The following is a 70,123-nucleotide window of genomic DNA, read 5'->3' as shown; positions in this document are numbered from 1 at the left end:
CTCATCATGTTTTTTTCTAATTTCATTGTGCAGTACCACGGAAGTTACTCTTTAGAACATTGGCTGCAACTTCCAAATTGGCTTCCAACGTTAGAAGCTGCATTGGCGCTCAATGAAGAATGGGTCAGGAGAGTTGGGGATGACAGAGTTGGAGGACCGGCTGTTACTCGCCAACATAGAATCACCCGTCTTCTGATGCGAGATCTCTTGATTGGAGTATGTTTTTTCCCAAGAAAATTATTTTAAATGATCTCATATTTCCAATATTCATCGCTTCTTTTGTGCATTCTTCAGGTAAATTACCTCCACAGTCACGGGTTGGCCCATACGCGACTGAGCCTCGAGAACTTGCATATTTGTCCTGTGGTTAAGCACGTAAAAGTGTGTGTTAATTCCGGTTAATGTTTTCCCATGTAACATTATAAAATTGTGCATCTCTGATTTCTTCGTCAGGTTGGGATACTGGGAAACGCAGTCGATTTCTTCGAAAGCAATCCAAACATAAATAGCGCTTCAGAAGGAAAGTTTGACCGGAGGCAACACATGATTGCGTTTGATATGAAGTACGAGCGCAGCATCCAGCCAAATTCCACCGCTAATCATTTTCATTACTTCAATACTCTCCTCTTTTTCTTACAGATCCGTCGGATTCATCATGGCGAAAATGGTGATAAAAGAGCTCATGGACCCTGCAGTATTCTCGACATTTAAGTCCTTTCTCGCCAAGGTAAGCACGTTGGACTCTGGGTTTTAACAGTCAACATCATTGTGAACGTCAGCGGACCTACTTTTACAATGATGATGACGTTGATGGAGATTCGGAGTATGGACGGAAGACGGTTTATTCAACGTCATCCTGCAGCGAACATCCCACCTCAGGGCTATAGTGCAGGGACGAGGACGGGACGATTTTTTGTCCCGGGACGAAAAAATCGTCTCGTCCAAAGATGCAGGATTTTTTCGTCCCATGTGACGAGAAAACCGTCCGTCCGGGGGGTCTCGGGCGTTGGACGGATGAATCTGGACGGAAAACTGCCGGACTCACATCTGACGGTTGAGATGTGGCCACGTGGCCTAGCAATGAAAATTTGCATCAAAGTCCCTTTTTTTTACTTGCGTGCAAACCGACGTCGCTCAAAAACAATTGTACAGATGGCCTTCGCATTCTCTCTCCTCGTAATTCCCTAAAAACTTAGAAAAATCTATATTAATATATTAAAAATATATAATAGGTTTTTTCGTCCCCGAAGGGACATTTTCTTACTGTCGGACGAAAAATCGTCCCGTCCTTCGTCCCTGCACTGAATCCAGAAGTCGGACGGGCCGAAATTCGTCCTGATCAGGAACTATCTGGTCCTCAGCCTCGTCTTTGTCGTGTTCTGATGTAGGGAAACGATCCATCCTGCTTGAGAGAGCACCTGCTGCCGATTATGAGCAGGAATTCCCCTTCTGGAAATCCCGGCTTGCAGGTTTTCCCCGCTTCCTTAAACCGCATAATCTGAAATCCGTGGCTTCTTCAAACTGAGCTGATTCCCCTCTGCAGATGCTAGATAGACAGTGGGGCGCCGGCTGGAACCTCCTTTCCTTGCTTCTTGCAACGAAGCCTTCCGAGAGAATAAGGTCCGAAGAACCGTAAACATCTTCAAATCACCCGCCCGGAACAACAAAATTGAACGGCTCAGATTTCCTCCGCAGCTGTCTTGACGCCCTTCGGCACCCTTTCCTCTGCGGCCCGAGATGGCGTATCGAGCAGTCGGCGAACACCATCAGATGGGGGCTCGGCTCAACCGCGGTGAAGATAGCAGAGGAGTACATCTACGGGCAGAGCCAGGCGAGTTTCCCCGTTCCGATTCTCCGTTCCTCTTCGTCTTATCATAAACGGGCCGCGTTGATTTCACAGAGGAACAGACTGGCCCACTTCATCAAGCTCATGGAGATGATGAACCCACGCCGGAACGTGGCGGTAAGAAATAATCCCCGTTTTTTTTTTTTCCCCGCGTGTATTAATAAAATAAATAAATGTCCTAGGACTGGGAAGAGCTCCTGCCGGGAAAATGGCGGTTGCTGTACTCCACGGGGAGGCACATCGGGCTGACTCTACGGCAGGCCACGTCGAGGGTCCTCATCGGGGAAGCCTGCCTGACCTTCGAACGGATACTTAACGGCGGCGCCGCCAACTTCTCCGCCGTCGCTGACGTGGCCTTCACGGCCATGCCGACGGACGGGTGGGCCCACGACAAGTCCGGCCTCGACGGCCGCCTGCGCGCCGCCGTGCCCGCCGTTCAGCTAACCCAAGGCCGGCGGGTCTTCCTCGACGAACCCGGACCGTCCGATGCGGTCAGCCTCCCGGCGGCGCAGATCGCGGCGGAGGAGGTGGCCCTAGAGGTGAGCTTCTCGGCTGCGCCGCCGTCGGTGGACTTCGCCAAGGCGGCGGTCCGAGAAGTCCGGATCCAAATCCCGCCGGACCTCTTCGACCCGACCCGGATCCTCTGCGGCTCGTACCTCGACGCCAGGCTGCTGGTCCTCCGCGCCGCCGACGGGTCCGCCCTCCTCTTCTCCCGCTCTCCGCGCTAGCCACGTGGCGAGCCGGGCCGGCGCCAACGCGCCGACTCTCGCTAGTATATATCGTTGACGAGACGGGGAAGGGTAGGAGAGAAGGGAAGAGAGAGAGATGTCGGGGGCGCAGGGAGCCCAACCGATGGGGTCGTTGACGGCGACGACGTACGAGTCGGTGGAGGGCGGGGAGAACCGGACGGCCATGGATCTCCGATCGAAAGAGGACGAGGGGGGGATACAGATCTCAAAGGAGGAGGACGAGCCCCCGGTGGGGACCGTCTCCGGAGCCGCCGGCGAGGAGGAGAACAAGCCGGACCTCGGCGTCACCGGCACCGGCTGATTACACCCTCCTTCCTTGCCTCGCCTGTATATAAATAAATAAAATAAAACAAAAATAAATAGCGAGTTAGGGAGATGCGATATGGCTAACCACCTTGGCTATTTCCGTCTCGAAGGGGTCGATCTCCCGCGGCCTTCCTTGATGCTCTGGTTAGACAGAGAAGCGTTGGTGTTAATTCGGATTATAGACCGAAGTTTAAGAACCAGGGTTGTAATTAATAGACCAGTTGCTTCATGGGCTCCTCCGCCGCCTGCGTCTCGCCGTCCGGCTTTGCACGGTCCAGCGCCTGAGAAACCCGATTCAACGCATAGTCTAGAGAGAGAAAGGATGAGAGAGAATGACCTGAATGAGAGATTCGACGCGACGACGCATCCGAGTATGCATGAACGCCTCCGAGCTCTGTTTGATTAAGAGTAAAATTAATGCCCGTGTTATTAAAGTTTAATGATGAATCGAAGCTTACTTTCACGTGGTAGCTGACGTACGCGTGGAAGGTTGATAAGCTCCAGACCGTTCTGTCCAGCTTTGTTGTCTCCGCATGCGAAGGCAGGATGACTGGAGAGGAGCGTAAATATTTTTTTGTTTGATTTAGTATGGTTTTGATCAGGGAATTACCGAAAGTTAGGAAACCGGCGTTGGCGTCAAGAGCGTGGGCTGGAGCTTCCTTCAGTTCCGGGGGAGGAGAAGTGGACCAGGTGCATGAAGGGGAGTTATTTAGCCCGCCCGTTCTCCTTGCCTCGACGAATTCCTGGAAAATTACAGATAAAATTAAAATGTCTTAATCTAGCACTAAAATAATGTTGTTCTTCATGACTCGGGATCGATGTAGATTTAATTTTTTACCTGTAAAAAGGAAATTGCTACAACTGTGTCGACTGAGTCTTTGAATCGCATCGGGTAAACGACGGTTACCTTGTCTGCCTGATAACCAGATGAAGAAAATAGATGTTTAATCCGTTGGGATAGATTCATTGGATGCGGTGAAGACTGGGAGTAGGATAATAAGATGATTATTTTATGCGAGGAATATCAGAAATTAACTCAAACTTTGGGTTGGGGGGGGTTAAAAAGGACTTCTGAACAGGATGGAAAGATTTTTAAAAAACGTGGGGTACTTCTTTTAATCTCGTTAGACCAACGTGAGGTAATGATATGAGATCTCAAACAAAATCAATCACAGACGAGAGTTTTACCCGTGGAATGACAAAGTAGGATTCCTTCGGCCGGTGAACAAGCGCCACAAAACTGTCCACATCAGGAGCAACAGTTTTCGAAGCTAGGTGCTTCAAAATCTTCTTCAATGGAGCTCCTAAAACAATTTCTCTGACAGATGATATCTTCATCAATACAGCGCGTCTTTGCTCTGAACGTAAAAAAAATCAGGTGAATTATGAAAGAAGAGTAACATCTTTCTGGATAACAGAAATGCACTTCAAAACACCACATAAACTAAGATGAGAGGCATATCCCTTCATAGCATTCCAATATTCAGAAAAAAAAAGTGTAACCACTACATAGTGTCTAAGGATAAGTTCTGATTCGTATGATCCCCAAATATTTTAGGGGTTTGGTCATTTGAGCCTGTTGGATTCAATTGCTTAGCGAATGTGCTAAAAGCTATAGCTGATAGCACGGCCGATATTTTTCAACTTAAAGCAGGATATTGTGCTTCAACACTCCCCCACAACACCTGCTGCTGGCCAATTTAAGGCCCAAGTGTTGCTTCTGGCTCTGATATCATGTTGGTTTCAAGCGCTTAATGATGATTCTAAAAGCTATTGAATCCAACACAAACCACTAGAGACATTTGGCTGTTTCACTTTGTACGTTTTCCGCTTTAAATAAGTGTAGTCAGGAAGTAGTGAAGTCGTCCTTCCCTTTTTCTTATCTCCTTTTCTCTCTCTCTAGGCAAGTCCATCCCACCTCTTATCCCCTCTCAGAGACAACCATTTGGCCAGGTCCCCCTTACTCACTCTCATCTGTGCAATGTCTCTCCCCCTTAATCTGTCCTAAATTCAAGATTGTTCACTCGTTACATCAATTCTAGGTACAATTATATAAGATGTCAATCAGGATGCAATCATTTGGTATCAGAGCCTGGTAGGGATCCTAAAGACAGAGAGAGGAAAATCATAATTGCAACTTCAATTACTTCTTCTTTGACGTCCTTCTAAGCGAGGGCTACACATTCAAGAGGAAAATGCAAACGGTGAGATGACATTACTAAAATACCTCTTAAAGGGTTTGGGATCATTTCAAGGTTCTGCAAGGTGACCGATATCCACTGTTTATGAATGAAGAATTGCTCTGTAAACTCGTTGTAAAAATCATAGCTTACACTCTCCTTAAACTAAACCAATGGGAATGGAAAGATATCTTACAAGAGACAAGAAAATAAAATACCAATTGAGGACTCGAAAAAGAACTTCTTTCACCTTCATTTTGTGGAAGCTTGGAAAAATTGAGCTTCATTGTGAGATTGTATCCATCCTTCGGGGGATCAAGAATTTGTACCACAGATCCGTATGCCGCCTTTATAGCTTCAATTGCGCCAAATGGGAGACCAGCGATGAACACTGTTTCCGGAGGTGGAGTAGGAAGCGAGAGCGATATCAACATGAACTGGGGACTTTTGACAGAGAACTGAAAGCAATCATTGGGCAAAGATATACCCTCAGTTCTCCGCAGAATTTAAATTCTAGACTAAAAATCAACAAAAAACCAAGAGGGAAAGTCACCTGAATGTGATATCGGACATCGTCGAATTCAACCGAGTGGCAGTCGAGATCAACGCCTTTCTCTGGTCCACTGAGGAAAAGAAAACCAAAAGCGTGAAAATCGTAAACGGAGGAGCGCTTGACATAAAATCTGTAAAATACTTGGAAAGTCAACAATTTCCCATAATCTGCTCATACAAGAGAACACGCTAACTCGCAGGACAAGGTAGATCCCGATTTCAGATTACAAATGTGATTTTGAGAAGAATACTCACTTCGAAGCTCTGCTTTCCAGAATTTTCAAAAGGAATCTCGACGAGGGTTGCAGCAGCATAGCCCCCGCTCCCGAGAAAATTGCAGCCGCCTGATTCCGCATCCCGAGCGCCAATTGTCACCCAAAATTCTTCCGCGATCGAGGAAAATTTTCCAGAGATCTCACCGCGACGATTTGCACCAACTCTCAATAATCGCTTTGTCTTCCGCTCCTGAGCTGTTTATATACATAAGTTTTTAACATGGAAATTATAATTATATTTCAAAACTCTATATAGTTTAACTCGGCATTTGCTCTGTTTATGCGTTTTAATATGTAATTTGAAAATAAATTTACATTTCAAAATTATACAACATGATTTTGATTCTCGGGTTTTTATATAGATGATATTTTATTAAATTCAAGAAACTATGCATGATATTTAAATATGAAAAACGTTCACATTTTTAAAAACTATGCATTATGAGTCCGATTATAGATTGTTTACGTGCAGGAAAATTGGAAAGTATATTTGCATTTCACAAAATATGTTTTAATACGAGTCCTCTTTTTGGTGGTTTATTTTACATGATATTTGAATGTGAAAATATATTTGCGGTTAAAAAATCTTTATAGTATGAGTCCGATTCTAGGTTGTTCATGTGCATGAAAATGATGTATGGTAAATATATTTACGTTTAAAAAACTATCTAGTATGTGCCTAATTTAGGTAGCCTTTTTACATGATATTCAAATATGGAAAGTGTGTATACATGATATTCAAATATGGAAAGTGTGTATACATGATATTCAAATATGGAAATTTGAAACGATAGAGGACGACCCACATATTGGTAGTTAGACTTAGAAATTATACTTGAAATTTTAAAAGCTAAACGGTATGAGTCCACTTCTAGGTTATTTATGTGCTTGAAATTAAAATATATAAAATACTTTTACATTTCAAAAAACTATTTAGTATGAGTTCGTTTTGGGTGTTTATAGAGATGATATTAAATATGGAAATTATTTTTAAATTGTAAAAAACAAATGATATGAGTCGAGGGATAAAGAGGACTAGCCTGGATCCTAATCTGCTTCGCGGAATGATCTCATAGTGTGTCGCAGTGGGCCAGGTATAATTTGACTGTTCGTACGTTCTTGATCGGGGATTCCTGTTCTGCGAGAGATCTGTGATTGATTCTGAAGGCCATTCTCCGCAAATATTGAGGTGCTTCGTTCCTATAATCATCCGTCCTTTAACCCGCGGCCGATTATTTGATTTCTGGTTGCATCGCTGGAATTTCAAGAGGTTTCTTCCGGGAAATATGAAAGCGGGATACGAGCAGGGCCACGATCGAGAAGAATTTGGGGATCAGAGGTTGTTCTGCCGTTTCACTCCAGATAATCGCCTCTCGAATATCGTATCACGTTTGTCTCATTCTCTACGTCTGCATGATTGCCATGCTTTTTAATGTTTCAGCAAAATTTTATTCCTTGGATTGTTCGGAGTTTCACATCTAGTATTAAAGACAAACTAGATTCATTCTCAGACTGGTTATCAGCTCTGCCTTTGACAACATCTCAATAAGCTACTTTTTGTGCAGAAAATTGCTGGGAAAAGTTAATTGAGTGGGATTTAATTGGTAAATTGCTTATTGTGCCAAGATCTATTCGCTTGTTTTGTATTTGTTCGTTCTGTTTAGAAGGTCAGAGAATACATAGTTTTTTTTTCTAATCGATTCATCCATCCACAGGGCAAGAGTCATTTGTTTGAGATAGGGGGATGGATGTTCGTGAAGCTCAAGCCTCCAGGCCAATCTACAATGATAATTGGGAAATGGAAAGAGGAGGAGAATTGGTATGGCTTTGCATAGAGGCAGCAGCTGAGAACGCAAAGAGCGTGGAGAAATGGCAGAGGCAGCGCAGGACGCTTGAGCGTTTGCCCTCCTCTTTGGCCAATGCGCTTTTCCACCTTCTCCTGCGCCGTCGTCTCCTCTACCCTTCCTTACTCGAGTACACTGCTACTTACTTTTCCTGCATTTTTATTTTTCCTTCTTGGTAGGTTTGCGATTGACATTACTGGTATTTCTGCTCCATTTATCTTGAAATATGTCATCTGGGTTTCGACCAGGCTGCTTGATAAATGCGTAGGTTAATCTAAATCGTGCAGCAGTTATTAAATTCCCTTCTGCAGTGAGAAGAAATTTCAGATGATAATGATCATATGTTTTTGGACACGTTGAAATCTGCATCTGTGGGCAATTATTGAATTCCCTTCTGCAGCGAAAAGCAATTTCAGACGATGATTATATGTTTTTAGACACATCGAACTCTGCATTACTAGGGACAATTATTTTGTGAAACAGTGATATAAATGACATTCTATGTATAGACTCCGTGGGAAATTCAGATCACCGATTTTTCGTTTCTTGCTTTCTTCACGTGTAGAGTCTTCCAATTTTGCGTGGAGGAGGTTGACTTTCGTGGGGAGAACTGTGTTGATGCTGAATGGATGGCGTATGTGGGAGCATTTCGGTATTTGAATTCCTTGAACTTGTCTGGGTGCAGAGGGATCAGAAACTCTGTCATTTGGCCAATTACTGGTGCGGACTCCATCATCCCTTTTTTATACAATTTTTTGTTTATTTTTTCTCATTGATACCACTCGGTACAGGGGTAGACAATCGATCAAAAATCGCAATCTGGTTGATTGGATTCACCAGAAATTAGATCACGACCCAGGGTTATACTTTCTATCAATTTTTTTATCAGATCACGAGCTAGAAATCTTGATTGATCAAGAAACAATCGATCAAATGATGTAAGTGGTTGGGTCAGACATGATCCGAAAATTTTAAAATAATAAAACTAGTGGAAAACAATCTCTTCACCTCTCTCTCACACACAAACACACACCCCCTTCCATCCACCTTATATGGCAGCTGTTTTTTTACAGAGGAAGCAAGGGGCAGTGTGGCAATGCTCTGGCAGAGGGAATCACACCATTCTGCTGTATTTTTATGGTAGGAGCAAGTGCTCTGCTGGAGTCTTATTCCCTCTGCCAAAGCAATGATGCGCTGCTTTCTGCTCCCTCCATAAAAAAACCTATGCGACGGCTGACAGGCGTGTGTGAGATGGAGATTAATCGCGCGTTCCAAACGGCAGTACTCAATTGGATTGATTACCCATTCCACATACTGGATTGATCATCAATCCACAACTGATCGGCCCTCTTGATTAGATCTGATTGATGTGCCTGTCCTGATTAGGACACTCTGATCAATGCTCAGATCACTATCTGCGCCCCCCAGTTTGCGAAAAATTCCAAACACGACCAATCAAATCTCAACCTATCTGATCATCGACCACCTATTGTAGCATCCAACTTCTACTTCTCACAGAGGTAGTCAGGTCAGCGCCAGCTGAAGTATATATGCATGTATAAGTTATTGCTTTGCTTCGCAGGGATGGTTAGTTTGAAGGACTTGGATTTATCGAGGTGCTCAAAGATCACCGACTCTGGGATTGAACAGATTTTATCCATCCCAAACTTGGAGAAACTCAGCATTTCACTGACTAGGGTCACCTCCAAGGGGATCAAACAGTTGGCTTCTCTTGTCAAGCTGCGGTCATTGAATTTGGGAGGGCTGCCTTGCACTGACCAGGCTCTGGGTTCATTGACTGTATTATCTCTTCTACTGATCTTTCTTTCTTTCCTAATATATATCAGGTTTTTTTGTTTTTGTTTTTTGTTCCTGTATATAGCAGAAAAGCCTCACTTTTTTCTTTGTTTTCTTGTTATAGGCGCTGGTGAAGCTTGAACACCTGGTTCTGTGGGGCAGCGAGATCACTGATAAAGGTTCTTTGGCGTTCACTAGGTTCCCGCTGCTGAGCAATCTCGACATAGCCTGGACAAAGGTCACCACCCTATCAGATCTACCCTCCCTCGTCTCTTTAAACATGAGCAACTGCACAATCCACTCGATTTCTTCTGTAAATCTCCTTGGGAAGCCATCCTTAACTGAACTACTAGTTCATGGATCTACGTTTTCTGATGTGGAGAAAGCTTTCTCTCACTTAGATCCTATAAATCTCTCGGTCTTGGATTTATCTTCCACTGATGTTTCCAGCTTCAACTTCTTGGCCGGAATGTGCTCGCTTGAGCGGCTGAATCTCAGCTCTAGTTCGATGGCAGATGACCTCATTTTCCCTCTTGTGAGTTCAGGGTTCAAGTTGGGGGATTTGAATCTCAGCAGCACCAAGATCACTGCTCAGTCCCTGAGCATTTTAGTTGGGAACCTTCCAAATCTGGAAAACTTATCCTTGTCTGAGACTATGATTGACGATTCATCACTTCAACATCTGGCAGGAATGCCCTCCTTGAGGACCCTTGACCTAAGCAAGACTGGAATTAAAGGTAATCTCTGCATCATCATTGTTATAATTACCACATGTCCTGATGGAAGTTTGTGAATGGGTCCCAGTTGAAATGGTTATTATTACCATTATCATTTTCATCCCAACCTGCACATCAAATTCTCATATATTTATTCCATTTTAAAATCACAGGTTTCATTCAAGTGCAAGGAGAGCATGCCAAGAAATCATCTCTTCTTGTACTGCAGAATCTGGCGAAATTGGAGGTGTTGAACTTGGAAGGAACTCGGGTTAGAGATGAAGCGGTTCATCCTCTAGGCCTGCTCAAGGGATTAAAAAGCTTATATCTGAAGAGTGACTTCCTCTCGGACGTCTCCTTCCATATGATGTCATCCCTCCAAACTCTGAGCATTATCGGATTCCAGGGGTGCGTACTGTCCGATAGTGGGCTCCTCTCATTTCGGCCTCCGGAGACTCTGCAAGTGCTGGATGTGAGAGGATGTTGGCTCCTCACTGAGGAAGCTCTCTCTTCCTTCTGTGGGAGCTTTCCAAATATAAAACTCAAACATGAACTCATCCGGTTGGATGAGTATGACTTTGAGCGCAGCCAGAGAAGGAGTCTCTCGAAGATGAAGTCAGATAGAGCTGGATTCCAGTTTTCTTCAATGGGAAAAGTAAAGGGTGAGGACAAATTTCTAGCTTTATACTACTTTTTCAGAACAAAAAATTTGTTGGGTTACTAATGAGATTGTTTTATTTTTTGTATTCTATGGCCCAGATGAGAGGATAAAGTACAAAAGGAAGGATTTGACAGACCTGGCTTCTTCTCCTCCATCTGAGGCAGTGATCATTTCTTTATCGCTCTTGCCTGAGGAGCTGAAGACAATGGGAGGGCATTCAGGGGAATTGGGCTAAGAGGAGAAAAAATATCAATATTACCAGGTGAGAAAGTATCTTAAGTCTTCCCTTTGTAATTGAATCCTGTAAAAAATATTATAAATAAATAAATATAGAATTAGCCAAGTTTTTTTTTGCTATGGGTAGCTTTCCACAGGGCGTTCAAGAATCCACTAGACTGATGACGCATACTGGGAACTGATCTCATTGCAAGAAGATATCGGCACAAGAGCCACAAAATAGTCCATATTCAGAGAAACTGTTTTCAATGAAAAATGATTCAAAATCACATTTGATGGTGCTCCCAATTCCGGAAAAAATCTATAATAGATATATTTATCCTTACAACACTTCCTTGGTTTGGACGAAAATAAAATTATGGGGAATCAGAAAACAATGACCACTTATATTTTTCGGGTAACTAAAAAGATCAGTGAGTTGAGGTAATTTTCTTGGGACATGTGACATGGCTACATCTCTGTCCTGACAATTAGGCCCACATGTTTCTAAAAAACCTCCTAGTAATTAAATATTTTTCAAGTAATAAGAAACAAATTTAAATCTCTCCCATGTCTGTCTCAACATCTGATTCTCTTTGTATGTATTACTCATGATTCCTCTTGCCTAGTCATTCTTTTTTTTCATGTCATAATTACATTGTCATTGGTTCTTAAGTTCAGAAGTTATCTGTAAAAAGTATAATGTGAAAAAAGTTACATAAACCTTTCGATTGTCAAACATCAATGCCCAATTTGATTTGCATAGCTAGATGTATATTTCACATATAAAAAAACATTGACACCCTTATTATTTTCATTCTGCGGATAAGGTTTCACTGTATTGTAATTTCATAAGAGTCCTACCACACCATATTACACACATTACTGTAGCAATTCTCAATTATATACTTATTCATATAAATATATAAGGTGTATCTCTGTTACTCCAGAGGGATAACATTTGATTTGCAATTTCCAAGTACTAACTTTATTTTGTAAGTAAAAATTTACATGAAATGAGCACTAATTGCATTATTTTTAGAAATAGGAAGAATTTTTCCTGTTATACCTACTTCATCAAAAATAAAATGAAGCTAGTAGCATAACTTTTACCACATCAACTGTAAATTATAGCAGGACGTATGGAAATGATATACATTTATCAAATTATACTTTTATAGATTTGATTCACATATTTTTGAAGTAACCATAACATAATTTAAATCAGTTGAGTTAATTTTGTGTATCTAACCTAATGATGATTATACTTTTGTCATGTTATCAATCGTAACATGCCAAAATTATATAAACATTAAAGTTTATATAATTTATCTAATTACACATAATTTAATGTTTGCTGATAATATTTAACTCATAATATAACTAATTATACATTCTGGAATGGGCATTGAATCCAAATTATATGATTGCACATCACACGTTATATACTCATCAATTTGTGAATATTAAGGCTTCATTTAAACAAGATAATTATTCGTCACAACATTTATGTTAATTTCTTTGACATCATGACACATTAAATTGAACTAAGCATTATTGAATTCCTCATTTGAATTCTTAATTTTTATATGTTCATCAAACTCAATACCTTTTTTATTACATAAAGTCAATAATATTTCTTTATACCCCCAAAATTGTTTCTTAATCCATTTGCGTATTTCGATATTTATTTATCCCATTTTGTCTCTCTATCTATCTCGATCTCTTTCTCACTAACTCTTTCTATACCTGTCTACATATTTATTACTGCGTAGGTACTTATAGCATGCATCCATATAATGTAATTACACATCATTTATCACCATTTTATACATTAAAGTGAGTCAAAGAACTCATATCATCATAATATTATATATATTTGCATAACGCATCCATATATATTTATACGATTTAAAGATAAGCATTTCAAAAAAATTATGTATGAAATGGATTCAAATATTATATGGTAATTTTCAAAAATATTATATTTTTCTTATTTTTTGAAATTTTCTAGGATCTTTTCATTTTATTTATGAATTATTGAATTTATGATGTCAAAAAATGCATTTCAAAGGGATATTATTATTTTATGAATGTTCAGATTATTGGATTGCTGAAACATATCGGCTTGTCTTTGTTATGAATGGTCCCAGATATGCTCATGAGACCCAAGATTGGTAGACCCAAGATCTGTAACATTACATGTTAAACAAACCATGGATGTGATACCAGTCTCAAGAGCATTGAAAATTATGCAGTGTCTGGCTCTGATACAACAACCTGAAAAATCTACAGAGTGTTATACTGCAACTATTTGGACTGCATGAAAAATCTATGACAAGCTATATATCATTGTCTTATACAGATTGGCAAGCTGCAATCCAAGAAACATGGAAGGATCCAAGAACATGTGAATCGATAAAAAGAATGAGAAATATATATCAGCTGAAATGGGTGTGATTTCAATTTTGGAGGTTTTATAAAGCCATGAAACCAAAAAAATAGATCACTTCAGAAAAATAGTAAAATCTGTTACTGATTATTCATTCTTCAATCAAAGTTCAAACCATACTTTATTAGAAATTGATTGTATTGACATATTTCTAGATTCTTTGATAGTAAGAGCATTTGAAATATCTTTATTGATTTTTAAATTTGCTATGTGAACATTATCGACTCCCACAAAAATTTTAAAATCATTTTAGATAAATACTAGTATCAAACATTATTAAGAATAGGCTAATGGCCACGTGGATTGACCTCAATTTTACATGCATGGAAATGATGATTTTAAAAGTAATTTTGAGAGAATCCTTTTTAGGATTTAATTTAACACATAATGATACTAATCAGAAAATAACATAAATTATTAATTTTAAAATAATAAATATACTTTTTCTTGATCATCGTTTCATGATTTTTTTTAGAAATGGGAAATCTATTTATCCCAACAAGTTTTGATTAATATTTTGGGGGTTTTATTCCTTGGTTTTTATATCCATCATGATTGAAATAGGGTAAATATTTCAGAAATATTGACAACAAACTAAACAAATCTCCAAAAAGGTATCCAAGGGTGATCTATATTTCAAATTATCAGTAGTTATATTGTCGCAGAGGAAAAGTTTTCTACATTGTCAATGCAGTTGTCTAAATTTTGTGCCTATGTACTAATTTATTTATTGAAAAAATGCGTTAAATTTTTTGAGGTTTATCATCAAATTAAAATCCCTTGGTGACACTTTTGTAACAAATCACTAAATGTTATGAGGTCCCATGATAATGGCTACTGTTTTGTTTTCTCCACTGTTATGTTTCATTGTGCTGAGCTTATTATCCTATTTCTGAATGAATCTAGTGTTGAAGTTTCCCTCTTTGAAGTCCAGTAGTCTGGTTCAGAAGTCAGGTATGAGAGTTGGGGGAGAGAAGAGTAACACAGTGTTCAAAGATGACTCCCTATTCAAGGATGCGTTTCTGGGAAATCCAGTAATGGCATGCCATCAAATGTTAGAATATCATTTACTGTTTTATTTATTTTCCAATTTGGTGAATTTGGATAATCAAAATATTGGGCTATTAAAATTTGTGATCCAAGAAACTTTTATGAGGGTCTCTTGAGAGTCCTTTTCATTTTTTTAATCCCTGATTTCCTTGTAGGTGCCCAAATATATTACCTGTTCCAAGATGAACAACAGAAGACTCAAGAGTGGCATGCGATGAGAAGAAATATCCTGATAGTATATAATATCAACCATAAAATTTATCTACACATACTGACAAGAAAATTAGGAAAAAATACTAAGTTCAAGCATGATCAACGTATGAAGTTACTTTAAGTTTTACTTTCAAATAAGAAGACAGATGGAAATTCAAATTCAAATCTGGATCAGGGAATTCAAGAAATGATATATAATCAATAAAATGCTTTGAGAGTTGGATATTTAACCAAGAAGAGTAAATAAAAACTGTAATTAAAATATTAGTTTCCCAATCCTCCAGTTCTGCAAAAGACAATGTACCATATTTCACTCTGCTGCTTCTGTATAATATGCACCTTTATTCTTCATCTTAACACTGCTGGAATCAATAAATGAGCAAGAAAATGGTCAATGAGTGCCACAATGAACAACAAATAAGGGAATCATAAGTGATTCTGCCAGTTTTCTTATTATTGTGTCCTCTATTTTCCTAATTTGTGATGGCATAGACTTCTTTAATAGACTCATGTAGTGTCACATCAATAAAGTTCTTGGAGGATACACAGGAAATGATAGATTCATAGAAGATACTTCTCTTGGAGATGTCACCTTAGAACCTATTATAATTCAATTTAATAATAGTGGAATTTGTATAGATAGAAAATGGTGTTGAAATTTTAAGTTAACTAAAAAATGGCATATAAATATGTACAGACTCAAATGACACTACAAAGGCACATATATAAATGTATACGTATATATATCAACACCCTTATTCATGCATCAATATTAATCATACATACATATAAATAATTCTTTTAACAAGGATAGATACTCCTATACCAATATAAATGAATTCACAATATTATATATCCTAAAATATAATATTTTAAAATATACCCTACCCATGTAAATGCTGATATGGTAATCTACACACATTCAATACAGGGAAGGTTTAAATCAAAGTGTCATGAGAACTATATTATCATAATTAGGTATCCTCAGTTAGTAGAGCATTTTTGCTAAACATAGTAGAACATCCATGAATAATAATGTGGATGGAAGGATATAGCTATGACATTTATATTAATTACACCTTAATCTTACCACTGACATTAGGATGTTGACTCCTAGACGCATCGGTTGACCATATCCCAACTGGTTGATGTGAAAGAAATATAGACATATATGACCAATCAACAGTTTCAATAAGAGTGTAATCCATCATTAATGATAAATGAAAATTATGATCAATCAAGGTTCAATCATTCACATGATATACATTATTACAAAATAACATAGAATGGGAAGATATGCATTCTATATTATTAATAAATAACATAGAATCTCTCTCAGGCATGTCGTGCGTCATGAATGTTAGGGTTTTGATGTTTTTTATGCCAGAATTGTTAGAGACGGATGGCACATCTCTTGTCGAGGGTGTGGATTTATAGCCATAACAACATTACTCTAGTCAAGAAGTCTAAAATTAAGGGCTTAAATGTTAGAGACATCAAGTGTCACTATTATTTACATGTTCATTTATGGTTTGGCATATCTACCCTATTCTAGATACTTCCACATTAATGGTATAAATAAGAGCATGTCTGCACTGTGACATTTATACCGTACTCTTCTATCTAATGTGGCCCCTTTTCTCACATATTGTATCTCTATTCTTTATCCTATAATGGAACAAGAACCAAAACTAGAGGCACTTACTTCAATGAGAGAATAGTTTGATGAAGATACTAATGGGCAACGTCATAATAAGTTCTCTGAAAATACTTCATCAAAGATCATTCTTTTCCTCCCTCTAAATCCCATCAAGGATAACTGCCTCTGGTGGAGACCTAGCTGATCACACTTACAGAGGGACAAGAGTTCATCCTCGTCATTGATGAAGCAATTTCAACAAAACCAGTTTCTCAGGAGCTTGGGTAACACCAGCTGTACTACTGTTTTTATATCATCATTATCAAATATTATGGCTTCCATTCTTCCGGGGAAAAAAAATCCAAAATAGGGGAGACACAAAAAAAGATCTCTAGCATCTCAAAAAAATTTACATGTCAAACTAAAATTCATAGCACTATTAATTGAACAATACGTTAGTATGATTTGAGCCATTCGAGAAAAAAATGTTACTTTTGGAGCTGTAGTAGATGAGTGGACCTTAATATTTCAACGGATATCTTTAACTTTTTATCTATATTCCCACAATATCCAATTTTGTGTTAATCTCTATATGTCTCAATCTCTGATTATATCTGTTATTTTATCTATCTACTTTTTGGGCATTTATCTTGCCAATATTTGTTATCTAATATCATCCCTCCTATTCTTTACTTCAAAAACGTTAGTCTCACAATATTGTTTTCATAAATAGATATATTTCAACACAGATTTATCTATCTGTCTCTAACTAGGCATATCTTGATCTAGTTGATATTTCACGTGTTTAATTCTGGTTATTTGTCTTCTTGTTGTTTCTTACCGATATTTATACAACAATAACTATTTGATAGAATGTGAACTTAAAGTCATCCCAGTTAAGGTCAACCCCTTCAAAATAAATATAGTAAAGATCAAACAACCATGGTTAACCTAATCAAATTATCACTCTATTAAAAGTGAACACAGAGTCCAAGTGAAAGAAAATTTAAATTCAACTCTAAGTTAAAGAGAATTCTAAGTCAAATTTGACTCTGAGTCAAAGGAAACCCAAAGTCAAAATCAACCCTATTGAACTCAACCTTGAGTCTGAAACAACCCAAGTCCAAGTCACAGACAAGTCAAGGACACTAGGAGACAACACCTATTTAAGTGAATTACTGTATTTTCATGTTTATCTCAGTTAAAATCATGTACATACATAATCTTTGAGTTTCAAAATACATACATAATCTATCGTATAATACACAATATATCATTTCTTGACACTGTGACACAGGGTCCATGTGGATTGAAATTCCAGGGACTACAAGAGACATTACCCAAGTTGAGAAGCACACCTAAAAGATGTATTAGAAGTTTTCACCTAAAGGAGATCTCAGTAAGGAGGCCAGCCTGAGTTGGGTGGTTGGCACTAGAGGAGTTCAAGACCAAAATGGAAGTGATATAGGAGAACCATGAGCAGTAGGGATCACCATGATGAAGTTATCTACATCATGTATCACCGTAGTCGTACAACCCAATTGGGAGACATACAGATTAGGTTTACCTATAGAGGATTGGAGGTTCCAAACACCTATGTGAGTCCTACGTTTGGGACTTTTATCAAATTGTCACAAAAATATGAATAGAGGGGGACACAATTTTTTACACCCATGTGAGTCATTCTTGTAGCAGTAAGCCCATACCACTAGCCTGATCTACCTCATTAGTGCATATCTGCCACCTTGATCACCACATTGTGTGATGGAAATCATTCCATTCTGCTCACTCGACTCACTATATTTCCCCCATCACCCGACATTATTAAAAAATGTAGGTTAAGGTAGTTTTATTTCAACTAATTATTATTCGTTTCTAAAAGATAACATAAAAATTCATAAAATTTATTCTATTAAGTTTGGATAAATTAGTTCAAGTAGGAAAGTTATTTTCTCACTGTCTTAAAATTATTTTGAATTAATTTTTATTATCTTGCTTTTATTTGATTAGACTTAAAATTTCCTTAAAATACATAAAATACTTAAATGATATTAAAATTATATGTCACTTAATCTATACTTCCTCCGTGTGGATTTAGCCCTTACATGACATGTGTTTGTAAAAAATATAAATATTATAGAATAAATCAGAAGCCTTAAAGGAAAAAAATATCTTGAATTTCTCGCTTAATAATTATGCAGGAGTTGGTGGTGGGGAGCGCTGAATGGATGATGTGACGACAGTGGCAAATGACAACACACAAGTGGTGGTAGCATTCTTGGAATGGTGGAAAACATGAGGGATGACAAACTAGGGGGGCAAGTAGGCGTACATAGAGCATAAAATAAAAGTTCCCACTGAGCACTTGCGACATCAAATGAGAGGAACAGTACGGCAAACTTTGAGAAGAAAACTTAATTCCAAAATTCACTAAATAATCCATTCCAAAATAACTAAAAGATATCATTCACTAAATATTCAAAATTTCAATAAATATTCCATTCCAAATAACTAAAAATTCAATATTTTATTGAAAAAACTAAAACAGAAACATGGTGTGGATCAAAGAGAAACAGAAAATTTTAAAAGATGCTAGTTGCCTCTTCTGATAATGGTGATGTCCTTTGAAACAATGATGCTGGGGTGTTCGTCCCACCACACCTCTCACGCTTTCTCTCTCTCAGTTTGAATTATTTGAATTGTTTAAACATATCAGCGATCAATTCTCAATTTTCTTTCATGCCTGGATGAATCTTCTATTTTGAACTCAAATACCAAATACACACAGTGATTTGATCAGATGTAATTGAATTGCACCATCTAATTTAATCAGATCTAACTTGCCCAACCAAAAGTTGATTCGATGCAATTTTATCCCAGAGGTCTAGGGACGGTCAATATTTCATCAACAATGATGAATTTGATTTTTACATAGAAGAAGATGAAAGTGAGAAAACATAATTATGTGTTTATATGTTTCATAGTATACAACAAATATTTAAATTATATTTCAAATTAAATATCAAAAAACCAGTATCAAATATTGTAAGACCCCAAAGTAGGCGACATTTCCTGCACAAAGGCCAGCGTGTTTTTTGTGAGGACACGTCCGTGTACTTGGACTCAGAATAGGGGATCATGGGTGGTGACACCCGACCCTGATCTTTGAAGCCAATGCCCGAAAGGTGCTTGTGCACGTCGGCGGGCATATCAAGGAAGACTGCGCGCGCTGCACGTGCAGTCTGCCGATAGCACGTCTGTGGGCGCCAAGCGCCGCGCGAGGGTGCGCGATGCGCATGCTAGGCGGTAGAGGTATGGACGTTGTGCATGAGAACTGCGTGGGTGTACGTGCACGGGTGCTAGGCGTTGCGCGTGGGCGTACGTGCACGGGTGCTAGGCGTTGCGCGTGCGTTGCATGTGCAGGGCGCGGGGTGCATGGGGGGAGACATCCGGCCAGGAGACTTGGCATTGGCGTACAGAGAGCGCCGAGACGGCTGGGGGGCACGTGGCGCCTTTGCAGGTAGTGCTGGGCGCGCGGTGCCCAGCTTGGGGCACCGAGCACGTGGCGCCTACATGGACCGCGTGCGATGGTGTCAGTGCCGGGTGTTGTGGCGCATGGAGCGTCAAGGCTGAGATGGACTGGGGGGACCTGCGTCGCCCGACCCCGGGGCACACGTGTAGCGGCGGTGCCAATAAGCGGTAACAGGGGGCTGCCGGCCTCAATGCGCAGGAGCGCCACTACCCAGGCGCGCAACGCAGCGTCTCGTTACTTCTATATCATCCATGGTCTTCCCCCATATAATGGCTACGACTACAATGTAAACTATTTGAATATAATGCAATGACCCAATTCTTGTAAGGGGCTGCATCCACACCCTCTCTCCTTAACCTCCAAGCATTCTAAAACTGTTGCTCAAGACTTTCACTACTCAGTGTTCCTGCCCAAGCACTGAGGCCGGTACACGTCAATCTGACATTGTTCCTAGCTCGAGATTTGACCGCTTGAGAGAGACATCAGTACAACCATTTTCCATTTATTTTTTAAAAAGTAGTGATTCAAAGGCGGTTTGGAATAATAGACAGCTGAGTGTGATATCAGATTACCCAAATAATTATCTTCAAAAGAAATGTATTTAACTATTTAAATGTAGATGATTTGATCGAGTGACGCCGCAGTGAGTAAGATTTTGATCAAATATTTGATCTCTCTTCCGCGAGAGACCTAAGATTTTCTCAAGAACACATTTCTCAGCCAATGTTAATGTGTTTAATCATATATTAAACGATCAAGGAATTGCGAGGGGTTGTTTCCACCAGCAACGAAATCGAGATTCGAGCAGCGTGACAAAGGCAACGGTGCAACCAATGCCTGGGGAGAGACGATCGAGGCGAAATAGGGGATCACAGTCCCTTCTGCCGTTTCATTCCAGGAAGCGCCTCTCTAACACCGTATCGTGTTGGTAATCTCTTCTCCTCCACCGCGAAGTTGTCCGTCTCGGAATAGAGGAATTTTTTTCTTTTGGAACATAGAATAGAGAAAATGTTAATCTTGACTTTCGCGTGCCGTTGCTCTGGGACTCTACCCGTATTTTCGTTGCTATCGTTCGTGATCATAGTTCTTGTGGTCGAGACTTTGGTGGATTAGTTGATAAAACGATTAGGATCAACAATAATTATCCACGTTGAAGAATTTCTGAAATAAGATGATGTTAGATGGGTTCTACCAGTTTTCGCCACTGAAAACCGAGCTATGCAGATTTATTACATAAAAGTGCCGTTTCTTCTCCTTAGGTTGAGTAAATTTTTTTTTCCTTTAATATTTGCTAGTTTCGCTTTCACACTTATATTAATGTTTTGTGTTTTCCGTTCGTTGGCTGCTTGGTCGTTCCCTGAAATCGGTTACTGTTTAGCTTACTTGAACAAGAATTTTCGACTGATTTAGCGACTCAGTATTTGTACTTGTCTTCCTCTCATCTAATCTTTCTTAATTTATGAAGAACCCTCGTTTTTGCCGAGGAACCATTGGCAATGAGATCTTGTTTTTCATTCATTGTCATACTTCGGTAACCGTGTTCACTAGTAACGTATTCGTTACGTTTGGTGTCTTCTTGATTTAAAGTTAACAATGAACATTCGTAGAAATTTATTTTGTTTGGTTTTTATCTTATACTGTTAGGTATTGTGACGTCAAGATTTCTGCTTTCAATGGTTTCCTTTTTGTTCTGGGGTCTAGGCATGCGAGGTAAGTCTGCTTATTTTATTCGAATAATTAAATATGGATGTGCTGAGGCTTTTAGATTTTACGAATTCCTTTTATTCTGGGTTCGTGAGAGATCTGCCTAAGGAGTAAAATGTTAAGATAAAAGAAATCGAAGGCTGTTCGGGTATCCAAAAGAGGAAGTAAAGGCTATGGCTTTTACTGGCACTAGCATATAGGACGTCAAAGCCATTTTGATAAGAGTATACAGAAAGGAGGTTCTCTTTACTGCTCTATCATCTTTTTTCTCTTCTCTTATTTCTGTCTCTCTCTTTCTCTCTCTCTCTCTCTATCTCTCTCTCTCTCTCGTTTCTGCTATCTCTTTTACTATCCACTTATGGATGGGGAGGCCTGGGCCAAAAAAGAAGAAGCTCATCACTGGCAACCCATGGACGACCTCATCACCACATTTGAGCGAATTTTAGCTCTCTCCTCGACCTTGCTCTGGGGCTGATACTGATATGATCCCCTTGCCCATTTGAATGGTACTTTGGGCCTCTTTTATTACTCTTTCCTTCGAAGAAAACAACTCTCCCTTTAAGAAAGCAGCAAAATAGTGAGGTTTTGGAACTTCTGGCAGTTAGTTTCTTAGTTGATTAGTCTTTCAAAACTGTTATTCTCCCGCATTTCCACCTCTCAGATCATCTTTGTCTCCCAGTAAAAGCACTAGTCGTCTATCAGCTTATGGTTGCCAGTTCCTACAACTTTTTGGCATGTTTGGCAAACTTTCCCACAGTTCTGGCTGTTTGCAGCTTCCACCTAGCAGCAGGTGCGAAATTTACTCGCCTGTTTTTGGTCAGGAATGGTGAATCCTTTTTTTTGGGGATCTACTCTTCTGCTGCTCCACAATTGCCTCACCTGCTCGACTGACATCCATGTTGGCCACATCTGTTTTGCTGGTCACTGCCCCTCATCCACCTGTAGTTCTCTCTTGCTGCCAGCCCTCTTACTTCCTGCAAGCAACTTACACGGCTCAAACAGAAACCCAGAAATTGTCTGCACGTGCTCTGCGCTATTGCCATCCAGGCTGCTGTATAGCCACCGTCTGCCACTGTCGCTTCTTCCTACTCACTGCTGGCTTCTCCCCCTGTGCCAACAGTCTTTCCTGTACCACACTTAGCCACCCCCTGCTCTGCTGCATATGGTTTCTCTTCCTCTGCTGTTGGATCAAGCGGCAGAATTCTAAGCAACACAGTGGCCTCTCTTCATCTTACAACTTCACTCAACCAGACTGCAGCCTGCAGCGCACAGCCTGATGGATCGATCTCTGACTCATTGTTGGCTCATTTTAATTATCAAGGAACCAGTGTTGTTGTGGTTTTCAAGGTATCGATTTGGTTCTCAAGAGGATAGCTCCATTTCAGTCCTTGAGGATGCAGTGTGGTTCTCTAGATATCGTTTTGGTTCTACAGGTGGTGCCATTACAGTTCACCAAGAGATAGTGCTCATCTGATTCTAAAGGTGCCATTACAGTTGTCGAGACTGCAGCCATTTGGTTCCCAGGCGCTATTTGAGTGGCTAGCATGGCTCTGTGAGAAAGACCCTTAAAGGCCAGCCCCAACTGGGCTCACTTCAGTGGACCCACGCATGGTCACTGGCCGCAGCTGACCCCACCACAGCCCAGGCCTCGATGACCTTACCGAATGCAATCCTGATGTGATTCAGCATGCGGTCCAGAGAGGGTCCAGACATGATACTGCTGCAGTTCAGTCATAGTTCCGCAGTGGCCTGGGCCATGGTGGGATTGGCTGTGGCCAGTAGCCCATGGTTGGGCTCGCTGAGGTGAGCTCTGATTGGGTTGGCCTTTAAGGGTCTTCCTCACAGAGGCCAGCCTGCCACTGAAATGTCGCTGGGGTCCAGCTGCTGTATAGCTGCAGTCCAGTCATGGACACTCTGCAGTCCAGCAAGGTTCCAACTTGGGGACCAGCAGAGTGCTTCAGCAGTCCAGCACGTGGTCCAACCATGGTCCATCCTGGTTCCAACCAGTTGTACTGGCTCTAGGTCATCCTCTTGTGGCAATCTTCATCAATAAAAAATTGTGGTCCAGCAGCATCAAGTTTTCCTATCACACCTTCAATGGACCACTACCTTAATGTTCATCTTTTCTCTATTTCCTTTCCCTTGCCCTATCTGTTTTCTCTATTCTCTTTATTGCAAAGCTTGACATGAAATAAGGGTGTCTGTTAATTTTGTCTTTAAACTTTCTTTTTGTTCTCTTATCTCTCTCTATAGTTTCTCTTGCTTTGCTTTCTCTATACTTCTACCTCCCATTGATTCTACATCGAGTTTGAAAATTCTTCTCATATTCTACATCCACATTGGCCAGGAAATATCTAACTGCAGGTGGATCTCTTCTTATGGTTGACATAGAGAATGTTGAGATTAAAGCACTTGGGCCACCAAAAACATGTTCTTCTTATGTCTAACCTTAAGGCACAATTCATTTTTCCTCAGAAATTGCTGAGAGATGTTTACTGTTTACGAATTGTAGCAACAAGGTAGCATTGTGCTGGGATATTTTACGCACTTCGTATTCCTTCCTGAGAATATTCCTGAATTATTGCCTAACATTTCCAGAAGATCAAGCAGGGCCTAGGCAGCATTTACTCCCCAGATTTAGGGCAATTATATTGGTCCTTTGGTCTTCTTCTTAGTATACTTTCCCTTTTCCCCGTTCTGTCATACAGGGCCATCTGAATTAACTTGGCTCTCCCCCTATCAGGTAACCATTGATGGTCTCCGAATTAATGTACTCAAACTTCATGTTTCTAAGAAATTGATGAGCTCTTTTGTTTCAATGTAATCGCTGCAGGCTCCTTTAAGAAATCCAGGAGTTTGATATGGTACTTTGGGTTACCAAATAATATCACGAATTCTTGGTGTATCCCGTTGTAGTCTATATGCATCTTTTGGGAAATTCGGTCACAACTAGGCATTTTTAAATAAGTTGAACTTTTTTCATGCCATAATATTTAAACACTTTAATACTGGGACGAAAGTTTTCTTCCCTTTTTCATTGGCTTGTTGGGATCAGGTTAGTTGCCTGGTGCATTGGTCTTTCAGCTATCTGGCCTCCTTAAACTCTACTTTAAGGTAGTTTTTGCTGTTTATTTTTAATTTCAGGTTTTTACGTTTTTGGTTCACATTGGGCGTTGGTGTAAGCTTCATATTTTTCACAATCATTACAATGGTAAGTAGAAAAAGCTTTCCTTATATCTTTTTCATTACTTGCGTTTTTAAATCTATGGGAAAATCTATGTTCTTCAGAGGAATCTGGAAATCTTCTATTAGTTTTTAGTAATCTGTGGAACACTGTACTCAAGCTAATCAACGGGTAATACATTTTCTATTGGAGCTCTCTCATTGTTTTCTCTCTCATTGTTTTGTTTCTGTTATGACATCGATCCAGTCTTGCCAGTAGCAAAAGGGGTGCAAACGACCCTCTTTATTTTTGGGCCAGAAAGGGGCCACCCCAAGCCAAGCTCATCCAGCAACATGATTCATGGCTTGCCGTGATTCATTAAAAGTGAAATACCCCTCAGGGAGGAAGGTGGCCAAAACCCTCGTAAGCTCTCTCTCTCACTCTCCAGCTCACCACCTCCCTCTCCACTCCAGCTCTAACCCTACTCCTTCCTCTTCCTCGTTCTTAATCGGAGTGAAGTCTGCTGATTGAGTCAAAGACTTCCTCTTGTTCCGTTTCTCTTTCCCATCTTCTGTTGTATTTCTGCTGCAACTGCCTGGAAAAATATTCAATTGGACGTGAAATAGAGATTTTTCTCTTTGAGAAACAAAGGGTTTTATCAGTTGCTCAAAATTTATTGCTTCTCTAAGGCTACGATACTGACATTATTGGAATTGCTGGAATTATGGACTGATATTAGGTATAGGAGAAATCATTGAGAACCATTAAGGGTATCTTCAGCTTTATAGCCCATTAGAGGCCATTTTAGTCATTCAGTGTTTAGGGTTTGGGTGCCCTTTACTCTTTAAATAGTTGTAGCCCTCTCTTTAGGATGGGGGTCAAGAATCAAGGTAAGATCGGTGGCTTGACTCTCTGTCTCGATCTTCTTCATCTCTGACTGTGCCCTCGATTATCTAGCATACCCCTACCCTTGTCATTGCCTCGCTTAATCTTCAGCCGGCTCCCCTCTAATCCAATCCCTACCTCCTGCCAATCTATTCTCTTTTAATCTTCGACGATCCCCATCCCTGTGATCATTTAACCTTCACCATGTCTTCAGGCGACTCTTCCCTAGTCGATCTCTGCATTCTCTGTTTGACCTCTCCTGCGATCATTCCTGTACTACTCCCCAACCTTGGGAACATGTACATTTCCCCTCTATCACCTTCCCCAATATAAACCTACATCAAGGATTGTATCAAAGGTTCAAACGTGCAGGAAAGAGGCAGCATGTGTGGTTAGAGGCTGCCAACTGTAATAAATAACACGATGTGGTTTAGTTGGTTAATCAAGTCTTTTCTTTTTCAAATTTTCATCATGGAGCGTGGTGGAGCTGGAGCAGTTGGAAGGACCATTCCCAACGGCAAGGAGGAAGATATCCAATCATTTCTCCCAACTATCTTTCGCTTTCTGCTTGTTCTCTGGTGAACGATTGTAGCAAATGGTACCTACTCAGTTTTCTGCATCGATTCTTCTTGGAAGTGCTTAAACCACGAATCTTTATTCGTTTTAATGCACACTATAACATATTCCTTCCTCTCAAAATACATTTGTGATAATTCACACAGCTTGGAAAAAGGCCAAGGATGTGTTGATTATCGTTTATAGAAGCCTCGTAGTTGTCCCCTCTTCCTGTTACTACAAATCAGAGCGACAATTGGGAGGAGCAAATAGATCCTCTTGCAGATCGTCAATATTCCCTCTGAGCACCTTCCTCCTAAGTGGCCAATTGGCCTTCTGCCTCAGGGGCCCTCTTGGGCCATTGCTACACCCCCTCTAGTTCTTCCCTTGTTTTATTCAAATCTCTAGCACCTGTTCCTAGTGTGCTTAGTGCTTTCTTGATCCTCCTTATTCTTTCTACTTATTCCACTTGACACGGGCCTCATTCCAAAGCACATGCTCTCTTCCTCTCCAGTTGGCAGCTTTTACAAGAAAAGCCATGAATGAAGTTATTTACTGCTATCTGTAGGCTAACTCGTTGTCTAGGTACCCGTTTTTATTTCATATCCCGTCTCTTGGCACATCCCAATCTGGATTCACATAGCTGTCCCTGCAGAGCTCCAATATCACACTTTAGCGCTTAGAGTAGGCTTAGGTGTATGTTTTTTTCCTCCCAGATCTAATATAATTGGATGGGATTCCAGGGTCATGGAAAAATTCTAGAATAATATAGTTTGAGTTTTTTTTTCTGGGCATTAGGTTCAATGTGGAGCCTGAGGAAAAGAGCACCCAACAGGAGTAACATTGGTATCTCAATTCTAGTGATAGTTTGGGTTATATCTTCTCCCTTAGTATCTCTTCTGTGCTCATTTCCACTACTTCATTAGAGAGCAAAAACTATTGGTGTTTAGGGTTCAATGGTGGTATTGGAGTGAGCAATGGTAGATTAGTTACACTGAGAGATTAACTATACCACTTTAGGCTATCCATGTGGGCTATATGGAAGAATTTAAAGTCAGCGTGTGATCAGTGATGCAGTGTTAACCCCAGCGTTCCAGAACAAGGATTTGTACTTGTTGAACTTACAAATCGGTCCCCACATATTTGTAAGAATGCAAGAACAGGAAAAGACTTGGCATGGAATTCTACTTGAGAAGAGCTGCATATCAAAGAGAAGGTGCAAGAATGGCAAAAAGGCATCAACCAGGTCTGCATGGATTCCATGTGCATTAGTGTTAGGCCCCTAACTAGGCGACATTCCCTGCCCAGAGGCCTGCGTGCTTGTTGGGAGGGCGTGTTCGCGTTATAGGCTCACGACATTAAAGGACTGAGTCATTATGGGTAGCGATGGCACGCGCGGGCGCCAACGTTACGCGCAAGCGCCAAGCGCTGCGTGGGAGCGGGAAGCGCTGCACACGGGCGTGGGACGAGCAAGCTGGGCGGCGTGCCGTGGGTGCAGCGCGCAGAGTTGTGCGGGGTGCCGCGCAGCGGCCGCACGAGCAGCGTGCGCATTGCATGGAGGCGGTGAAGCGCTCCTGCGGGTAGTGCTGGGCTCGTAACGCCCAGCTCGGGGTGTCGAATGCAGTAGCGTCGTGCAGACTGCGTGCGAAGGTGATGACACGGGTGCTGGTGGCGTGTGTGATCGTCAAGGCAGGGGTGATGTGAGTGATCGCCACGCCCGCGGGCGCGCGGCGCCCGGCCTGGGGCGCTTGTGTAGCGGCGGAGCGGCAGCCTCGAGGCGGTGTGGCGACACTACCCTGGCGCAAGGCGCCTCGTCCCGTTCTTCGTATCACCCCTCGTCTTCCCCCATGTAATGATCCCAATGATGATGTACTCTTTTATGATATTAATGCAATGACCCTATTCCCTGACGGGGCTGCGTCCCCACCATCTCCTCTAACCCTTTCTATGCGATCTTAAGCATTTGCAAAGACTTCCGCTGTAAGAGATCAAGGCTGCGCAGTGTTTTGCTCCGAGCACTGAGGCCGGCACACACCAGATTCGAGCAAGAGACCTAGCTCGAGATTTGACTGTGTGACAATTAGAGATAGACGAGATTTTGAAAAATGATCAACCAACTTACATCCTCTCGTCTTAGAAGAACAGCTACTCAGTGTTCCACGTGGGAAGCTTAAGCCGAAAGCAAGGATAGACCAGGGAACGAAAGCATTGGCTTATTCTCACAATCTAAATGTGAAGCCAAAGAGGAGACAATGTCTATTTGTTCCATTTGGACTCACATTTTGTGGTGTAAAAATTTGAGCACTGATCTCTTAGCTAAAATATATAACCGATATCTAGGGGTCTGCATCTCTTCTCAATATTTATGGAGGATGTTGACCTCCAACATGGGGAATCAGAGAAAACCAACGGCATTTGGAGTACTGGCTAAGAAAGAATATATGAACAAAGATGAGCTCCAGAGTAGCAAGCCGGACATACAACTAAAATAGACATAACCGATAGGAAACAAAGAAAGGGCTGGGCAAGAGCCAGGGCATCGTTTAGCCAATACATTGACTTTCTTTATATCAATCAAACAAGAACTAGGTGAAGGTTAGAAAGAGAAGCTTAAAATTGAGAAGCTTGAAGGATGACTCAAGGCAATTATCTTAAAAGATATTACCTTTCAGAGGAGGCAATCTAGACCAAGGAGAAGGTGCCTATTGAGAGAATATATTGGAACGGGACAGGTACATAACTTTGCTCGGTAACATAGTATTGAGTTGGAAGAGTTTTCTTAGATAACTAGAGGGGGGCCGTCTGTGAGGAGGTCTAACTAATACTTAGTTTAGAGTGTCCTGGGTCATTAATTGTGTCGCTGGTGGAATTGACCTGCAGAGAGATAAGGGTTTCCAGGAGAAAAACAAGATTCAATTAATTAAAATAAAAAAAAACCCCACTTTATTCTGGAGGGCGCTTATGGGCCTCATGCTTAGGCCCTATTTGCCATCAGGTGAAGAGTCCAAATGATCCTTATATAACAGGCCTTATGGGGATTAGACATGAGGTTAAGAAATTCTTTTAAGGAACGGGATAAGGGTTTTTGCTAAGGTTTCTATGAAACCCTAATGAGTCTTCCTTTTTTATCGTGCTTGAGAAAATGCTATCTTCTTTATTAATCTCTTATTTTTGTTGTTTACTTCATTCCCACCATATATCTCTACATTGTTCCCCATGTCCAGATATAAAGAATCCACAGCATCCTCAATCAAGAAAAAAGTTATTCGTCATTCGCTTTATATTTTCTAATTATTATTTTTTCTTCCAAGCCAAAATAAAGGCTCTCTTGGCCCACTGTGAGACTCGAAATCTGGGATCATTTAGTGGAATTTCCTTGGGTTTACACATATCTTTATGAACAGATACAACACAGGGAGAGGAAAACTAATATTGAAAATAAGATTAGCTCCAATACACATTTAATTACACTATCATGTTGTGGGAATTTAATTAGTTTTTCAAATCTCATGGAATCACATCAGAATATTCTCCTTCATCTACTTTCCAATGTATTAATACACTTCGCATAGCTCTCTGCCTTTGTAACTGGATTCCATTCAGTAGTCTGATACCTACTGGTTGTTTTTCCTTTATCCTGGCATTAGTTTCGACGTTTTGGTTGCTAGAAAAGCATGATTGTTGAAACATTTTGCTGGTATAAATTTTTTGTGAGCTACATTTTCATGGTGAGAAACAAGATGATCCATTTCCTCTTCTTGATATTATTTATGTCGTTTCCTGTAAATGTTAATATGTTTTTTTTCCAATGATTACCAGATTCTTCTGCAGCAGTTGGCATGCACCTTCCTGGAATTCAGTGGAAAAAGCTTTTGTAACTTACCTTTTGATTGGTTGACGGGCGTTCCGTCTTTGGTTAGTACATTCATCTGCTTGGATCATGGCTTGCTTTGTTAATCTGGGTTACATGAATTTTTTATTTCCATTCAGGCAGCTTCTCTCAAGTTGTTATCCCTGATGGATGGGGCCATCATGATTTTATCGACACTGATTTCTGTGTTTGTTCATGAATTTGGGCACGCCATAGCAGCCTCAAGGTAAAAAAATTACATTCTTTACCACAAATGAAATGCATGTGTTGTTTATGTTGGAGAATAATTTATTTTGGATGACATGTTTTTGTTACCAAGTTTTTCCACAAAAGAAACACTGTTATCAACCTCATTCCTTTATATTTATGATAAATACAGGTCGTGTTTGATATTAACACTACAAACGTGGATATTCATTTATTTATTTTATTTTTTGAAGGAAAAAGAGGGAAGATGTCACGATCTATTCCCTATAGTATGCCCACTAGGGGCATTCTCATCTTGCACTTTCCTTTAAATATGTAGCCCTCCTCGTTGGAGGGCAGGATTTGAAGTTACAAGTAGTGGCACAAAACAGCCTAAAATGTTTGTGAACTGTATCTTCAACATGATGTTTCCCGTACATATACTGTCTCTCTCTCTCTCTCTCGCATAGAGAGAGCGAGCTATGAAATCAGACATCGTGAGCCACTCTTTTCCTTGCTAATCTTAACCCTCTTTTCTCTCGTTTTGACTCCTCTATTGGCTCTTCTGGTTGATATGATCCTGATAAGATCAACAATGTTGTATATTTTTTGAATATACTTCCCTCCAAGAATCCGCGACTGAGTAGTCGTTCACAATTACAGTAGGTATAGAGCTGTGAAATGGGGAATGCGGTGTAAGTAAATGGAATAGGAATGTTGCCGAGACGACTCCTCCTCTCCGGGATGAGTTCCTCCTCGAGCGCGGGCGCCTCCTCCTCTCCGGGATGAGGTCCTCCCTCCAGGCGACAGAAGCTCCAACTCCTCCCGCTCTGGCCCTTCCGTCCACTCTGGAATCGGAAAAAAAACAAGAATGCACGAATGACCCCTATACCTGTTTGGGGTCTTTATTTATATGGTGGCGCCAGGTACTTCTTGTTTAGTCTGCTTGGTCAACCTGGCGTTGACTCGACCACTTTCTCTTCCTTCTTTGGTACTCTCGTGAATAAAATCTATCAGATCCCTACCTCCGATTTGGGTTAAATAGGCAGATAGATGATTATACAATTTCATAAGATAGCTTATTCTATACTGCTAAAGCGATAACATGTGTTTCTCACGTGTTACACAACTTTTGGCTGGTATAACTGTTGAAATTACTTTGTAACGTGTCTGTATTTAGTCGTTCTATGCTAATGAGGAAATGATGTTTTTTGCTTGTTCAACTTTGAGTCGTTCTCTCATGTTTCTGTGACCTAGAACTGGCGGCAAACGCTAATCAGGTATCTGTACCCTGTTGTCTCATAGTTATCTGTCTGAGGAAGTCTTGACACTGGAATAACGATGAGGGCCGACAGGCCTAAGATGAAATTTAGGCAATTCTAGGTTGAATACATTCCCAGTTATTTTTCCTGAGGTTGGAATTGGATCTGCTTCTTGGATCTTGGGTTTGTTGCATCCCAATTACTTTGATGCAGAATATCAATTATGACGATGACGTCAGCTGCTGATGTCATCAACGTCAACTATCATCGAAGGCCAGTTGATGAGGTTAATTTTTTAAAAGTAGATTTTACTAAGTTGACAACTGATGTTGCCAAATGGCATCAACCGTGTGTGATGCACCACCATCCTCAACAACAACAGTCAAGTCTAACCTCATCAACATTATCATCATCGTCAATCTTACTAAAATTCGTCAACTTTTATGAGGGTCATTGACGTTGACGATGAAGTTGTAGAGTATCAAATCCTACTATGGCTTTTGAATATTGGAGTAATTACAGAGAGTTTTGTATTCTATAACTCACGTGTAGCATTCTGGAAGGAGAAAGAAACTAGGAATGATGATATTTCCTTGCTCTGATGTGTTTCATTTTCTCTCACCTTGGGATCAATGCACAGCTTCTACCTAATGACAAACATGCTATCTGAGAAGAATTTTTTGAAATTTAGTTAGTCCTATTGCTAGGATTCTCTAAAATAGCGGACATAAGCGCATGAATTTCAGGTTATTTTGGAATCTAATTTTTAGATCTACTTGTAAAACGGATCAAAATTCGTGCCAGCATACTTTTCATAAACTTTTTGCATGATTCCATTTTTTGTATCCTCTATTCGAAGCTTTTATCCTTTGATTGAACTATACGTTCATTTATCGTGATTAAATTTGTTCATAATGAACTCTGGGAATAAGCTTTAAGCTCATTATGCTCCCCTCTGATTCCATTTTTTAGCTATTTTTCTATCACATTAACAACTGCGTGATTTATTTAGATCAGAATGATGTCTTTTTCTCCTTTTTTGGGCATTTTTTGCTGGTTCATTCTTCATGCATTTAGAGCTACGTTGCATAGTTAGTTTCGTAGTTACGTCGCTTTATTTCTTTCCTTTTCTTTGTATGCCGCTACATAAATTTAGTGCTTCATTTTTAGATTCTCATTGCCGATAATTTTGGCCACACCAAAACAAATGGCAGTCAGGGTGTGCAAATAGAATACGTTGCAATATTTCTGTCGATCATATTTCCCGGTGCGTTGGTTGCTATCAACGAGAGTGTGCTTCAGACTTTGCCCTCCTTGGCTGCACTTCGGGTTTATTGTGCCGGCGTTTGGCATAATTTTGCTGTGAGTTTTCCTGGAAGCCTTCTCGTTATGCTGCTGTATTTTTGTAGTTCACTCCTTTTTGGTATCAGACCAAATACATTTGTTATTATACACTTTGGTCTGCCATCTCATCATCATGTTTTCCCTACTCAGAATAAACTTGGTAAGACATGATTACTAGTAAAGCGGATCATTAGACAACCCCTTTCAGCCAATGGGGGAAAGAGGGTTGAGATTTTCATTGGTCACGTAATGAATGATTAGATCCTTTTTCATGAACTGAACTTATTTATCAGCTTAGAATGCACTAAAATATTAGTGACCTCCTACTTGAAAGGAACATTAATTATCAACTTTTGTCCACTTTGTTGAAACTTTGGCCGCAAAAGTTAAAACATCCATCATTATTTTATATTTCATTGTTAGCTAATAATTTTAATAGTTTTTTTTCAAAATAATTTTAATTTTAATTGGTTTCATTTTCCATTTAACGCCTGTTATTCGTGAATTTTTTTTTTCACTGTTGTGGTCTGATGGTTTCTCCCATATAATTTTACAGTGATTAATTTTTTTTTAAAAATGGTTGCAGCTAGGATCTTACAAACTTAGAATGGCATGGCGCTGTTGAGTGTCTGAAAGGGCAAAATACTGAACTTGGTGAAGAGAATATGAAGATAGATCACAAATTACATAAGGCAGGGCGATGGGATTGGCCCCGCCGTCCAGGGAGAAGAATTAGGGTAGAGAAAGGAAAAATATGAATTCAATTAAAATTGAGGGTTCCGTCTTCCTCTACATGGTTCGGAGTCCAAAGAAAGGGAAACTATGATTATACCATTTTGTTATTAAAAAAAAATGATTATACCATTTACTTTTGACAAGAAAGGGAAAATACTATGACTTCTTAAAATTGTTAGTTCTTTTCGGAGCTGGGAGGGAGGATAGAATTGGAAGCGGACCTTGATTATTCCTTTATGATTACGTTGCATCTAGTTATGCTTTCAGTTCACATTAACTTAGTGGGACGACCATGTAACATTATACCAGTTGAATTTTAAAGTCTCTTGAGTTAGTGGGAATTATATTTAAGTTCCAATCAACAAAGGGAGTGGTAGCACATGAATGAAGATATTTTATGTCTCCTGTCTATAGAATTTTATGTTTCCCAACTGAAGATAGAAGGTTGATTATGGCTTCGGGGGTGATCTTCCCTTTTCCCTTATAACAAAGAATTTTTTTACCTGCTTTTGACTTACTTGTCCATTGCCTACAGTTTTCTGCAGTGTGTGGTTTGACCTTGCTTTTGCTGCCAACGGCATTATATCCAATGTATATACATGGAGAAAGTCCAGTGGTATGTATCCCTATCCCATCTCGAAAACTTGCGTTGCCTTCACATTACCGTTAATGATCTAAACTAGAATTTTGTGCGGTTGCAGGTTCTAAACGTGCCTCCCTCATCTCCATTAGCGGGATATCTGTCTTCAGGTGACATTATTTTGTCATTAAACGGCCAAGAAATTCATAGCCCTATTGAATGGTCTGAGAAGGTTTCGGATCTGGATCCCAGATTTCGTAATCTCCCTTACAATTCATTGCAACCAAGTGGTTACTGTATCCCACAATCCTGGATAGAAGAGAAAGCTGTTTTAGCGGTGGAGGGTGAAAAGGCTTGTCCTGGGGACCTTGTGGCTTTTAAAACTACTGCTTCAGATGGAAATAACTCTCGTCAAGGATATTGTTTTCCCCCACAGGATGTTGTAAAATTGAAAAAATGTGGGTCTGGATGCAAAAATACTGCGTCAGAGGTTTGCAAACTATAATTGTATTATTTATTTTTTTACTCCTTTGAAAACAATTTACCTTTTTCTTTCACTGCTTCAGGATGAATTCTGCTTAGGACCTGTTCAGAGCCCTTACTCAGTATGGGTAGAAGTGTCATTCTTAAGATCCCATGACTCAGAGTGTCTGAAAGTTGTAAAAAATAAAAGATCATTGACGGTTAGTGGTCTTGAATCTGGGCCAAAGACATGTCGTGAAACCTTAGTTTTTGTTGGGGATATTTCTGCGGCGAATTTGATCAAGTTATCTGCGTATTATCCCCGGTGGTCTGTCGGATCATTGAGCATTCACCTTCCCGACATTCTGGAAAGGGTTTTTTTATCTATGCTGCGCGTCTCTGCCAGCCTTGGGCTTCTCAACAGCATGCCAGTGCGTAACATTCAATATCTTTTTGCTTGTAGCTGATTTATGTGAAATTTGATCAGCAGTGTTTGTTCCATTGAAAAACCCAAAATTTTGTTTGCTTTTCAGGCGTTCTATCTGGATGGGGAGTCCATGCTAGAGGTCAGCGTTGGTTGTGTTACTTGGCTTAACCCTCCAACTAGGCGGAAAATCTTTTGGTCGATCCTCTTTGTGGGATCTTCTTTGATTTCCATCACTGTTGTAAGACTTCTTTTCTTGATTTATTATGGATAAATATGACGGGTTTCCATCCGTGGAAACTACTGTTCATATTTCTCATGCGTAACTATCTAACTTATTGTGTGTACATTATTCTGGCTAGCAATATGTTCATCAACTCATCCATAATGTAATTTTGCCGAGTCTGAAAGTCGACCATCAACCCATCCATAATGTAGCTTAATCTCCTACATGTAAGTTTGACTTGGAACTCCGAAAATATTTTGGAGCTTATTTGAAAATTTGACTTAAATGAATCTTCCTATACAAATGATTTTGAACATTTGAATTTGGCATTTTTATCATATGAATTATGGCAGAGTAATAGTAGGAGCAGGGCATATTTTTTCAAAGAAAATAAACCTAAGGAATCATAAATAGAAAAGTTAATGAGATTAGGGAGTTAGGCATGAAAAGGATGTGGACGTCACGACTCTTGAGTTTATGGTAACGCTTAAAAGTTTTCACAAGCATAAAATCAAAATCAAAATAAATATAAATCAATAAATCCTTTCCTGCTGGGTTCCATTATATGAGAATTTGTTAAAATTTTTTAGGCGGTCTTATAAGTGAAATCATTGCTCAATAATGAATTAATTAAATTAAAAATTGATATTATTGAGTATATTGCCTAGAATAATATATTTATAAAGAAAAAATAATTTCATCGAAACAACTCGAGTAACAAATTCTGTCCATAGCCATTCCCTGGGGTTAAAAATATAAAAATGCAGTATTAAACATATTTCATCGTTAGTTTTTTCTCTTTGAATATAGATCATATATTTTTCTTCCAATTTGTATTTGTTTATAATATTTCCAATAAAAGAGAGAATTAGTACCTTGGTTTTGTATCCTCAGATAAATGCACCCTCAAATAAATGTTTTAAATGTTCTAATTGATATCTAGGTCCACTAAATTTATGTTTAGATTGTCTTATTTCACATTTATATTAGTATAAATTGATCTGTTATTCTAGATAATGCCATCTAGGTTTCAGATTGGTATGACTGTTTCCGGAAGAAAAATCATCAAACGTTTAAAATTAATATAAAATACTAACCCATTTTTAAATTACTGTCATAACCTCATCTTCAGCTTGAAAAGCTATCATATGGTTGTTTCCACACATAGTAAGTAAATTTAAATCGTATGTACTCTGTTCTTGAGTGTGAATATTTTCTTGTCCTAAATGAGGATTAGAAACTAATATGATACTTACAAATATTTTCCAAGGGGGAAGCATGGCTGGAAGAATAAAATGTGAATATATATATATATATTCGCTAGTGAGGATATATATATATATATGTGAATATATATATATATTAAAATGACATCAGATTCACTCTATCATAATCATAACGAGTAAGTGACATTCCCATTTAGTTTTTCTCTAGCTTTTCTATAGATTCCGTTCTGATTTTTTAACAAACATGAAACCAGAATGGTATAGGATGACAGGAAGCTGAAAAAATATGCATGTCGATATTCGCTGATTCATCTGATAATTGATAGGCTTAAGAATGCTTATTTTCCACATTATAGTTATGGGAAATAAATTTTGGTTTGTATAGATGAAAATGATGTTGTTGACTTTATCCTTGTCCACCTGTATCAATATATATATTCGCTAGTGAGAACAAGCGGGTTGAGAATTAAAATTTTATTATCACTTTCATTGTGTAATTTTGAATTGTTTTTCCTAGTTTGTAGGTCCAAGATCTTGTCATTCTAGACCAAGCTATGGCCAAAACGAAGTATCTTAAACCAAGGAATGGAATAAATTATTTTATTCAAGTTTATTAACTTCCTCTAGATAAGGCCAGTAAAAACAACTTTCAATATTTTTCTCGTGTGTCAATAGGTTTCAAGATATCCGATACACTATACAATTTATCTCCTTAGTGAGATAAGTAATATTGGATGAATTTCTTAGTAACATGTATTTCAAACCGTTTAGTGCATCCTCTGTGCACATGTAAACCAAGTCTATGATTTATACCACATCATGCATTCTTTCCATTTTGTTAAGTTCCATACACATGTATCTCCTTTAGGTGCTTTATATATTTGATATTATGAATTTACCAGACTAAATATGCTTCAAATCCCATGTATACATTCATTCAGATACTATTATCTTCTCATTCTAGAAATTTCACTTGATATTTTTCGTGGATTAGTGATAAAATACTCCAGGATCCTCTCTAAGTTTTATTTTACCAGTGTCAATCTATATTTATTGAAAATTGAATACTATTTCGTTGATGAGTTTAGGAAAAAGCTTGTCCAAAAGTCATTTTCAAAATATCTTGTAGAACTATGATAGAACAAGCGTCAAAAATATAGGTCCCAGGTTTCAAGCTTTAAATATGCATATGTAAACCTAGTATATAATACTTTTATTTGCTGTAGATTTTTGTCATGTTTTAAGTCAATATTAGCTAATATAACACAAAATTACTAGTAGACTATTGGTTGGTATTCTTATTTATCAAAGATTTTAATTTAAGGTTGGACTACTCATTTGCCTCACCCTACTAAACCCTCAAAATACTCTCTCTTGTTTATTCATTCCGTCTAGACAATAACACACTTCTGAAACCCATTATCCAGTTCGAATACAAAATCCCCATCTCAAAATTTCCACTTGATTTCATATATTATCGGGAGAGTAAAAATCATGTTGATAAAACTCTTGGACATTAGAAAACTCGTAGGCTATAAAGAAGCATTCAACATTCATAAAGGTTGTTTTTTATATTGTCAGGTGTCATATTAATTGAAATATTTAATGTAATGAAATGGTTTTTTGTGGATATGACACTGGAGGCGAAAATTTAATAATTACCGAAGGTCAGACCAGTGGAAGAGGAAAATGAATGTTGGATTTTACTGACCCATTTAGTTTTATGTATATAATTTTCAGGAGAAGATAAACAATATATATTTCTTCCATCACCTTTATTCTTTATTTATGAACATATATATTTATTTTTAATTAAATATTAAAATTAAAATTTGATGCATATATAATGCTCAAGTTATCTTCCACATCTAATGATTTCACTATAAAAGATAAAAACTAGAAGATGAACCTTCTTGTAAGTTAAAGTAATTTATATGATTATAGGATAATTCTTTTGAATTTTAGTTTTCTGCATTTATCATAAGAATAATTAAAATGATAAACTACTTACATTTAAAATATTTATACTTTTAGTGATGAACTTGTGAGTTCAAATTTTTGCATGCCTATCTATTTTGAGATATTGATCATACTTATCATTTTCTTGCATCCCTGAATTTGGAACATGAATCTTTATAGTTAAGGTGTTAGATATTTAGTTTGGGAATTAAATATCATATAATGATAAATAACATAGTCCCAATTGTGAATGCCATTTTTACTTTAGGAGAAGCATGAGCAGAAGGATGCCCCAGCCCACTCTAGCAGCCATTTTTTTACAAGCATTTTTTTGAGGGACGGTTGGTCTTCCGGCAATGCTCTTATGGACAAAATTAGTTATTTTCTGAGCTGTGACTCTAATCACTATCCCAATAACAGCCATGACAACCATTCCAGTTGGTCCACCAATAGTGGCCGAGGTAGAGGATTCAGACATGATCAAAACGATAGGAAAAAGGAGTAAATTAGAATCGTCTACAATATTGATGTGAAGTGCCTTTGAGAAAGTGGACGAATAATAGGGAGCATGTTCTGCTGTAATAACAGACAACTTCCTCTTAATCACTTCAATACTGGGTTTACCTAGCTGAGGTATATGCAAAAATAAATTTCATTTGGGCAGCTCCCAAGAGTGGTAAGTCAGTCGTAGGTAGATGATTAAGAAGAAGTTCTGGAAGATAGTTTCAAGATTGGTGAAGTGATGCAACAGTGATAAGTCTCCTTGCTTAAGAAAAAATAATCACTCAGATAGCTTCTCACAGTATCCAAGTAATAATGGATGAATGCACCATGGTCCACTCATCTATTGAGGGGAAGTTGATGACGATGGAAGCAACATAAGTTAAGAGAGAGCTTCTCCCGTGACCGAATGAAGTTCTGAAACCTTATCGTCCAAGATGCATAGTTTATATCGGTAAAGATAACTGGGCGGCAATCCCTGATAGGACAGTCAACTGGGAAGCGGCCATTGGACGGGTTATAAATATTATAATTGGTGAGATTTCTCTAGCAGAAGAAGCGCAGTCCTTCGTCGTTGGCTATGTACAAGTAGGGCCATAAACAACAGCAGACGCAGTCACTGAAGGAAGATGCCAAACAGGGTATTTTGCGGTAGCATGGCTATGGCCAGTTCATGTGACTTCATGGCATGCAACAGTAGGAGTAGATACCTAAAAAGAACTTTGGACCATTTAGCTGCCTTGTCAGTACTTGGGTTAGGATAATGACTAATCAACTTAATGAAGCATTTTAAATGATTACGTTGTATATCTAAGATAGATCTCAGTAATACTTTCATGGATAGAAGTAAAGATTCTACGGTCATAAAATAGAGATCGCAATGTGAATATTCAATGTTACGGAGGTAAAGCACTGAAGTAAAAATATCTGACAAATTGCATTCTTGATCCTGCTTGTACAGATTATTGTACCTCGATTTCATGATCGACCTCAACTCCAGCATTGTTTGTTTTTATGTAAATATTGTGATATATTCATGTCACAACCGTCGAAGTATTTACTCTGTCTAATTAATGATACCCAAATTATTCACTATTTTATGATGCAGATTGAGTAGATTTCCATATTAACAGAAGTATTTTCGACTGGTCAATGACTTCCTGGAGTTATGGGTCCGAATGTAAGGAAATGGCACGTTCTAATGTTGAACCGGTCTGACTTGACATACATTGCTTTGAGCTCCTTACATATCAATATATTACCCATTTTTCCCCAGACCTAGTATTTCATCAATTCATCGAGTATGTTGAGTTTCGACTAATTAGAAATAACCTTTAGTCCAAGGTGTCAGCAACATGCTGAGGATGACATTAAGTTCATCTTGTCTTCAACTTTTATTTAATAAACTTGTAGCTTTTAATGCATATACTCCAGTTTTAGGGGATTCGTATAAAAGAGATTTGTAGGCCAACATGCTGAGGATGACATTAAGTTCATCTTGTCTTCAACTTTTATTTAATAAAAATGTAGTTTTTAATGCATATACTCCAGTTTTATGGGATTCATATAAAGGAGATATTTAGCCCAACATGCTGAGGATAACATTAAGTTCATCTTGTCTTCAACTTTTATTTAATAAACTTGTAGTTTTTTAATGCATACTCTACAGTTTTAGGGGATTCATATCAAAAAGATTTTTAGGAGCATTATGCATTTCACCCATTTAATATTAATTGTGAATATTGATATCAGCATTTTGATTATTTGGCTTTCTCATAAGTAGTGAATAACTGAAAAGAAAATGGAGTGGTTTCTATTCATTTTGGGCCTAGTCTTCTATATCTTGAACATAGCCTATGGATACGTCTTGTGTTTATGACACCATAAATTTTAGGTCTGAAATTGGACGCTTCCTTTTTCATCTTGGACCCTTGTGATTAACGCATGAAGTTAAAATTCATGAATTTGTCTATTGTCGAATCTCTACATCCTTGCCATTATTCAATTAAGTATCGCCTTTCTCAATCATCTAAAATTTCACATTGAATCATTTGGTATTTTTCACAAAAAAAGGATTTTACAAATTATGAAAGGTTATTCTCAAAATAATGAAATTTGGGACAACTTTGAGATGTTAAAATGACAAAATTTGATAATCCATTGGAATGATCCAAATATCTGAATCAAAGTAAGAATAAAATAAATAATCATGATGGAACTCAATATAAAAATCCAAAAGAAATAGCTTTTTGTCTTGTGTCTCCTAAAACATTTCTCGTGATATAATTGGCAATTAAAATTTATGTGATGTGAAAAACAGATGGAATAAATGGATTCATAACAGACCTTTTAAAAAAATGAAAACCAGATGATCTAATCACCTCTGCATGGATCAGATCTGAGATTTCTTGGTTTGTCAATAGATTTGTGTCATCAATAGTATGTTGACATATCCATACATCCTCAACGCATCTAATATCATCCTCCATGTTGATAAGCCCCATTATTTAGCCACTGTTATAATTTTTCCATTCCAATCCATGCATTCCAATCGCATCTGAAGGAGAGGGCACCAAATGAGAGAAGGGATAATAAGCATGTGCACCTGAATAACACTTTCTTGGGTGAGTTCTGTTCATAACTTTCTCCAATTTATGCATGACAATAACTTTCATGAAAACCTTTAAACTTTGAGTTTATCTTTGAACTTCCAATAGACCATTTGTGTGTGACCCTTTAGGCCCATGTATATATATAGTTAATAACTATAGTGGCCCAATAAAATTTATTGACTGATCTTATTAATTAACTACATCACTTTAACTCAATTGAGAGAATGAGTCACCAGGCTATGGGTTGCCAAGATCCACCTCTTGATCTAGAAGATACAAAAGAGTATATAAACTCTCCCATGGAACCTTTACCATCATCAGTTACCTTTTACATATAGTCCCCCATTCGCATGTGGCTCCTAGGACAACATAGGATATAGTCAACAGTCAAAACCTAATCAGTCATCATTGATTAGGGTTCACATCAATACATTGATTATGTACAAAGCTATCCTAAAATTTAGTATAAAACCCCTTAAATGAATTAGAGATTAAAATACCTATTTTAGTACTCATAACTTGATCATGTTCTATTGTCTACACGTATGATAATTTAATGTCCAAAATTACGAATTTTAATCATCTGATTTTTCTCCATTTTCTTTATTTTTGAAAGTTTACATATTTTTGGATGTATTTTATCATGGTCATGATGCTCATAATCTGGTATTTCTGAAACATAATAAAACGGCAATTAAAATTTTGTCATAGATTGGCTCAAGCTTGATAAGGCATGTTAACAGAGAATATAAGGTTGACCATGACAATGTACCAATGACCAAGAAGGTTGGCGGGGTAGAAAAATATGGGGCTGGTGGGGTCCTAAGGGTGTCCAAATAAGGGCCCCAGTGCAGCCCCTGGCTTTCACCTTGGTTGCTACTTAGCATCTTGTGACCAACTTGGAGTTCAGATCCAAGTGATCTAACTTAGAATTATTAATGGGTCAAATTATTATATTGTTAGATGTTTTTGAATATCACATATCAAACAACAGCTTAAGACATCCCATCGTTTCCATTTTTTATCCATATGGGACAACGCTAATCCGTTGTCGACTGATAGGAAAGTCCCAAAACTCTCTTCATTTCTTAAACATTAAGCATTTGCATGATGTGTTCGAAATCTATTTTTTCAATTTTTTATTTTCATTTCATGTGTTAAAATGCATTTCTTAAACATTATCCATTTTGGGGGGTCTATAAAATGTTAGGCGTCCTTTAAAAAATATCTTGGTTATTCCTTCTCATCTCCCTCGGATATGAAAGCTCTCACACTGCTAGCCGTCAAGAGATTTCATAGTTTTGGTCTTGTTCCAAAAGATGGTGTTCTTAGCTTTTGCTTCCACTAAGTTATATTAAATTGGATTTTTCAGGTTAAAAATATGGTAAAACACGACTCTCATTTTAGCCAATCCCCAATATTTTTATCATTTCAAGACATCTTTAGGCAAGTTTTGACAAAGTTTCAACTGTTTTTAAAAGTTAATTTTTGGACGACAAGTCATACCATTCATCCACGTCGATCTACATAGAAAACAGCTCCACAAAAAAAATCGAAGTTTGAAAAAGTAAAATTTTTTCATATTTTTATGTTTCATCTTTTTTCCAATTTCAGAAAAAGTCAACCCAGACAGCATCCCTCTTACGCAACAACCAGAACCTGTGAAGAAAGATGACGAACAAGAATGGACATTCATTTTATAGCAGCCCGCTCATTTGTACTACATTTGGATCAGATTCTAAGCATCAGCCATGTATAATAATCTGATTGTCCGAAAAGAAAGAGAATGGGAGAAAGAAAGAGCATCTCAAAGGCGCAAAAGTCGGAAAATATGAAGGAGATGAATAAGAAGAATGGTCATTCATTTAATGGCAGCCAGCCGCATGGTAGCATGCTCATTACATTAACATGATAAAACAATTCAGCTAAGGCCCATAAGCAGCCATCATTTGTGCTACACCTGGTACAGATTCCAAGCACACTGTCCCCCCCTTCAATAATTAGATGCTGGGAAGAAAAGGGAGAATATGGGAGGAAGAATCGGCATCCACTGTGAGGCAGCTAGGAGCAGGGGGAACACAGGCGGAGCTGACAAGGAAGAAGCCTCTTAAAAATTAAGGCCCTTCCATTATCCTCTGGAAAGCAGAGCTCGCTGGAAACCACGTCAAGCCGTGCCTGGAACGGCCGACCATCCGACATCTGCCGCACGAACCGAGTGAAGCGGTTCCAATTCTGGCTCTCGAACATGTTCTTGTTCATCCTCACAAAATTGAAGGAAACTGGGTTGGCCCCCATCCTTGAGCTCCTCACCACCTGCTGCAGAGAATCTTCATCCAGCCTCGCCACCGAGTTCTCGCCTGCCAATGGTAAATTGCACATTCTAGCAGCCCTCACTAGCTGCCTCAGCACCCCCTCGGCACTGCCGTCTGCGTTGATGCTATGATCCCCCTCGTTGTCTCTCAGGTCGAAGCAGGCGCAGCAGAGGGCCATTCTATACCGGCTGAACATGCGAGCAATGGGGAGATAGCCGTCTCGGGTGCCGGTGTTGTAGTACCCAGCCATCAGCTCCGACGAGCGGGATCTCGTGGCATAGTGCCAGTGGACTCCGGCAATTTTCGCTAGGATCCTCGCCCCAGAGCCCCAGAAGATGGCGTCCGCCGCAATCGAGAGCCTCTCGCCGTGCACCAAGAGCATTGTAGAGTACCACTCGAGGAAGAAATGGCCGTAAGGCGTGTTCCACGAGCCGTCTTCAGCATTCAGCAAGAGATTGCCGGCGACAAGAGGGCCCGGGGTTCCCAAGTTCTTACCGATGCCCACTGCGCAGGCATTCAAGGAGGCCAGCATATACTGTGACGGAAGAAATTACGTGGGTGAGGGACGGTTGTGCACCAGTCATCTATAGAGATGCGAGACCGAACCTTGTCGTAGCACTGGAACTCTCCAAGCTCTTGAATGCCTTTTGTCTGGCTCAGCTTCTCTGATGGGCAGAAGGGATATCTCAAGTCTCCACCTGGGCCCATCCCAATTTGAACTTCCTGTGGGAAAATGATATGCTTATTACGACAATTAAACGTTTTACCAGCATCATTGAGCAAGGAGAAGACTGCGACTTACAGTAATTATAACCCCAAGAGAACTCTTGAATGTATCTCTGAAATTCCTCATGAAATCTGAATAAGCCTGGATGGGTGTTCTTCCCTTTAGGACGGGGAACATGTCGCAGCCCAAGGAGATGTACTCCTTGCTTCTTCTTCCAAACCTATCCGAGTACTGGAGATCAGGATTCAACTCCATTTCCTCGAGAACCCATCTTGGAAGACCAAACCTGGGAATATTAAATCAGGGGAAAAAAATTCAAACACAAATGTTCTCTTAGAGATTAAGACGCATCCACGTAATTTGGCTGAGAAAAATCGATGGGTTTTGTCAAAAACTGATGATAATGACCTCGGTAACGTTCTCCAATACAATTTTGACAGATGAATTCAAACTGAATCTGTAACCCTACATCCGAACTGAGACCATATTTGGTATCCAAAGGCCTAGTATTCAATATCTGCGACTCGTAAAACTAAAAATATGAAAAAAAACGAAGATAGATAGACCCAAAGAAGAGCTTCATCAAAAGCTAACTTGACAAGAGGGTTTTCGATAAACTGCGGAAGAAACAAACACGATGTCACATTACCCATTAGCTCCGCAAAAAAGAAAAATAAAAATAAAAATAAAAATTAGGGCAAGGAATATGCACACTTCCACGAGCATCCCAAAGAATCCCTTGGGTCAATCGAGATCAAGAATCGAAGCAAAAAGATCCGAAATTTGGGGAAAAATTCAAGAAATCGATTAGAAGGGGGAGCAATGACAAACCAACAGGGATCATCAGGACCGGAGCCGGACTGGTGGAAGGCGAGGATCACGCGGACTTTGAGCCCAAACCTCTGCGCGAGGGCGACCAAATCCAAGTAGCCGGACCAATCGTAGAGGCCGGGGGCGTCTCTCTCGACAAGCCCCCACCAAGCTTCAACGGCGACGCCCTCGACGCCGGCGGCGGCGAGGGCCATGAAGGACACGGCCATGGTCTTCCTGCGGCTCATCTTGCCGGCGGGGCCGACGGCGTCGGGGGGGAGGGTGACGAAGACGGGGACGGGGACGGGGTGGGGAAGGGCGAGGCGGGTATCGTCGGCGTGGGGGTCGCCGAGGGAGGCGTTGGGGGCGGAGGAGGGGCGGGAGGAGAGGAGGCGGGCGGAGACGGCGAGGCGGGGGGAGGAGAAGAGGCGGGGGGAGGGCCGGAGGAAGAGGGAGAAGGGGGGGTCGGGGCGGGGCAGCTTCGAGATGGGGGAGGGAGGAGGGGTCGGGAGGGCTGCCATGCTCGAGCTTCGGGCATCTGCCCTTGGTCTCTCTCTCTCTCTGCCTCTCTCTGTCTCTCTCTCTCTGCGGGGTTAAGGGCTGCGGGGATCGCCCATACTGCTGCTCCGCGTCGTCGTCGTTCGTGCTTGCGGGTTCTTTCTGGGTGCTTGTTGCGTGTGCTGATAGAGGCCTCACCCTCACGGGAGGGGATCTCTGTTATCTCTCTTTCTCTCTCTTGGGCTCTCTCTCTCTCTCTCTCTCTCTCTCTCTCTTTTGGGCTTTATCTCTCTAGATCTCTCTCTCTCTCTTTCTTATGGGCTTTCTGTGATTCTGTCTATCTCTCTTGGGCTCTCTCTCTTTTGGGCTTTCTGTCTCTATTCTCTCTCTAGTTCTCTCTCTCTCTCTCTTGTGCCCTCTTTCTTGGGCTTTCTGTCTCTAGTTCTCTCTCTAGATCTCTCAAGCTCTCTATCTTGGGTTTTCTCTCTCTAGCTCGCTCTCTTTTGGGCTTTCTGTCTCTAGATCTCTCAAGCTCTCTATCTTGGGTTTTCTCTCTCTAGCTCTCTCTCTCTTGGGCTTTTCTCTCTAGATCTCTCAAGCTCCCTATCTTGGGTTTTCTCTCTCAAGCTCTCTATCTTGGGTTTTCTCTCTCTAGCTCTCTCTCTCTTGGGCTTTCTGTCTCTCTCCTGGGCTCTCTCTTGGGCTTTCTCTCTCTATATCTCTCTCGGGCTTTCTCTCTCTCTTGGGGCTTTTCTCTATAGTTCTCTCTCTCTTGGGCTTTCTCTCTCTAGTTCTCTCTCGGGCTCCTTTCTCTCGTTATCTCTCTATCTTAGGCTTTCTCTCTCTAATTCCCTCTCTGTCTTAGGCTTTCTCTCCCTTGTTCCCTCTCTATCTTAGGCTTTCTCTCTCGCTCTCTTTTGGGCTTTCTGTCTCTAGATCTCTCAAGCTCTCTATCTTGGGTTTTCTCTCTCTAGCTCGCTCTCTTTTGGGCTTTCAGTCTCTAGATCTCTCAAGCTCTCTATCTTGGGTTTTCTCTCTCTAGCTCGCTCTCTTTTGGGCTTTCTGTCTCTAGTTCTCTCTCTCTTGGGCTTTTCTCTCTAGATCTCTCAAGCTCTCTATCTTGGGTTTTCTCTCTCAAGCTCTCTATCTTGGGTTTTCTCTCTCTAGCTCTCTCTCTCTTGGGCTTTCTGTCTCTCTCCTGGGCTCTCTCTTGGGCTTTCTCTCTCTAGATCTCTCTCGGGCTTTCTCTCTCTCTTGGGGCTTTTCTCTATAGTTCTCTCTCTCTTGGGCTTTCTCTCTCTAGTTCTCTCTCTCCCTCGGTCTTTCTCTCTCGTTATCTCTCTATCTTAGGCTTTCTCTCTCTAATTCCCTCTCTGTCTTAGGCTTTCTCTCCCTTGTTCCCTCTCTATCTTAGGCTTTCTCTCTCTATTTTAGGCTTTCTCTCTCTAGTTCCCTCTCTGTCTTAGGCTCTCTCTCTCTCTCTATCTTAGGCTTTCTCTCTAGTTCCCTCTCTGTCTTAGGCTTTCTCCCTCCAGTTCTCTCTCTAGTCTCTATCTTGGGCTTTCTCTCTAGCTCTCTCTCTCTCTCTCTAGCTCTTTCTCTCTCTGTATGTGTGAGTAGGAGAGTTGTGGTTTGAGCGGACGCGGTTGCTTGTGCCTTGTGGGGGCGGCGGCACCGCCAGACTTGGAGGAAGTTAGAAGAAAAAGATTGGAACAAAGATCAATTGACTGATCGTCTGGCCCGTTATGTCTATCCGTCAAGCCTTTTTTTTAATAAAAAAATCAACTATTAAATAAACCATTTTCTCTCCTTCTATCTCACTAGTCACTACATCTCTCTCCTTCTCTCTCTTTCATTATATCTTTATCTCCCTCTTCATCTCTCTCTCACTACATCTCTCCCTCGCACACTGCAGATCTCTCTCTCACTACATCCCTCCCTCACACACTACAGATCTTTCTCTCACTACATCCCTCCCTCACACACTACAGATCTTTCTCTCGCTACATCCCTCTCCTCCTCTCTCCATCTCCCTCTATCTCACTACATCTCTCTCCCGCTCACTACATCTTCTCTCTCTATCTCTCTCCCTCTCCCTCTATCTCAATACATATCTCTCTCCTGCTCACTACATCTTCTCTCTCTATCTCTCTCCCTCTCACTACTCTTTCTCGCTCTATCTCTCTCTCCCGCTACTACATCTCTCTCTCTCCCTCACTACATCTTCTCTCTCTATCTCTCTCCCTCTCACTACTCTTTCTCGCTCTATCTCTCTCTCCCCTGCTACTACATCTCTCTCTCCCTCACTACATCTTCTCTCTCTATCTCCCTCTCATTACCTCTGCTTCTCTCACTACTCTTTCTATCTCTCTATCTCTCTCTCTCCCTCTCACTACATTTCTTTATCTCTCTCAATTTCTCTCTCACTCTCACTACTGCTCTTTCTCCCTCTATATCTCTCCCTCTCACTAGATCGCTCCCAATCACTACGTCTCTCTCTCTCCCTCTCACCAAATCTCTTTCTCTCTCCCTCCAACCACATTGCTTTATCTCTCTCTATTTCTCTTTCCCTCTCACTACAATTCTTTATCTCTCTATTTTTCTCTCCCTCTCACCCAAACTCTTTATCTCTCTATTTCTCTCTCCCTCTCACTCCAACTCTTTATCTCTCTATTTCTCTTTCCCTCTCACTACATCTCTTTCTCTCTCCCTCCAACCACATTGCTTTATCTCTCTCTATTTCTCTTTCCCTCTCACTACAATTCTTTATCTCTCTATATTTCTCTCCCTCTCACTACAACTCTTTATCTCTCTCTATTTCTCTTTCCCTCTCACTACAACTCTTCATCCCTCTCTATTTCTCTTTCCCTCTCACTACAATTCTTTATCTCTCTCTATTTTTCTTTCCCTCTCACTACAATTCTTTATCTCTCTCTATTTTTCTTTTCCTCTCACTATAATTATTTATCTCTCTATTTCTCTCTCCCTCTCACTACAACTCTTTATCTCTCTATATTTCTCTTTCCCTCTCACTACAATTTTTTCTCTCTCTATTTTTCTTTCCCTCTCACTACAAGTAGGGAACCGCACGTCTGGGGACGTGACGCACATGACGTGACGGGACGGATGATGAACCATGACAAATGGGGAAGTGATGAAGTATTTGTCACGTCACCGTCTCGTCACGCATCCAGAGAAGTTAAAAATTTCCGTCACGTTCCCGTCAAGCGTCACGGGTTTGTCATCCCGTCAAGTCACCATCACCGTGACGCCGTCCCCGTTACCGGTGACAGAAAGAATGTGATGTTCCTAAAATCCTAAGTCTGCATCTGCGGTATAATACAGATTTATTAATAAGGGGAATCGTAACTGCATCTACTAGAACGGGAAGAAGGGTTGCCTTCCGACGATCTAAAGTCCGATCTTGACACCATTGCTGTGGTTCTTGTTCTCTCATCAATACCAAGGATTCATCATTCTGGTACATTTTTTCATTTTCCCAGTGCTTTGTGTTTACTTTACGGTCATGGATTACCCTTTGCCATTTGTTCAACGAATCCGCCTGCTCGGAATGTTTTCTTTCCTTTTCATGATGCACGAATCGGCTCGGGATAACCCTCGACTCGGGAATTAGAGAAAAAAAAAGTTGACTTGATGGGCAAGAAAAAAAACGCTCTTTTTTTTTAAAGTTATTATTTTCTATGTTTTCTTCTTGTTTCGATCCGTGATGCCTATATGAATTAAATCGAGACTTACCAGAATTCCTCGGCTTCTTTTGGAGTCACCAACGGATTCAAACCCCGTTCTCCGCCGAGTTCTTCTCCACTCCTGATCTCTTCCCTTCTTCTTTCACTCTCTCAAAGATCTCTCTTTAGATCCACTGCTGACTGGAAGAATAAAGACAGGAATGAAAAGAAAAACGTCGATCCTTCACCTTCTAGTTTCAATTGTCAGTTTTGAATCTGGTGAGAAAGATAAGAAAAAAATACAATGCTCTTGTTTCTTCTGCAAAATACTTTATTCTGCTAGGAAAACTGGCAATCACCAGTGAAAAAAGGAATGCGGTTTACCACTCTATGGGATGCCCATTCCCAGTCCAGTAAATTGAAAATTCTTGGAGAGGATAAAAATTTAACATGGGAGTCTAAGTATCGGAATCACGGTTGTGCTACTTTAGTGCATATGTTGAATTGATGTGGGTTTTTCTTAGTTGATTATATTATTTTAGCATGATGCTTGTATCTTGCCCACAGGAATCAAAGCTAGAGGCTTTATATTTGGCCCCCCAATAGCACTTGCCCTGGGAGCAAAGTTTGTCCCTCTGAGAAAACCAAAAAAATTGCCTGGTATGTCTTCTATGCGCACAAGTCATATTAGTGCACCATTGTTCGAAAAAAAAAGTCATACTGGTGCACCAACAATATTTTTCCTAGCAACAAGATTAGTGGATGATTTTATTCCGAGTTTGATTGAATATTTTATTTCAATATCCATGGACTTTATATCTTATTATGGAAGAGGAATGGTACATTGTTTTGGTAAGCATATTCTGGTTTACTAGCTTATTTGACCAATTATGTAAAGCAAAACCTAATTCTAAGAGTTCATGTTTGAAATTTTTTGGATATTCTGCATCATCCTTTCATGCGAAAAGATTTTATGACTCCCTCACTCTCTCTCATTATTTCAGTCTATCTATCTACCTATCACCCTCTCTATTCCTCTCTACCTAAATCTATCTACTCCCTTCTGACACCACTCTCTCGTCCTTTATTTTTCCATCTTTCCTGACTCTCGCTGACCCTCTCACTCTATTAGTGTATCTTTCTATCACCCTCTCTCAGTCTAAATATTTATGACTCTCTCTTCGTCTCCCTCTCTCCCTCTCTCCCTCTCTCCCTCTCCCAGCCTTTCTTTCCACCACTCTCTCTCCCTCTCTCTTTGACTCCCATCTACTCCCTCCTCCTACCTCTCTCACATCATCTACCTTTCCATCTTTTCTGACTCCCTCACTCTCTCACTGGCTCTCTCTCCCTCTTTCAGTCTATCTATCTACCTATCACCATCTCTATTCCCTCTTTCAGTCTACCTATCTTTCTATCACCATCTCGATCGTTCTCTCTCTCCCTCTCTCAGTCTAATTTTCTAGGCCTCTCTCTTTCTCTTATTTTGAGTTAATATGAAAGTAGGACAACTTTATGTTGAGAATTATATTTAGTTTAATTACGTATGCAGATTTTTATGACTGTACAGCTTGTTTTCAAGTTATTATGAATCTACCTTTTTTTTGAGATACTATAAACCTTCTAGGATTTTATCCTTGTCATCTTTTAAATTTGACACTAACTGCATACTCATGGCGTTGAATTTCTTCACTCTTTTATTTTTGGCCTTCTTCTCTCTTTATAGTTTCATGGAAACTCCATCTGGCGACGAGTGTGTTGACTTGGCCGTACAATCCTCGGATGAGGACGTACAAGAAGCGGCCCTACCGGTGGTAGGGCTGTCAAGTCCCAAACGTAGAGGGAAGGCTGAAATACTACGGCACTTCACGGAAGTAGGGTCCGGCATGTGGGCGAGCTAGCTATGCCGCAACCAAAAAGTTGACCCATTGCGCAATAGGTTGAAGCGGCGATTAGACGGGTCTACAAACATCTTCTGGAGGCATCTGGAGTTCAGCCATAGCAGCAAATACCGTGAGCTGAAGTGGACTAATGTCAATCAACGTACAATAATTGAGGCGTACGGACATGGTGGTCCTGTCAAGAAGACGGTGGAGAAGACTAAGGAGGTTATAGCGCAATTTGTCTGTCTCACGGACTCTCCATGGGCTATAGTAGACAACATGGGGTTCAAGATTATGTGGAAGTACGCCGCGGAGACGACAGTTGACTCGCCAGGTTCGAAGGCAATAAAGGATGCGATGCTAAGCTATTTGGGACCATGAAGGGAAAGGTCGTACATATATTGGCAGATGTCCCCAGGGTCTCCTTGACGGTTGATGCATGGACCGCCAAGAATTCTTGTGATCTTCTCGGCATCAAGGTTCATTGGGTGAACAACCGGTGGGAACTATGCAAACGTGTACTTGCTATATGCGAGCTAGTCGGCAAAAACAACGAATTGAATATGAGTGTGATAGTGATCCAAGCGTTGGAAGACTTTGGATTGAAGACGAAGGTCGGAAGCTCCTACTCTGGCTTCTATTTAGGCTCGTACTGCCATATTAAAAGACTAACATTTTATCATGCAGGTTGGTTCGATCACTACCGACAATGCATCTAGCAACGGGCAAATGATAGCGCTGCTTGCAAAGGAACTCAAGCCGATTAACAACCCTTTCACTGAGGACTGACATGTCCGTTGTGCTGCTCAAGTGTTGAACATCATCGTCCAGGCTGCACTACAGTCATTGCGTATATCAGTGACCACACATCCTCCTAAGACTGCTGACAGCAGCGCATCATACTCAACATACGAACCGGATTACGACGTTGATACAGACGACTTGGATGCCACGCGAGAGGCTGCGACAAGTCATATTGAAATGGTCAGCCATGATAGTGGCCTCGTCCTGGGGGATGCGATTGCCCGTGTTCGGCAATTAGTCACGAGCATCCGAGCATCAACACAATGACGACAATAGCACGTGAAGACGTGCAATGACATAGGAAAGAATCACAAATAACTTCCTTTAGATTGCCCGACGCGGTGGAACAGTACGCATGACATGTTGCATGTTGCATTGGAGAAGAGAGAAGTCATGGATTTTATGGTGTTATAGATCATGTCGGTGACCGATAAGAACATCAGAATCTCACATGGGGAGTGGGAAATGCTGGCAGACTTCTAGGACATTTTAGGGCCCTTTTATCGGATGACAAAATATGTTAGTGGCTCGAAAACAGTGAGAGTCGTGGAAGTGATCCACATCTTGAAGGCGCTGATGCGACATATCGACAAGATCTTGCTAAAGTTTGATATGTCTACAATTTTTGCATCGGGAAGAAGGATGACTACCGCACAAATTGCGTCAAATATAAGAGGATGATTTTGAAAAACTGTGCAACGACGACAGCTGAAATTCTTGACCCATTCAACAAGGGAGCGTCACTTGAGTCTAGTGGCATTCAGGAAGCACTAGTAGTAGTGCCCCAACACGGTGAGCAAGACCTAATCTGTAGCGACCCCGAGAATGAGGACTGGCTCGCAGAACTTATTGATGGCGTAGCGCCAGCTAGAGAGAAGGAACAATGAGTACCAACTCCAGCCGAGGAATTGGAAGCGTAGCTACAATCAACAGAGAGGAAGGACAACGAGACAGCGTTGGGATGGTGGGCATGTATTGGTGCATGAACCTGCCCACGGCTTTCTACACTTGAGCAAGAATTTCTCTCAGTATGTGCAACCAGTGCCCCAGCGGAATGTTTATTCTCGGCGGGACGTGCAGTTGTCACTTTCAAATGGGCACGTCTTAGTGCTGAAAGCATCGAGCTTCTGGTTACAGTGAAGTGTTGGTTACGTGTGGAGAACGCTTACCTGTGCGATGGAGACAAGGCGGATGACTTTCCTGACGATGAAGACTAGTGTAAGTATTTACTCTTAGTTTATGTTTATCAATCCAATCATCTAATACCCTGAGTGAACAATTTTACAACGATTTTCAGGCTCCATAACAGTTTGATTCGGAAATTTTTGCTTAGAGTGAGATCGCAATTGTCGCGCATGAGGTATGCTATTAACCTGCTAATGTGATATATATGTTGCTATTTTCTTTATTTTCAAGTCTCAATAAAACACTCATTCATTCCTAGTTGTTTCCGGATTTTCTTTTACCACGTCATTGTTTCCTATCTTAAAACCCCGGATTATTTTACTCAAACTCCCTCCTCAACGTAATATTAAAGTGCGATTTGGAACAACTATGTGAAATGTAATATTAAAGTGCGTTTTTTATTTAACTTCATTTCCTAGGAGAAAGAGAAGTAAATTTTCACCTTTGTGTGCATATTTTATCTCAGGGTACGGTGAACATCATCAGTTATGTCCTTGCACTATCCTGCGAAAATAAAACCAAAGGAGCAATGAACTTCAGGGCAGCTCTTCTGGTGGATATCAACCTCTTGAAATTTTCAATCCCTGTGACGATTCTTACCAACTTTATTGACATACTTTTCTCAATTATCAGATCGATCTTCTTTATCTTCCTCATCATCTTGTTCGACTTACGCAAAAGATGATTCATCTGCCCTTCTATGGGATGATCTTTTCAAAAACCCACATAAATGGTTGGACAACAGATCTAAGGTCTGTTAAATTTTTTGTAAAAATAAATAAATAAATGCAGGTTCTGGTTGCAATTATTGAAACTTTTTTGTTTCAAGTGCTTTCGGTGGACACCTTGATATGGATGAAGATGTAAATGGATAGTGAATTATCATGTTTTGCAATGCATAGATTACTTCCCTCGATTACTATTGTGTTCCTTAGAACGAAGAAGCAAATGTGAGTAAATTCTTACTTCCCTAGATTGTGGGTGTAGCCAAGACAGCCTTTCATCTGGTAGATGATATTGGAAGAAAGGCCACCACCTTAGCCAATAAGCCCGGTGCATATTTCTCTCTGTGATTCAATTTCCACGTTTTCACCTTTTAATAAATAGTTGAAATATGGATTTTTTTAACAAAAAGTAGTGAGCATCTTTTTTCTGACTCCTTGGAAATTAATGATTGAACTCGCCTCTTTGTGGGGAGATATTATTCGGCAGGCATCTTATCCATTACATAGAGTATTTTTTGCGACTCTGTTTAGCAATAGATTGATATAGAGAGAAGATGGGAATTTTTTGCCACTACTTGGTGAGGCATGATAATAGAGAATTATTGATCATTTGGTTTGCCTGAATATTATGATCAAACAAGAAAAGGCTATTTGAAACCTTTGTACCAGATTCCGTTAATTTATTTTAGTTTTGCAAATTTATGTTATAAGTAATTCCATAATGGCCTATGACATTTCCGTACTTGTCGGGGTTTTCAGATGTTTCTTCAAGTTTAATTATTCCATAAGTTCCATTTTGAGTACTGTTTTTTTATTACATAAGCCAAAAGAAATTCTGAAGAAAAATAAAGATAAATCTTTTCGCCTGGTTGACTAGATTGAACCAAGTTATTCTGATCGAACACTTGATTGGTCACCTAAGTTGAATCATTATAATATGTTCGATTCTGATTCGCTTATCTAAAACAATTAACTTACTCCATAAGTTATAGCAAGAAATTCCAACCTAACATTAATGCAACTTTTCATGATAACTTGAGTCAGTAAATTAGCAAATAACTTGAATTGGGGATCATGATGACTAAATTTTGTAGTACTAGTCATTTCAAAGGTTTATAAAGTTGATTGAATTAGATGTGGTTAATTAATGTTTATTTTTAATTTGTGAAGGAACATACTACAGCTTTTAAAGATGAGACATATTTTTCATATTGACATTTTAATAAGGATATAAATCTTCTATCATATCAATACCATGTTAAAATTGTTCTACCATCTGCTCTGATCCTACCGTTTATCATTTCACTTTCCCTTAGGGTGAGACATATTTTTCCATATTAAATAAATGAAGGCTATAAATAAACAAAGGCTATAAAAAAATTCTTATTTTTCCAAAATATTTTAACTGAATATTTTAATTCCGAACCAATCACTTAAATATTAAGTTACTTATATGATGTCAACAATTTTGATATCCTAACATATTAAAACATAAGACAGTAAATACTACATTTTTCCAGCAGGATATGAAATTAATAAATTCTTGTACTCAGATAATTCATCATTTAAATGTAACCAAAATTTTTAAATCTGTAAAATAAATTTATTCAATTTTACTGGACTTTGCGTTAATAAATCATTAATTTCTCAGTCAGTAGATTAATTGGTACAACAAATTACTTACATCCCCTGACAAGTGGCGACAAATTAATAAATATATAAATGTCTTCACTTTTATGTCAAAAAATTATTCATTATATAATTTAATTTTTCAGTCAAGAACTTAATTAATAAATTACCTACATTCAAGATTTTAGGTCAATAATTTGATTATCATAACATATTAAACCATATCTCTCATATTAAAAAAATTAATTATTACAATCTATTTAGTAATAAAATATAATTGTATTAAAATTCCGTTACGGACGTCATCCGTGACGGACTATTCATGACGTCACGCGTCCGGGTAACTCCGTCACCGTCACGGGCAACCCGTCACACGTCACCGTCACCGTCACGTCATCCGTCACGTGCCCGTCACGGTGACGCGTGACGTGATGGATGACGTTTGCCAATCCCTAACTACAACTCTTCATCCCTCTCCATTTCTCTTTTCCTCTCACTACAATTTTTATCTCTCTCTATTTTTCTTTCCCTCTCACTACAATTCTTTATCTCTCTCTATTTTTCTTTCCCTCTCACAACAACTCCATCCCTCTCCATTTCTCTTTTCCTCTCACTACAATTATTTATCTCTCTATTTCTCTTTTCCTCTCACTACAACTCTTTATCTCTCTCTATTTCTCTTTCCCTCTCACTAAAACTCTTCATCCCTCTCTATCTCTCTTTCTCTCTCACTACAATTATTTATCTCTCTCTATTTCTCTTTCCCTCCTCACTACATCACTTTCTCTCTCCCTCTCACTACAGCTTTTTCTCTCTATCTCTCTCCCTCTCACCAAATCACTACGTCTCCCTTTCTTTCTGTATCTCTCTCCCTCTCCATCGTTCCCTATCTGTCTCCATTGCTTTCTATCTATCGTCATCTCTCCCACTAAGATTCACTCTCCAATTTAGTGTTCGCCCATCCGATATCTGTCCGATATCTGATATCGGACAACCGATATCCGATATCGGCAATAAAACCGGGACGGTGCCTGATATCGGATATCGGATATCGGTCGATATCCGTCTTTGAGGTGTGGACGGATATCGGTGACAGATACCGATGATCTACGGACGAGACGGATCTCGGATGCCGGATATCAGTTATCAATATCCGGATATCGGTAACCGATATCTGGCTATTTTTTTAGAAATCCGTCGCAATCCCATATGGTAGATTTCTAATTTTTTTTTAGGTTTAAAATCGGTCCAGCTGTTTTTCATGTAAAGCCTTGTATTACATTGCGTGCACAAATGAATGCTGCATGTGAAAAAATTAGAGTAATGCCCCTATGACTTTATATTGTCCAAATTTGAGAAGGAGAACTATACAAAAATCTAAAATTATCTAGTAAACCCTTAGAATTAATTTATTTTCAATTTTAATCGTGCAATGTGTAACCTTTATTTTTTAATGGGGCTAAGGAATATCTATAATATTTTTCTTTAAATTAGAAAATAAGGATTTTTTTTATTAAAGTTATAGGATGTATGTGGAAGATCTTTACATATCCACCACTAAATATGTGTTAAAATGAAGAAGCTTTTTTGGGAAATGTTGAAAATTGTACAATTGGAAATTATACAATTACTTATTAACTATGTTGGAAATATGTATATTACTAATATTGTAGTCTCCACATTGGGTTAGTGTAAATTTTTATTGTTGGAAAATTGTAGTAATTTAGAGGAAAATGTTGAAATTTTTAACAAAAAATGCCCACACTATCTGGATCTTTAACATGGTTTATATGCCTAATAGTTATATTAGTGAATTAAGTGAAAATTTAAAATATGTATATTACTAAGTTTGCAAACTCCACATTGGGTAAGTGTAAAATTTTAATGTTGGAAAATTGAAGAAATTTATTGGAAAATGTTGAAAATTTTTAACTGCACACTATCTAGATCTTTATATCTAATATTTATATTAGTGAATTAAGTTTAAATTTATAATATGTTTTATAAGTTTTCAGACTCCACGTTGGGTAAGTGTAAAATTTTAATGTTAGAAAATTGAAGAAATTTATTGGAAAATGTTGAAATTTTTTAACCCCACACTATCTAGATCTTTAACATGGTTTATATAACTAATATTTATATTAGTGAATTAAGTGTAAATTTTAAATATATATACTACTAATTTTTCAGTCTCCACATTGGGTAAGTGTAAATTATTATTGTCAGAAAATTCTAGAAATTTATTGAAAAATGTTGAAAATTTTTAACAAAAGATGCCCACACTATCTGGATCTTTAACATGGTTTATATGCCTAATAGTTATATTAGTGAATTAAGTGCAAATTTAAAATATGTATGTTACTAATTTTGAAGTCTACACTTTGGTTAAGTGTAAATTTTTAATGTTGGAAAATTGAAGAAATTTATAGGAAAAATGTGAATTTTTTTAACAAAAGATGCGTGCAACAAAATTGACTACTTCTGTAACATTTGACTATCAAAATATGCCCTTCGCCTTAGAATTTCCGCATGACTCCGTCAATGGTTTGTGCTTACTTGGTCATCACCTGCATAGCAAAAGAGAACAAATAAAACACGATGATTATGTAAAATATTCATATAAGGTAGTCAATGTAGGTGATGTGTTCCTCGAGCAGATGCGACTACCCCATCCTAGCCATCCTCGCCATTCGAATCCAGTTCCACATCAGTGTACCATCGCTTGTTGTCCGCACGCAGCCAACACTTCATAGTGATGAGTGCTTTGATGCTTATCGGTGACAAATGCACTCTCTTGTACGTGACAATAGCGTTGCCCGCCGAGAACATGCGCTTAGCAGGAACGCTTGTTGCACATACAGACAACAACTCCCTTGTGATGGAGGCAAGTAAGGGAAAGTGTTTCCCCCCTGTGTTGGCCCACCAAGATAGTGGGTTGAACACTCCCTCATTGGGCACGACCTCTGTTAGGTATTGGTTGAACTCGTCCAATGCCGACCTCATTGACACAGGTATCGGTTGGACTTTTCGCATAGTGCTATGTAGCCACGAGTCCAACTCTCTACCTTTTGAGAGCTCATATTCAACCTGCCCACCCACTGCATGCCTTGGTGAGTCATATGGTAACAAAGACAGTACATACGCAATTATTGCTTCTCTAACACCCTGACGTAACATTGCCCTTTTGTGGAATGGGTCCATCAATGCCGTGTCGGTGATTGCATCATCCGCCCACAAAATTTTTGCATACTGCGCTAGCTTGCGTTGCATCGCCTTACACGCTTGCGCCATGTTAGAACGATCTCCTTCATGCATTTGCCGCACGCAGGTGAAGAAAGTGCCATCTTCGATCTTTTGGACTACCTCCTCCATGTGGTGAATGAGGCCGTCTATGGGAAATAATACATCACATATGGATGACGTCACAATCTTGGAAACATAATCGGTGGATACAGCTAACCACCCTAGGATGCGAGATAATTCTTTCACCAACTCCCACTCGTCCTTCAACATCTTCGTCACCTTCCCCTTTCGGCCAAAATTATTCGACATTTTATTAATGACATCACGTTTCTTCACGGTGGCGGATAACATAGCGTAAGTGCTGTTCTAGGGTGTCGGACAGTCCAACACGACCATGTTAGAGTCCTCAACTTCGGGGTCATCTTCACATGCCCCATACTCCTCTCTCTGTTGCGTAGAGTTCCGAATACTGTGCATTAGTGTCCGCACCTTCACAACTGCATCATGCAGATATAACAACTGGCGTGCTCTGTCCCTGTTGTTAGACGTTGATAAAATATCTCGATGATCATTGTCCTCGTTGCTGTCATACTGGTCTGTTGTCCTGCTCACATCACCTTCATCGGGCTCTATTACGTGGGCCGAAGGAATGCCTTTTTATTGACGTTGAGAAAATCATTCGATCCAAGTCCTTTTTATTGTCGCTTGTACGACAATGTTCAAAATGTGTGCAACACACGGGATGTGCCTTCTAGCGCTAAACGTCGGGTTGACGCTCTTTATCTTCTTCGCAATCAATGACAACTTCCATTTATGCGCAGAGGCATTGTCATTAGTCACAGCGTAAACCTGCATAAATACCGGTAATGTGTAAAATCACATGTTTAATTACTAAAATAAGTATGATGTCAAATGATTACCTTTGGGCGCAGACAGAATTCTTCAAGGACTTGGAAAATGATGGACTCCATGGTGTCCCCATTGTGCTTGACGAGATCTGTAGGATGGTGAGTACCCACTCTCGGTACACCCATTTCTCGTCCACCCAATGAACGGTGATGCTTAGAAGTCCAGTACCATTCTCTGCAGTCCATGTGTCTATAGTGATTGACACTCGGTCCACGCTCTCCCATAGCTTCTTCACCTCTTCTTTCATGCCGCCATGCTTCTCACTAGGGGGATCTAAGTCCAACTATGAAGCAAGGACTTGGATCGTCCATGCTTCATGACCTTCTCACTAGGGGGATCCAAGTCCAACTATGTCGCGTAGCGCCACAGCTCCTTGAATGCGACATTCTGAACAATGCTCCAAAGTGAATCAGTCAAACATATAAATCCTGCAATGACATTATTCATTTCATCTGGCATATGCCCTCTTATCGCTCCTCATCGGCTTGGCTCTCCCTATTGTTTGGTGTGCATTGCCTTCGTTATACGCGATTGATCATGGTCGTCCACCACCAAGCCCTTAAGCTCAGCATGACGTCTATGATGGCAAGATTGGAAATGTCTCCAGAATACGTTGGTGCTCTTGTTGGCCTGCCGCTTGATCACTTTCCTCTTACTGTGCAGGTTCTTTTCACAACATAGTAAGCATGCATAGTACCCATCACCAATGTTTTCGAAGTAGTTAATGAGGACTGAACGATTCGAATGAGGGTGACTCTTTACAGCACGGGATGTTCCCGCGTCCGTACCTTCAGTACCTTCTGGACAACTGGGTCCTGCCCTAGAGCAGTCTTGGGGTGTGGCACTACTTCTAGGTGAGTTCATGGTTCTGACAAGCATAATTTAATCAACAACGATTATTTCATACATCAATGCATGTTGATGAGCTATGCTTAAAACTATAAAGAAGGTATCGCGATTTGAAACTACATCCACAGATAATATGAGATACAATGATAATAATGCAATAAAGGAACATAACACTTTAAAGAAATTGAAGAATCTATAAAAAGCAATGACCGTGAAGAAACTATGAGAAGTGAGGAAACTATGATAAGTGTGAAGTAGGAGGGAAGAGAATTGAAAGTTTCTTCGGACATCTTTTGTTGCTAAGCTATGCTTAAAATCACAGAGTGAGAGAGAATGAGAGAGAGGGAAAATGAGAAAGAATGAGGCTGAGAGAGAATGAGAGAGGGGGAGAGTGAAAGAGTGAGAGAGAGGGACAATGAGAGAAATAAAGTGAGAAAGAATCATGATAACTTGCAAATTAACATCATTACTTGATGAATTTTACATTATATTTATGTGTTTTAATGACTATATTTGCATGTTATCATATAGAAATAAAGATAAATGACTTATACTTTGATTTTATTATTTCTAATTTTTTATGAATTTTTACATGGAATTTAACCTCATTTTAGTGAAGAAATATTTTTTACAGGGCTTTAAATACTTGGCTAAAGGTTGGTCAAAAATTGCGGCTCAACGGGAAGAGGGCCGACGTGGCTTCTTCGTAGCCATTCAAATAGATGTATTAATCTCCAATGATTGCGGACGGCGGACGCGCACAATGACGTGTCGACACGTGATACGAGGATGGGGAAAATGATAAAATCAATGCCAGTCAATAGAAAATTCCTATTTTTTTTAAGAAGATAAAAGAGATCCAACGGCCCAGATTTATCCTCACTAAAACCTTGATATCTTGAGATCTAGACGTCCGATTGGGCTGAAATTTTGAGAGTAGGTTCGTCTTTTCTCCCTCTACAATCAAGATGGTTGGATCTTTAAATAGAGGTCTGGAAAAGGGCGAAAATCACTTTTTGAAGCTCTCTCCAAGGATTTGGCCAGGAAGGACACAAGGGATGCTTTGGAACTCAACAGTTCTTGATTCTCCACTCAAAGTTGTAAGTTTCTGATTTGTATTTTAATCTTCTTCTTGCACAATTCTAAAATGTCAAGGCATGGGCGAAATGTACATGCCCTAGAAGTTTGTTTTGAATGAAATTAGCACTGCAATTTGATTCTGATTCAAGATCTGATTTTTGATCTTTCATTCTACATCAAATTAGAACATTTCTGCATCATTAGAATTTTAATTTAGGGTCGGATTTCATCTTTTCCCAAATTCTTCATTTTCTCTCTCTAGGTTAATTTGTCTAGTTTCTCTCTCTAGATTTCGATTTTTATTGTTTAAGAATTTAATTGAATATATAAAAAACCTAAAAATAAAATTTGATTCGAAAATTCATCCATCTTGAAGTCCAATTTAAAAATCCCTTTCTTGATTATTTAATTTCCAATTTTAATTCATAAAAATTGTCCTGAAATTTTATAATAATTGGGAAATTAATAATCTGAATTAATCTGATCTTATCATTGAAATACTTCTATCTTGAGCTTTTTGACCGAAATATTTAAAATCAAAATTAAGTTTGACTTGATTTTAATTAATTAAAAACATTATTAAGCATAATTAAGATTTGTTAATTGAAAATTAATTAATCTTTGAATTAATTCATTGAAATTGGATTACAATTCTTATTTGTTGCCTCCCTATGGTTCGACCCCTTGCTTGCTCTATATTTTATATTTAGTGATTAAGGTAAATTATAAATTTTATTGTATAAGTTTAAACGTCAAATCAATGACATATTTACACGCATTTTTAGGCTTATCAAATCACAGAGAGAGAGAGAGAATGAGAGATAGGGAGAATGAGACAGAACGAGACTGAGAGAGAATATGAGAGAGGAAAAGTGAAAGAGTGAGAGAAAGGTAGAATGTGCAAAAATAAAGAGAGAAAGAATCACAGTGTGAGGGAGAATAAGAGAGAGGGAGAATGAGAAAGAATGAGGATGAGAGAGAATGAGAGAGAGGGAGAGTCAAAGAGTAAGAGAGGGAGAATGAGAGCAATAAAGAGAGAAAGAATCACATAGTGAGAGAGAATGAGAAAGAGGAAGAACTAGAAAGAATGAGACTGGGAGAGAATGAGAGAGGGGGACTGTGAAAGAGTGAAAGAGTGATAGAGAGGGAGAATGAGAGAAATAAAGAGAGAAAGAATCACAGAGTAAGAGAGAATGAGAGAGAGGGAGAGTGAGAAAGAATGAGACTGAGAGAGAATGAGAGAGACAAAGAGTGAAAGAGTGAGAGAGAGGGACAATTAGACAAATAAAGAGAGAAAGAATCACAGATGAGAGAGAATGAGAGATGGGTGAATGAGAAAGAATGAGACTGATATAGAATGAGAGAGAGAGAGAGTGAAAGAGTAAGATAGAGGGACAATAAGAGAAATAAAGAGATAAAGAATCACAGAGTAAGAGAGAATGAGAGAGAGGGAGAGTGAGAAAGAATGAGACTGAGGGAGAATGAGAGAGACAAAGAGTGAAAGAGTGAGAGAGAGGGACAATAAGAGAAATAAAGAGAGAAAGAATCACAGAGTAAGAGAGAATGAGAGAGAGGGAGAGTGAGAAAGAATGAGACTGAGAGAGAATGAGAGAGACAAAGAGTGAAAGAGTGAGAGAGAGGGACAATAAGAGAAATAAAGAGAGAAAGAATCACAGAGTGAGAGAGAATAAGAGATGGGAGAATGAGAAAGAATGAGACTGAGAGAGAATGAGAGAGACAAAGAGTGAAAGAGTGAGAGAGAGGGACAATGAGAGAAATAAAGTGAGAAAGAATCACAGAGTGAGAGAGAATGATAGAGAGGGAGAATGAGAAAGAATGAGACTGAGAGAGAATGAGAGAGACAGAGAGTGAAAGAGTGAGATAGAGGGACAATAAGAGAAATAAAGAGATAAAGAATCACAGAGTAAGAGAGAATGAGAGAGGGAGAATGAGAAAGAATGAGACTGAGAGAGAATGAGAGAGACAAAGAGTGAGAGAGAGGGACAATAAGTGAAATAAAGAGAGAAAGAATCACAGAGTGAGAGAGAATGATAGAGAGGGAGAATGAGAAAGAATGAGACTGAGAGAGAATGAGAGAGAGAGAGAGAGTGAAAGAGTGAGATAGAGGGACAATAAGAGAAATAAAGAGAGAAAGAATCACAGAGTAAGAGAGAATGAGAGAGAGGGAGAGTGAAAGAGTGAAAGAGAGGGAGAATGATAGCAATAAAGAGAGAAAGAATCACAGAGAAAGAGAGAATGAGAGAGAGAGAATGAGAAAGAATGAGACTGAGGGAGAATGAGAGAGAGGGAGAGTGAAAGGGTGATAGAGAGGGAGAATGAGAGAAATAAAGAGAGAAAGAATCACAGAGTGAGAGATAATGAGAGAGAGAGAATGAGACTGGGAGAGAATGAGAGAGAGGCAGTGTGAAAGAGTGAGAGAGAGGTAGTGTGAAAGGGTGAGAGAGAGGGAGAATGAGAAAAATAAAGAGAGAAAGAATCACAGAGTGAGAGAGAATGATAGAGAGGGAGAATGAGACTGAGAGAGTGCGAGAGAGGAGTAGTGAAAGAGTGAGAGAGAGGAAGAATGAGAGAAATAAAGAGAGAAAGAATCACAGAATGAGAGAGAGGGGAATGAGAAAGAATGAAACTGAGAGAGAATGAGAGAGACAAAGAGTGAAAGAGTGAGAGAGAGGGAGAATGAGAGAAATAAAGAGAGAAAGAATCACAGAGTGAGAGAGAATGAGAGAGACAAAGAGAGAAAGAGCGAGAGAGAGGGAGAATGAGAGAGACAGAGAGAGCAAGAGACACAGAGTGAGAGAGTGACATAGGAAAATAGAGAAAGAGTAAGAGAGAGGGTGAGACAGACAAGGAGAGGAAGAGTAAGAGACATAAAGGAAGAAAGAAGAAGATAAAGATAGTTAGACAGACAAGGAGAGAGTAAGGGAGACTTTGTAAGTGAGTGAGTGAGAAATATAGACAACGAGAGCGAGGAAGAGGGAGGGACTGAAATATGCATAGAGAGACTGAGAGAGTGGGAGAGTGAAAGAGTGAGAGAGAGGCAGAATGAGTGAAATATAGAGAGAAAGAATCACAGAGTGAGAGAGAATGAGAGAGGGAGATTGAGAAAGAGTGAGACTGAGAGAGAATGAGAGAGACAAAGAGTAAAAGAGAGAGAGTGGGAGAATGAGAGAAATAAGGAGAGAAAGAATCACACATTGAGAGAGAATGAGAGAGACAAAGTGAGAAAGAGTGAGACTGAGAGAGAATGAGAGAGACAAAGAGTGAAAGAGTCACAGAGTGACTGAGTGACAGGGAGAAAGAGAGAAAGATTAAGAGAGAGGGTGAGAGAGTCAAAGAGAGAGAAATATTGAGTGATGGAAAATGTTTGGGATCAGATCTACTCAGAGAGAGGGACAGTGGGGCACACACACACTTAGGAGATAAAGATACTGAAGACCGAGATATATGAAGAGTTAGGAGGCAAGAGAGTGAGACACATTACAAAATAGAGCAAGAGAGAGACTGAAAGACAGAGACAGCGAGATTGAGAAAGTGAGACAGAAAGAGTTAAAGGGACAGACTGACAAAGAAAGAGTCAAAGAAAGAGAAATAATGAGACAGAGCAAGAGACAATGAGAGAGAACGAAAGACATGGAGAAAGATAAAGAGTGAGAAAGAGGGAAAGATAGGACAGAAAGAGTAAAAGATAGAGTGTGTTTCAGAATCAGAGAAGGAATAAGAGACAGTGACAGAATGAAATACAAAGAGAAAAATAAAGAGTGAGAAAGACTGAAAGAAAGAGATATAGGGAGAAACTGAAACATGAAATTAAGATGCAACCCCATGTATAATTTATATACATTATACAATTCTCTTCACCTAGAAAACTTAGTATAGTGGGTAATGAACATACAACATGCAAAATCACGGATGAATTAAAAAACAAGGAGATATAAAATATGAATGCACAATTGCACATAGTCGTGAAAATAACATATTAACATGGTTACTGTCACAAGATAGCAAAAAATGCAATGGTAAGAACTAGAATTGATGAACATAAAAATAAATTGAAGCTACTGAATACAAATACTTTAATTTGAAATAAAATTCTTTGAATACATGCAACCATAATGGAAATTACAACATTTTAATGAACATGAAGAAGATGAGAATTGAGAATTGGCGGATGAAGAAAAATATGAGAAATAGCAGAAGAAGAAGAAAAATAAATTTCCTGGGAAAAGGGAATACCGAGAAGAAGAACTTACCCCCCTCCGCCGTCTGCCAATTTGGCCTTTGTCGCCGTCCGCCATATGCCGTCCACCGTTTGCCAGACCCTCTATTTCGTGTATTTTTTATTCAAATTTTCGAATCAGAAGAGATTCAAAAGTTTCGAATCGAAATACATGAATTAATGTTTTCGATGTTGGATATCAGAATTCGATATCCAACATCGAAAACCGATGTCGTCATCCTTCCCCCTGAGACGGAGGCGGATGACAACATCGAGATGGATATCGATATCGGATATCGACACTGTAGCAACCAATATCCAATATCAGGATATCAAAAAAAATGGATACTGGAAATTCTCTTTCCGGTATCCGATTCAGCATCAATCCCGATACCGGCATCCGGTACCGGTATCGGGACGGGCAAACACTACTCTCCATATCACGCTCATTCTCACCATACTTCTCTTTCTCTCTCCGTCGTTCTCTATCTATCTCCATCTCTCCCTCTCTAAGACAGACACAGTTCCTCCACCTCACTCTTGGAATAACATATCAAGTTGACCAATTATATTGACTAACTCGGCTGATCTGATCCTTGAACAAACTCATGAACTGATAACTTCACACACTCGGACAGATCATCATGATGATCAAGATCCAAGACAGATTATTGGGTTTGAGAAAGTATGGTATCTGAGATGAAAAAGCATTGAGAGACTTTTCCTGCATTTGGAATCAAATTCTTATTTTTTTTTCATAGTGAGTAGGAGTGAGAAGAATCTTACTTTGATAAATATTCAACGGCCTTCAGGATAGACCTTTCCTAGATTTATTGCTCTCTCTTAGTAAGGGAAAGGTAAGTGGGGTGTTAACATAGCTAAACCTAGAATTGTGCAGTTTATTTACCTGATTTTTTAATTTTTTTTATGACTCTATAGGGAGTGAAGTGAAAACTTAACATTTTAAATGTGATCAAGTTATGAAAATAATCATGAATTCACTAGTATGTCGTGAAACATTATGTGCATGCTTAATATCACGAGAAGATGTAAAAGTATTAATAGAGAAATTGGTTTATGATTGTAGACTTGGTCATCAACCATTGGATTTCATGATGACCGATCCAATTCCATACACAGAATTTCTGAATGAAAAATTCAGTTTGTATGAAAATTAAAATGTATACATGAAAGTCAATGCATGATAAAATACATAATGCTTGAAATTATTGAGCATTATTTTACAAAGTACTATAATACAACATTTTCTAGAATCATATGATGAAATCTCCATTTCTATTTATTTTAAACACTTTATTAATTTTTATGGACAAACAATTAGCGTGCTCTTGGGCCGAGCCGGAATTCTTTAAAAAAGGCGCGAGTTTATGAGAGGGAGCGATTTATGAGCAATATATATCTAATGATAATTAAATCTCCCTTTGTTAGCCATGGGAAAAATGGCTAGCGGTTAGTTATCAGTCAAAGTAGTGATGAGGTTTTTGCTTGCCACTTGGAAGCCTTCAAATATGTATTTTTGTTCCATGCTGCCTAGCCTTTCATTTGAGAATTTGGCGCTCTCTCTTAAACTTCGAGTTGTTTATACTGTCAGAATAAATATTTTTTCCATCTAGAATTTTTTTCCACTAATTGTCGCTTGTAGAATAATGCTATCAAATTGGATTTCCGTCTCAGTAACACTCGCAGCCTTGTTCGGGAAAATTTCAGGGAGATATATTGTTTCTGCACATGAGTAAGGCCCCTATCCGTGCCGGTGAAATCGTTGTGTTTAACATCGATGTAAGTTTTCATGGCCCATGAAAAATTTTCATCGAATTCGAAAGAATTATTTGCTCTTTATTTTCCCGATGAATTTTTTTTTTTTCTGTTTCTTGGTCCTTTTATGTCTATATCTACCTTAAATATTTATTGCACTGTTGAAAGTAACTATGCTTTGAGGTTACCTGTGAAGTACCTGGGACCATTTTGGTCAGAAAAAGTGAAGATATAATGTCATTCTCATAGAAGATCTTGAATTGATTTATCCAATTTTGAAAGGGATTTTCCGTCCAAATGGGAACTGGGATATTGTTAAGATACCGAATTATCGGCACTCTTTCTTCCCGGAATAACCGTTGTAGATCGTGGAATATAGCGAGAAGCGAGATGACGGTGTAAATAAACGCTGTATCAACTGGCGAAGACACCAATAATCCTCAACTGAGAGAGAGAACTCTCTAGGACAGAAGTAGAGCAACGTTCGGGAACTAGTTACACCGACGTTACCAATGTGATAGACCAGAGAGATAGAGATCAGACAGGAAGAAGGATAGAGAGGGGGAGAAGAGAGGACTGTCGTCCGAATAAGCGCCGACAGCTGCGGAAGGAGAATCTCCAGACGACGAGCACGTCCGTAACAACCAGCTGCCTCCTCCCTCCATAGGTCTGCTACTCTTATACTCACTCTTCCAGTCTTCCCGCTCGTATTCTGTTATTCCCACGTGTCTTCAGTTCCCACGTGCGGAGTCCTTCTTTAGAGATTACTATCATCTCAAGATTTCTTTAACCTTATCTACCAATAACTTGACATCAACATTGTAATAATAAGGATTGCATATCCTTTTGGATTCTTCCTTTGAGTTTCACTCTATTTTGCAGTCGAAGTCATACTTATAACTTGTAATAATAAGGGTTCGCCCGTCCCGATGCCAGTATCGGGACGGATGCTGAACCGGATACCGGAAATGAATTTTCCGGTATCCGTTTTTTTCGGTATCCAGATACCGAATATCGGTATCAGATATCGGTTGCTACAGTGCCGATATCCGATACCGGCATCCATCCGATACCGGCATCCGTCTCCGTCTCAGGGGGACAGGTGACGGTACCGGATATCGGCTGCGGATATTGGTTTTCGATATCCGCATCGAATTATTTATCTCTCTCTCTCTTTCACTCGTTCTCGCTCTCGTTCTCTCTCTATCTCTCTCTCTCTTCTCTCCCTCTCCCCCTCCCTCCCTCTCGCTCTAATTTTTCATGTCTCTCTCTCTTAAAATTTGAGAAGCACATTTAAACCAGGTTTCTCTCTCCTAAAATTTTGATCGGCTGGGATCTCACACATCGCAGAAATAACGTGGGCAAGGGGTACGACAGGATATTATCACTTAGTCATACAACTTAGTTATTATATACAAGCGACTATTTTTTATTTGTTCCATATGGGATAGAGGGATTCTGGTTTTGTGTTAAATTCGGAATCCCTTTATCCCATATGGAAGAAAAAAAAAATTGCACACTATATAATAACAAGCATTGAACATATATCAAAATCGAATAATGCGATATATAGTAAGAAGCATAATGTCTGAAGGTCGATTATTTTATCGGTCGATATCGGATATCGGTTTTCCAATATCCGGATATTGAAAACCGGTATCCGGCATCCGGTATCCGTCTTCGACATCCAGATATCGGAGAACCGATATCCGGTATCCGATATCGTATTCGTCCTCACCCCCCCCGATATCCGGTACCGATATCCGTCTAACCCCTCATAGACGGATATCACCCAATATCCGATATCCGATATCCGGAACTGTCCCATTTTTTTCCGGATATCGGATATCGGTTGTCCGATACCGGATATCAGACGGATATCGGGACGGGCGAACCCTACTTATAAGCTAAGGGAAGAGCCTGAGGGGGTTAATTTCTACTAGTGCACCCTGAGGGGGTTGATACCATCTAAGTCTTGGGCCAGGATACAACTATTTTTTAATACAGTTATGAGGGCTTCCCTAGTTCTGTCTAGGGTAGGGAATACCAG

At 39.6% G+C, this 70,123-nt stretch overlaps 6 protein-coding genes and 1 long non-coding RNA gene across 9 annotated transcripts in view; 5 read left to right on the top strand and 2 right to left on the bottom strand.

Moving 5' to 3' along the window:
- Positions 1-2,574, top strand: part of ORG1 (OBP3-responsive protein 1) — a 3,664-nt gene extending 1,090 nt beyond the window's left edge. Inside the window, exons 5-13 of the mRNA XM_078572951.1 lie at positions 34-216; positions 295-381; positions 454-563; positions 640-727; positions 1,389-1,469; positions 1,544-1,620; positions 1,696-1,831; positions 1,901-1,963; positions 2,029-2,574. Of these exons, the coding sequence (XP_078429077.1) occupies positions 34-216; positions 295-381; positions 454-563; positions 640-727; positions 1,389-1,469; positions 1,544-1,620; positions 1,696-1,831; positions 1,901-1,963; positions 2,029-2,574 (1,371 nt within the window). The remainder of the gene's footprint in view (positions 1-33; positions 217-294; positions 382-453; positions 564-639; positions 728-1,388; positions 1,470-1,543; positions 1,621-1,695; positions 1,832-1,900; positions 1,964-2,028) is intronic.
- A 96-nt stretch (positions 2,575-2,670) lies between these two features.
- DIS2 (Arp2/3 complex, 34 kD subunit p34-Arc) lies at positions 2,671-6,089 on the bottom strand. Its single transcript, XM_078572952.1, has 11 exons — positions 5,889-6,089; positions 5,635-5,704; positions 5,332-5,539; positions 4,090-4,259; positions 3,740-3,817; positions 3,512-3,644; positions 3,360-3,451; positions 3,239-3,295; positions 3,120-3,182; positions 2,990-3,042; positions 2,671-2,920 (listed from the first exon to the last, which is right to left on the bottom strand). The coding sequence occupies exons 1-10, from the start codon at positions 5,987-5,989 to the stop codon at positions 2,995-2,997; spliced, it is 1,020 nt and encodes a 339-aa protein (XP_078429078.1). The 5' UTR covers positions 5,990-6,089; the 3' UTR covers positions 2,671-2,920; positions 2,990-2,994.
- On the top strand, positions 2,672-3,130 carry LOC144701211 (seed maturation protein). The gene has a single exon (XM_078572953.1). It carries the CDS (start codon positions 2,672-2,674, stop codon positions 2,894-2,896), a length of 225 nt encoding a protein of 74 aa, XP_078429079.1. The 3' UTR covers positions 2,897-3,130.
- An 863-nt stretch (positions 6,090-6,952) lies between the features above and the next one.
- LOC144701207 (Leucine-rich repeat (LRR) family protein) lies at positions 6,953-11,283 on the top strand. Of its 2 annotated transcripts, XM_078572949.1 has the most exons (8): positions 6,953-7,247; positions 7,474-7,512; positions 7,624-7,882; positions 8,318-8,472; positions 9,335-9,552; positions 9,674-10,286; positions 10,439-10,927; positions 11,025-11,283. In XM_078572949.1, the coding sequence occupies exons 3-8, from the start codon at positions 7,653-7,655 to the stop codon at positions 11,159-11,161; spliced, it is 1,842 nt and encodes a 613-aa protein (XP_078429075.1). In that variant the 5' UTR covers positions 6,953-7,247; positions 7,474-7,512; positions 7,624-7,652; the 3' UTR covers positions 11,162-11,283. The 2 variants fall into 2 exon arrangements, with proteins under 2 accessions (XP_078429075.1, XP_078429076.1); XM_078572950.1 differs by lacking the exon at positions 7,474-7,512.
- Positions 11,284-20,675: 9,392 nt separating this feature from the next.
- Positions 20,676-35,580, top strand: LOC144701206 (Peptidase M50 family protein). 2 transcript variants are annotated; one of them, XM_078572947.1, is made up of 10 exons: positions 20,676-20,956; positions 21,673-21,738; positions 24,877-24,943; positions 30,155-30,250; positions 30,326-30,432; positions 32,869-33,016; positions 34,269-34,349; positions 34,435-34,803; positions 34,880-35,206; positions 35,309-35,580. In XM_078572947.1, exons 1-10 carry the CDS (start codon positions 20,862-20,864, stop codon positions 35,471-35,473), a joined length of 1,521 nt encoding a protein of 506 aa, XP_078429073.1. In that variant the 5' UTR covers positions 20,676-20,861; the 3' UTR covers positions 35,474-35,580. The 2 variants fall into 2 exon arrangements, with proteins under 2 accessions (XP_078429073.1, XP_078429074.1); XM_078572948.1 differs by lacking the exon at positions 20,676-20,956 and adding an exon at positions 25,163-25,318 and having other exon boundaries at positions 21,672-21,738.
- A 7,984-nt stretch (positions 35,581-43,564) lies between these two features.
- LOC144701205 (beta-amylase 3, chloroplastic-like) lies at positions 43,565-46,318 on the bottom strand. Its single transcript, XM_078572946.1, has 4 exons — positions 45,594-46,318; positions 44,838-45,048; positions 44,642-44,758; positions 43,565-44,570 (listed from the first exon to the last, which is right to left on the bottom strand). The coding sequence occupies exons 1-4, from the start codon at positions 46,091-46,093 to the stop codon at positions 43,785-43,787; spliced, it is 1,614 nt and encodes a 537-aa protein (XP_078429072.1). The 5' UTR covers positions 46,094-46,318; the 3' UTR covers positions 43,565-43,784.
- Positions 46,319-49,427: 3,109 nt separating this feature from the next.
- LOC144701204 (uncharacterized) lies at positions 49,428-54,279 on the top strand. Its single transcript, XR_013580943.1, has 6 exons — positions 49,428-49,551; positions 50,324-50,416; positions 51,480-52,250; positions 52,324-53,658; positions 53,738-53,800; positions 54,092-54,279. It is a non-coding gene; the product is annotated as an uncharacterized LOC144701204 (long non-coding RNA).
- Positions 54,280-70,123: the final 15,844 nt, after the last annotated feature.

This window comes from Wolffia australiana, chromosome 3, assembly GCF_029677425.1.
Source record: "Wolffia australiana isolate 7733 chromosome 3, ASM2967742v1".
Classification (NCBI taxonomy): domain Eukaryota; kingdom Viridiplantae; phylum Streptophyta; class Magnoliopsida; order Alismatales; family Araceae; genus Wolffia; species Wolffia australiana.
Note: the sequence above shows the minus strand (reverse complement) of the source record. Positions and strands in the feature narration are given on the sequence as shown.

What these genes read in the sequence shown, in the direction of transcription:
- LOC144701206 (XM_078572947.1), top strand. Translation starts at nt 20,862, where the DNA reads ATGCCTGGGGAGAGACGATCGAGGCGAAATAGGGGATCACAGTCCCTT. An exon ending in GCGTTTGGCATAATTTTGCT is followed by an intron (nt 33,017 to 34,268) that starts GTGAGTTTTCCT and finishes CATTGCCTACAG; the next exon opens with TTTTCTGCAGTGTGTGGTTT. An exon ending in TACATGGAGAAAGTCCAGTG is followed by an intron (nt 34,350 to 34,434) that starts GTATGTATCCCT and finishes GTGCGGTTGCAG; the next exon opens with GTTCTAAACGTGCCTCCCTC.
- LOC144701211 (XM_078572953.1), top strand. Translation starts at nt 2,672, where the DNA reads ATGTCGGGGGCGCAGGGAGCCCAACCGATGGGGTCGTTGACGGCGACG.
- DIS2 (XM_078572952.1), bottom strand. Translation starts at nt 5,989, where the DNA reads ATGCGGAATCAGGCGGCTGCAATTTTCTCGGGAGCGGGGGCTATGCTG. An exon ending in ATGTCCGATATCACATTCAG is followed by an intron (nt 5,540 to 5,634) that starts GTGACTTTCCCT and finishes GATTGCTTTCAG; the next exon opens with TTCTCTGTCAAAAGTCCCCA. An exon ending in ACGTCAGCTACCACGTGAAA is followed by an intron (nt 3,296 to 3,359) that starts GTAAGCTTCGAT and finishes TTAATCAAACAG; the next exon opens with AGCTCGGAGGCGTTCATGCA.
- LOC144701207 (XM_078572950.1), top strand. Translation starts at nt 7,653, where the DNA reads ATGGATGTTCGTGAAGCTCAAGCCTCCAGGCCAATCTACAATGATAAT. An exon ending in CTCTACCCTTCCTTACTCGA is followed by an intron (nt 7,883 to 8,317) that starts GTACACTGCTAC and finishes CTTCACGTGTAG; the next exon opens with AGTCTTCCAATTTTGCGTGG. An exon ending in TTCAATGGGAAAAGTAAAGG is followed by an intron (nt 10,928 to 11,024) that starts GTGAGGACAAAT and finishes TCTATGGCCCAG; the next exon opens with ATGAGAGGATAAAGTACAAA.
- LOC144701205 (XM_078572946.1), bottom strand. Translation starts at nt 46,093, where the DNA reads ATGGCAGCCCTCCCGACCCCTCCTCCCTCCCCCATCTCGAAGCTGCCC. An exon ending in CTCTTGGGGTTATAATTACT is followed by an intron (nt 44,759 to 44,837) that starts GTAAGTCGCAGT and finishes ATTTTCCCACAG; the next exon opens with GAAGTTCAAATTGGGATGGG. An exon ending in AGTTCCAGTGCTACGACAAG is followed by an intron (nt 44,571 to 44,641) that starts GTTCGGTCTCGC and finishes CTTCCGTCACAG; the next exon opens with TATATGCTGGCCTCCTTGAA.